Raw genomic sequence first — 71,264 nt, 5'->3', positions numbered from 1 at the left:
CGTAAGGTCCCCAGCACCTCAAAAAACCTCCGAAGCCATACAATGTCTCTTAGTCAAAGACCAGAGGTGGTTCTCTCCAGCCAAAATAATATTCCTACAAAAAATACTCCTACAAAACAGCCCCCCAAAGAAAAGCGGAGAAAGGATGAAGCTCAGAAGGAGGGAGGGGAAAGTAGCCAGGCATTACCCTCCCAGTAAGTCCTTTTCTGATAACAAGGGCCCTGAAGGAAGGAGGCAAATACTGAACCTCTGGGAGACAATAAATCCCAGAGAAAGGAAAACAATGGGCAAATTTAAATACCCATCCCTCTCAATCTTGGCTCCTATCTCTCCAAGTAACAATGAGTTTCAACCTTTTTTAAAGCTGCCCTCCTGTGTTAAAGTTTACCCCTGACTATTGGAACAGAAAGCCCACAGTTCCAAGGAAACTACCCTAACTGTATCCTATAAAACCAAATCTCCTCTGCAACTGAAGGCCATTTTTGTATCCAAAACCTGAGACCCTAAGATGCCTCCCCCACGCAAATGAATAAAGGGAGTGTCCCTGAATCTTTGGGGGGTCTGCACCCATTATTTTGCACTTACATAGAGCCCATGGGAAATCTTGTGCTTGTTCTCCCAGCCATATAATAGATAATCTTTTAGTTGCTGAATATCACTTAAAATTTCCTGATCAATATGCACTTGAGTTTGCCAACATTTCAGCATTCTTTTGAAATAGCTGAAATGTAGATGCAGAAACAATTATCCCAGACAAGATAACAATGTTTTAACTATCAGGTAAAACATTTAGCAGTTTTATAAGGAGCCAGGTGGCTTTTGGCCCTTTGAGAATCAAACAGTTTATGCTGATTTTTTTAAAAAATATTTATTTTTTAGTTGTAGGTTTTCACAATATCTTTATTTTATTTTTATGTGGTGCTGAGGATCGAACCCAGTGCCTCACACATGCTAGGCGAGCACTCTACCACTGAGCTACAACCCCAGCTCCTGTACTGAATTTTGCCATATAGTTGGATTGACGCATTTTTGTAGCATACAGCTCTCCCACTTAACATAATACATATTTTGTGAGGCATTATATTGTACTTGAATAGGTTCAGACAATAAAACACAAGGATTTAACACATATGCTATGAGATAGAATTCCTTATGAAAGAAAACATTAAGGTGGGTAACATTTTTAAACTTCTTATATATATGGCAAGGAGGTCTCTGATCCATGAGATTTGCTGGGTGTGCAAGGGAAGGGAAGGGTGGGGGCATAGAAGTAGACCTTTTTTAAAGTCAACAAAGTATTTGGTACAAATCCCTTTACTGTCCACATGGCATAAACCCGCAAAAGTTGAGCAGGTGGTTGATGTGTGGTACCCCTCAGGGATGTCTGAGCAACACTAGGGAGTTGCCCCAGCCAGAGGCCTTCAGTTGCTTTGAGTTCTTCCCAGTTTCATGAACAGCAGAGAGTGTGGAGGGCCTGTGCCCTACGGGGTAGGGAAATGCAGTCAGTTTAGGGATTCAGCTTGTATGAGCAGTGGCTGGGGGTTCCCCTGACCTCAGAGATCCCTGGGGATGCCGGACACTCAAACGCCACTTCCCAGGTCATCAGTTGTTTAACTTAACTGCAGGGGAAGGAGAAAGGTTTGGGGGCATGGGGCAGGGTCAATTTCACCTACTCCCATTCCTGGTGAGGGAACCAAATGTTAGATATCACAAATGATGCCCATGTGACCAAGGTGGAACTGGGAAGCCAACCTCAGATCAGCAAGCTTTTCTCTATTCAGGATTCAGCAGCAGAGTCAATGGGTCAAACACTCAGCAGGGGCTCATTTTCAGGGCAGAAAATGGGGGCAGACTGAGTCAAGGGGCTGGGCTATATAGGCTTGTTTAGGGTGGGACAGTGCACAAAATAACCCAGCCCCCACGAGGAGGCACTTGTAGTTCAAACAGGAACTACTTTATTGCCCGAACTCCACAGGCACTCCATGCACACTCCCCCGTCGCACACTCCCCCCACGCACACTCCCCCCACGCACACTCCCCCCCCCAACTCTCCCAGCTCTCTCCAGGGCTGGGAGACCTCAGCCAGAAGGCAGCAGGAACCTCCCTATTGCCGGACAGCAGGGGTCTATATACAACTGAATACACAGCCTGTTTCAATCCAGAATCATCCAGTCACAGCAATTATACACAGCTTAACTTAATTATCATCTTAATGGCTCCTTGGCTTTACCTGTCAACCACTCCTTCTGGCAAAATGCCAGGCGCCATCCCTACTTGGCTGTAGCTCTCAACGGGACAGGAGGGTAGTTTGGGGGTAGTTCATTGTATTGAGGTAAGCTGACTCATTAGGGTGGGACAGGAATGTGAATAGGGAATTTTCTGGGGCTTATCGAATTGAGATCAGGAGACCATTAGGGTGGGGGGTGGTCAGGTGTCAGTCAAGTGCCAGTTCCTTTTGTGTTTCTTCACTCTGGCTGAGGCCTGAGATTTTAAGTGACAAAAGCTTAGGGAAAATGTCCTTGAACTCATTCCCAGTATCCCTCATCGACACCATCAAACAGAGTCAAAACTTTTCCTCAAAGAGGGATAGGGCCCTTGGCCACTCACCAGTTACCCTCCACCTGCACTTACAACTCCATCCCTTCCCCATTCAGTTCTTTCCAGGGAACCCTACTGTTGGGCAGGTCCAACCCGGGGAAACCCCTGTGCCAGCCAGGCCAGTGGCTTCTGTCCTGCTGTCTTATCGCTTGACTAATTCCTCTCCCACTCCCGTGTCTGCTGGGAGCACCTGTTTGGCGCGGACTTTGGACATTCCACCTGACTCAACCCTCTGATGTTTATGTACTTTTCATTTCTATGACTTCACATAGTTGACTCATAGCCTGTGTGTGTTTCGCTTTCCTCTCTAATTGGTGGTTCAACCGATTCCGTATAGCTGGATATTATATAGTGTGCCCCTGTAGCTCCAGCTTTGCACTCTCCTCAGATTGGTCTCTGTTGAGAGCCACAGCAGAGTCGGGGATGGCGCCTAGCATTTTGCCAGAAGGAGTGGTTGAGAGGTGACGCCAGTGAGCCATTAAGATGATGATAATTAAGTTAAGCTGTGTATAATTGCTGTGACTGGATGATGCTGGATTGAAACAGGCTGTGTATTCAGTTGTATATAGACCCCTGCTGTGCGGCTCTTCCCGGGGAGTTCCTGTTGAGCACTCGCAGAGCCCGGTGGAGAGAGAGAGAGAGTTCCTGGGAAGAGCACGTGGAGTGCCTGTGGAGTTCTGGCAATAAAGGAGTTCCCGTTTGAACCTACAAGTGCCTCGTGGGGACTCAGTTATTTTGTGCCCAGCCAGACTGCGGCAGGTCTCTTTAAAACTCTCACATGTTGAGACGGGGCAAAGGTCAGGCAGTCACTGTAGGTCAGGAATACTGGGGGTCTAGAGGGTAAGACAGCCGGACACAGTGGTCCGCCCCTGTAATCCCAGCAGCTCAGGAGACTGAGGCAGGAGGATCACAAGTTCAATACCAGCCTCAGCAACTTTGTGAGGTCCTAAGGAAGACTCTGTTTCAAAATAAAACATAGAGCTGGGGGTGTGGCTCAATTGTTAACGCCCCCTGGGGGTCAATCCCCAGTACCAAAAAGAAAGAGGGAGAGAGGGGGAAGGAGGGTGATGGCAGGTTATTAAAGAGATAACAATGGCTTGCTAATGGCTAACCTCCAAGAGATCATGCTCCTTGGCACTCTGGGTTACTAACAATTACCCTCTGCACCCCTGCTCCCAGTCATGTATATGGGGGAGAAAGAGAAGACAATAATTAAAGAGAGTGGTTCTGGGGTCTATAAGAAAGCACATCCCACCCCTTCCACAGGCTTTTGGCTCTGAGGCCCCTCCCTTTTGGGGGAGTCTATCACTTTCTTTTTTTAATATTTATTTTTTAGTTATAGGTGGACACAATATCTTTATTTTATGTTTATGCGATGCTGAGGATCGAACCCTCACGCATGTTAGGCGAGCACTCTACCTCTGAGCCACAACCCCAGCCTCATCTATCACTTTCTTAAGTAAAACTTGTTCTCTCTGCTTGTCTCAGTGTTTCTCTGTCGTTCATTCTGCAACACAGGGAACAAGAACCCATTACTGATCTCCGAGGGACATGTATCAATATGCTCACATCTCCCAGTAAAACAATCATGATCCATAACAATAAAAACCCAAGAGGGATCAACAAAAATGAAAGCAATTAACAATCAAACTATAAGATTCTCCCTTTGGCTATCAATTCCTTCCCTTATCAGTCGTCTAAAATAAAGGATCTGTATTTAATTGCTCTATTTCTTTATTTCCAAACTTACCATCCTAAGAAAACTGCTCTGTCAGGTGAACTGGAACTCAAGACTGTACACGGGAGATTCTATTAAGGACCTGCTATCATACAAGTTCCAGGGGATGTTTCAGAATTGCCACCAGGATGACTCTCGATACCTGGGAAAGTGACGGCACTTAAAGAGTGAGGCTGAAATACCTAAATTTCCACGTCAGACCTTAGAGGATAAAAGTGTCATATTGAAATACATGTTAGGGGGCTGGGGATGTGGCTCAAGCGGTAGCACGCTCGCCTGGCATGCATGCAGCCCAGGTTCGATCCTCAGCACCACATACAAACAAAGATGTTGTATCCGCCGAAAACTGGAAAATAAATATTTAAAAAAAAAAAAAAAGAAATACATGTTAGACCAGAACACATGCCAGAGGATTATGCCCCACAAGGTGGCTCCAAGGAATCGGATTCATCAGGGCCACCAAGAACACACAGGTGTGAGGGCAACCAGCATCACCAAGGAGTTCAGTGATGCCTTCACAGCAGGAAGGTCACAGCTGGGCCAGCAATTGGCTCACTGACAGCAATGGGGATTTTAGGGGCCGAGTGCAACACCAAGTGATGACACTCAACAGCAGAAGCTGGACATTTGTAATGACAAAGTCAAAGTGACAGCCAAGGGGCAAGTTATGCATAGAATTTTGTAAAGAATCATGGATATAGTGAACAAAACAGAGTTTCTCTAGAAGGAAAAGAGGCTGTCAACAAAGTAGTGTAATATGTACCATCTGGAAAGAACAGAAATTAATAAGCAGGGCAATACGGAGAACAGTTATCCAATGAAAAGTCACAATTCTTTACCAGTTTCCATACCTGAACCAGTGTTCAGACTCAGAACCCACTTTGAACCCACAGAAAAGAACCTTTAACACTATCACAGTGTTGTACTGTCGTAGTTCTTCCAATCCTCCTCTCCAAAGAGATCGACAGCATTTTCTAGAATGATGAAAAACTATGGAAAGAGGAATACCTTGGCATTTTATGACTGTTGGGCACAGGGTCAGAGGTCAACTGATGCCCCAGAGACCTGAAGCATCCAGATGACCCCCCACATTAGATATTACAGTAGGGATAAATGGAGTCTTGACTAACCTCTAGCTTGTAGTGGGTTGCTTGAGTCCTTGGACTCACCAGTTGTCATGGCCCTAATCCTCAAATACAGGGTTAAGGTTGACATACTTGGAGGTGGGCTAATCCTCACATTCACTCTGGTCTTATAGGGTGGGAGCTATCATAACGGGGAAGCCAACGTGAAAGTATCTGAAATTGCCCCCTGTCCTCTTGGCCAGGATAGGGAGTATGGCACTCATAAGCATCTGAAGGATGAATAGGTGCGATCCCTATAATTTCTCTGTTCGACTTGAACCCTGCAGCAAATAGATGGCTCCTAGAGAATGACTGACTACTGGCTACTGCAAGGAAGTAGTCGCCCTGGTCACATCTGCTGTGCTGGACATAGGTTCTTTGCCAGAGCAGATCTATGCAACCTACAGTTTGTGGTTTGTGGCCATTGATTTGGTCAATGCATTTGGTTCTACCCCATTTAGCAAATGGTTCCTATTCACATGTGTCTCGGATGAACTACTGCTGAGCAGTCGGTCCCGCAATTATGTACAAAGACTCTGAATCCTAAAATTGACAGTGTGTTTATTGGGGGGAGCTGGGGAGCCTGCAAGGCTCATCTTCTATAGGGCAGTGTAAGGTTAAATCTTAACTATGGCATAACATATTGAAAACTACTAACTTGTTTGCTAGTACTAAGAAAACATTTTTCCAGTGACAAAACAGAATATGTTCTCATAAAATGCCAGGAAACATGCACCTAAAGTACATAGCAGGTGGTACAGTTGGGCCTTATTTTTCTCCTGAATCAGGCTCGTCATGCCCCACAAGAATTAGCTACCGTGAGGAGTTACGGCTGTCCTGCTGCCATCAACCTTCCAGCCTCCTTGGTTTCAGCAAATAAACAGGAATTCCTTTTTCAGATTCTTTGAAGTCACTCTCCATGACTTCAGGAGTTGGGGTGCCAACACACATGGAATGGATAACAAGTTTTTACAAGTGTTTGACCACAGAGCTGTGTTCACTCGTTGGTGCTCTGTCATAATACAGGTGGAGAACAAGTTAGAGACCTCTGTGTGACACATGGGCTCCAGAGACTGGGAGCTAAATCCTATGAAGATTCATTGACCTGCCACTTCATTCAAATATGTAGAAATTCCACTGCTATCAGTGTGCTCAGATGTACCCTCCAAAACAAAAGACAAATTGCTGTATCTCATATCCTTGCTGGGAAGAAGGGAGCATAGAACCTATTAGGAATTTTTGGGTTCTTGAGGAAACACATTTCACACCAATGAATACCACTGCTGCCTGTATACTGGCATCTTAGTCCATTTTCTGTTGCTATAATAAAATAACCTGAGATCAAGTAATTTAAAACACAAAAGCTTATTTGACACATGGTTCTGGAGGCTGGAAAATCCAAGACCATTGTGCTGCTATGGATCTTTCTTCTGCTTTTTTTTTTTTTTTTGTGTGTGTGTGTATGTGTGTGTGGAGCTAGGGATTGAACCCAGGCCTTGTGAATGTGAGGCAAGCACTCTACCAACTGAGCTATATCCCCAGCCCCTCTTCTGCGTTTCATAAAGTCAATAGTGCCATTTTGGGGGCCCCGGATCATGATCTCATCTAACTCTAATTATTTTCCAAAGACCTCACCCCCAAACACCACTAACATATTAATTTGAGGATTAAGTTCACAACATATGATCTTTTGGGGTAAACATTTGTTATGGTTTAGATTCGGTGTCCCCCAAAAGCTCATGTGTGAGACAATGCTAGAAAGTTTAGAGGTGATATTATTGAGTTGTGAGAGTCTTAACTAATTAGCATATTCACCCTCTGATAGCAATTAACTGGTGGTAACTGAAGGCAGTAAGGTGTAGCTGGAGGACAGGTGCATCATTGGTGGTGTGCTTTAAAAATAATATATATATATATTTGATAGACCTTTATTTTTATTTATTTATATGTGGTGCTGAGAATTGAAACCAGTGCCTAACACATGCCAGGAAAGTGGGTTACTGCTGAGCCCCAGCCCTGGTGGCGTGCTTTTGAGGCCTATATGTATTTTTCCCCTCTTGTTGCAGGGACAAATGAGGCAAGGTACCGAAGACAGCAGGAAACAGTTTTATTTGGCTGCAGCCAGGTTCAGAGGGTACAGCCTTATGCTGTAATCAATCCCCTGAACCCCCAGTTCAGGGAGTTTCAGAGTTTTATACCCAGCATGTAAGGGGAGGGGCTCTGAAGTTCACAGTCTGCAGAAGTTCACATAAAAGCAGCTTTTCCTTTCACTGTTCTGGGCAAGTTAACTCTTCAAGGACAGCACCTGAAAAGGGGAGAGCTTCTTCTCCCCTTTATTTCCTCCCCCTCCAGCTGTTACCAGGGAGCCCAATTGTAACTTATCTTAAAAATGTAGACATCTCTGTGAAACCCAGCTCAAGGCCAGAGGCCTTGCTTGCACATTTCTTCAAAGTACTATACTGGATACATTTGTGAAAACTAGTAAGGGGGTGTCCAGCACCTGGAGTGCTGGTATCTTCCCGGCCAATGGCCAAGTAAACAGGGTGACACGAAAATAGGAAGTTTATCTACATTGGACTCTTTTGCTGACAGTCCTAAAATCAGCCATGGTGAAGAGGGCTTTTCTGTGGAGAAAGGGGGTGCCGCTTCACTCTAAGTGGAATATCTCTATCTGTGCTTCCTGGTTCCATGTCTAGAGCAGCACACACACACACATACACACACACCCCGCCCCCGCCAAGATGTTCTCCTCACCTGGAGCCCCAAGGAATGGAGCCGGCCATCTATGGACTAAGACCTCTCAAACCGTGAGCCCCCAAATAAACTTTTCCTCCTCTAAAATTGTTCTTGTCAGGTCTTTTGGTTACAATAGAGAAAAGCTGGCTAAAACCACATTCAAACCATAGCAATTGGGTTCACACAGGAAGGCTGCCAACTTTGAGTTGGGCCCAGAGCAGGAAAGAACTCTGCAGCAGGACCAGCCTGTTACAAACAGTCCTTGTGCTTGGACCACACAACTGGGCAGGTGTGGTTAGTACAGGTGTCAGTAATAAACAACATATATATGTAGGGTGGCATCTGTGGCAGATCCCAATAGAAGAATCACAATACACTTCCCTAAGATTGTAGAGAAAGTTCACGTTTCCCTGCACTGAAGATTTAAGCTCCTTTTGAAAAACAGCTCCTAGCTTCTGCTAGGCCTTGGCAGAAATACCAAGTGACCATAAATTCAGAATTGACCATCATGATAAGTGAGATATTGTTGAACACATCAAGTCATAAATCAGGCAGGGTCAGTATTAAAGCCATCATTGGATGAATCTGGTACGTCTGAGGTTGAACACAAGCAGGACCAGAGGGTCCAAGCAAGCTTTATGAGTAAGTAACCCAGATTTCCATGTGATTGACTACAGTTGCCCCACATCCCCTTCTTAAGCTGAAATGCCCACGGTATTTATGGCATGTTAGTTCCTCTTTTCATCAGAGAGCTTTTTTTTTTTTTAGTTGTAGTTGAACACAATACCTTTTTTTTAATATTTACTTTTTAGTTGAGTTGGACACAATATCTTTATTTTATTTATCTATTTTTATGTGGTGCTGAGGATAGAACCCAGGGCCTCAAATGTGCTAGGCGAGCGCTCTGCTGCTGAGCCCAAACCCCAGCCCCTATCAGAGAGATTTTTGATATGAGCTACCAGCAAAAATCTGCAGAAGGCATTGTGGTTTTTAGCTTCCTCTGTGTTTATAAATGCCAGGTTTGCAGAAAAAAAAAAAAAAAAACTTGTGAAACCCCTGTCTATCTAGAGGATGATGCAATTATCATATAAACCTCCTAGACACCCCACCCTCCACTGGGTATAAAGTCAAAGAATTTCTAGACTCATTGTTCAGAGGAAGAATTCTTAGATGAGAGCCACCTCTGAACTCTGCAGTCAATAAACCTGCTTCCTGAAAATTCCTCAGGTGCCCAGCCTCTTCTGTCATACTTCATGAGGGAATTCCATAAACCTCTAAAGGAGGAAGGGAAAAGACCAAGGTTGGGTGATGGAGAGGTCTGCTTAGTACATCCATCCAGCTAAAAATGGATGGAAGCCATGTTACAGTGTCATCAGGGAAGGCCATGTAAAAAGGGTGATGAGTGATAATCTCCCTGATGGAAGGAGTTTAGAGTGTACTCATCACACCCATGATATGGAAAAATGGCCTTAGGTTAGAATAAAAGTGATTCATGGGCAGTCACCTATGGACTAAGACCTCCTAAACTGTGAGCCCCCAAATAAACTTTTCCTCCTCTAAAATTGTCCTTGTTGGATCTTTTGGTTACAACAGAGAAAAAGTTGGCTAAAACAACATTCAAACCATAGCAATTGGGTTCACACAGGAAGGCTGCCTGTGGGGATAGAGGGGCCTGAAAGAAAGAGATTGGAGAATCAGAGACAAGAAGGTCTGGTGTACAGGCACGCGTGGGTGGATCACAAACGGGGAAGATGTTTGTATCCCACTGTCACGAGCAGCTTCTCAGCCTTGTCTGGTTACCAGGAGTTCCCTTCCGGGTGTCTGCACTGGACCCCGGACCGCGACGTACACGAACACCAAGCACGAACTCGATTGCCTTTTGAAATGCTGGTTTATTCGCACACCACACAAAGCAATACACGAGGTGGCTGGCACACAACTGCAGGATCTTACTCTCAGGCGACGAGAGCTAGTTGTGAGCAAATACATGGAGTTTCCCTCGCGCTTATATACTCTATATGTTTACAACAAACTTGTTTATGTCTAACTTATCTAACATAAGCACACTACCTAGTTACATCATCAACTTATCTAACATGGGCATACTATCTAGTCATCCTATAACCAAAACATGTTTACAACTAAAAAGTCACTTAGTCACTGCAAAGTCCAAAACAAGTCCAAAACAAGTCCTTTTGCTGATTCATGTTGTTTATTCATCCTTGATGTTTACTCCTGTCACCCCTGTTGAGCTTACTAGTAAGTGCCTACCACAGAAGATGCACCTACCAATCAGACAAAATCACTAGGCTGGATAATGCTTTCCCCAGTTTTTGTGATGGTCTTCTCCCCCACTGCTGTTGGTTGGGTACCCAAATAAAGATGACATGGTGAGAGAGATGGAGGGAACGCAAGAGCCTATCAGTATAGACAACTGCCTGCCAAAATGAAAATCGCTGCTGCCACCTTTGGAGGTTCAATCTGCTGGACATGAAGACCAATGCTAAATTTTCTTCCTTAAGAACACCAGTAGGCTATTTGGTAATCCGTAGACTGCATGGAATCCCCTTTGTCTTGGAAAGACCAGGAGTTTGCTTTGTTGTGGATATGGAGTTGCCTTTCCTATCTGCAGGTGTCAAGAGCTTCACTCTCTGAAGGCTTAAAGATTGCCTGATTCAAAGACAAGAATCTCACATGACACAGCAGCTGGCCAGACAGCACTCTTTGGCATAGGAATTGGTGGGGAGTGAGCTTATGAGCGTGGGATCCATTGGTCATCCACCTCACCAAACAGAAGCTCCTAGATAGATGACTAGTCAGCTGAGCATGTGGCAGAAGTGGCAGCGTGAAGGTGACACACTATGCTGATGGCATTCTCCAGGACATGATTGTATATGCCTTGAATCAGATAGGATTCTAGTGTGTGTCCCCAAAAGAAAGGACACATGGATCTGGAAAGAATGTGTAGAAGTACAAACAGCTTCACTGGACATCATTCCAGTGGCTCACTGGGCTTTCCCGTTCCCACAACTCTGGACTCCACAGAGTGAGAGGTCCTGGTTCGCCAGAGGGACACACTTGCCCAGAGACACAGCCAAGATCCTATTAGACTACAAGTGAAGGCTACTGGGCCTCCTAATGGAAAGGAGGGCCCAGTCCTTGACCTAACCAACTCCATTTTGTCCCTCTGACTCCATTTGCTTTGTGAACTTTTTCCCTTCTGAGCCACTCTCAGTTACCTTGCATTCCAGGAACCACAATTCTGATAGATAAGGATCTTTATGACAAAGGATCAAAACTACCCCCAGCAATGGAAGCCTTGGCAGCCTGGAAGAACAGATTGCTCCATGATATAGCCCCCATAAGCAGGAGCAATCCTCTCACTAAGAGAACCCAATCACCCCTTCAAGCCATGGTGGCTGTCCTGGAGCTTCACAGAACCAGTCCTGAGATAAGGATCCACTCTACCTGACCAAGATTACCCTCTCTGCCTGCTATGCAATGTATGCCCCCAAGCCATGCTTTTGTTCTTTTTTTCTGTAAAACCTCAAAGTCCTGGTCAACCCCTTGAAGAGACTTCTTAGGTCACCTCTCCCCCTCCCCCATGCCCCCTCTGATCAGAGCTCCTTTCTACTCTTTGCTACTGTGTGGCTTTGGTTGGTATTTTGGAGTGGGTGGCTGAGCCTGGTTTTACGACCCCTGGAACTGGGGTCCTTTCCCTAAAACTCCAGTGACTGGGGTTAACAGGTAAGAAAAGGAATGGCCATTTTATGAGAGGTGATTGATGCTGGTCAACAAAGGAAGTAGAACTGCTGTTATGCGATGGGCATGGTGGAATACGTGTGATACCCCAGTGGCCTATTTGGGTTATGGGTTATTTTTTTTTTTTCATTTGGTACTAGACACTGAATCCAGGGGCACTTGACCATTGAGCCCCATCCACAGCCATTTTGTATTTTATTTAGAGACAGGGGCTCACTGAGTTGCTAGTGCCTCACTTTTGCTGAGGCTGGCTTTGAACTCGCTGTTCTCCTGTCTCAGGCTCCTGAACCGCTAGGATTACAGGCGTGTACCGCCTCACCCAGCTGGGTTATTTCTTGGTCCTCCTTTTCTTAACTGTGGCTGTTGATGGACAGGACAAGAGTAGCAACCCTGGCTGGAGAATGTGCTCACATTGCATAGGAATGAGGATTGAGACACCTGATCTGGTAAGCTACTGAGATTTGCTGAGTGGTAGCTCAGGGGGAGGGGAATTAGGATAGTGGTGGAAGGAAATGATGAGGACCAGTCGTGGCCTTGAGACCAACTGTGGTGACATGCACCATAGTTCATTCCATTAACTGTCCTCTTCTAAGTTTTCTAGTGAAAAGTAAAGCTCTGAAATAGCTGTTCCCTAGATACAAATGGAGAAGGAAAGCCACGTGGTACAGGATGGACTATTGCTGTTGCAGTGTGTTGCTCAGGTTGCCCTTTAACCCAGGGCTTGCAGCCCAGTTCAGAGGAGCATGTTAAGCTCATAGCCTGCAGCTTCAGCTCCTTGCAGATCTGTCCTGGTCTTTCATCTTCTCTGGTGGCCTCCACCCATGACAGGAAGGCAGTGGTACAAGGGCCCAGCCTTTTCTGCCCGGGGCTGAGCTTTTGCTCCTGAGCCCCCCTTTGGGCTGGCAGACTGTGAGGTCTGAAGGCAAGTCTGAGGGCTCTCACTTCCCCCCTTGGCTTCCTCTGGTGTGACACCCAGGAAATCTTCTGCACATCGAGTCAGTGTCAGTATCTCATTTCCGAGAAGCTGACACGTGACAATATATATTTTAAAAATTCTCTAAATGTTTCCTTTGCCCTTCTTTCCCATAACTCAAATTGTTTTTCATGACTTCAAAGTGAAGGGAATCATATATCTGTGCTCCCAAACACTCTCACCAAACTGGACTCTTCATTCTTTAATCTCCTGTCTGCCCAGTGCATCAGGATTCGGTTCCTGATTCTCTTGCTTTTCTTTTTCTTTCTTTATTTTTTATTGGGGGAGGGGCAGGGATTGAACTCAGGGGCACTCAACCACTGAGCTATATCCCCAGCCCTATTTTGTATTTTATTTAGTGACAGGGTCTCATTGAGTTGCTCAGCGCCTCCATTTTGCTGAGGCTGGCTTTGAACTCGCGATCCTCCTGCCTGTACAGCCTTCCAAGCCACTGGGATTACAGGTCTTTTTCTTTCTTTACTGGGGTTTGAACCCAGGAGTAGTCTACCTCTGAGCTTCAACTCCAATTCTCTTAAAAATTTTATTCTGAGAGAGAGTGTCTTGCTAAATTGCAGAGACCGACCTCAAACTTGCTATCCTCCTGTCTCAGCCTCCCCAGAATGTGGGATTCCAGGTGTGTACCACCACTTTCAACTCAATTCCCTTACTGTTAAAGTTTGTTCAAGTCTTCCCAAATACATGCACCCTGGGTGCAAAGGCTGCTTCTTAGATATCTGCATGATAAGGGTAACTAACTAATGTAAAGGCCCCAAAGAAGATAGACAGTAAACACATTGAACTTAATTGATTTAATAATAAAAGGCTCCTGGGAACCTGTCAGACCACAAACAAAGCCAAGTGGATTAAAACACAACTATAGAAGCAACAACCAGAGGCAATGAGAAATCAGATGATCCTATGTGGGCCCCAATTTGGCTGTTTTTTATACCATAGTACACTGAGACACAGTTCCACTATCATGAAGTATCATACTGAGATTTCCCAATTGTCTTTTTGAAGAATTTCTAATTTGGCAACAAGAGTTTCTTACTGTTGTTATCTTTTTTTTTTTTTAAAAGGGCTTATTTCCTCTCTGATCAATGGTTCAGTTATTTTATTTTGGGATGATGGGAGGAAAACCTTTTTCTTTTTCTAACTTGAGCCCACTGGGGCCCTGCAAATTAGAATAGTTCACAAGAACTCTCAGAAGCTTCCAGTGAGGGGAAATTCAAGGACTATTCTGAGGTAAAGATTTACATATCTCAATACAACAAAAGCAGGAATGGGGGTTAGGGCTTCAACAGGAGATTGTGGAAAAAGGCCCTTGGGCTTTTATTTATTTATTTATTTATTTATTTATTTATTTATAATGTTAATGGAAGGGTGCAGTGTCTCCCTGGCAGCTGAGAACGCAGGAAACTTCTTACTGGGGCGTTAATGGCTGCATTTTCCGGAGGTTCTGCTTCAGTCAGATAAGGGTAGAAGTTAAGACAAGAGTTATTTCTGCACGTTTTATAGCTCAAAGGCTTTCTCTTAAAAAATCCATTCCAAGTTTGGGGAGATGGGTGGTGGGAGGTCACCGATTTTACATTATGTCTGAGCACGCCCACTTGTGACTTCTTGCTATGGGAGATTAAGCAGTGGTGTGGGGCACTTAGGTTGGCGATTATAGGAAGACCAGAATGGGTCAAAAGTGGTTCTTCACAAAGTCCTCGACACAGAAAGCATGAATGAAAGAAAGAAAAAGTAATAATCGCTGTCTTTTAAGAGGGGTCGGTGGTGTCGGAAAAAGTGTGCACATCAGTCCTAGATCAGGCGCATGGCGATCTGGGCCCCCGGGGCCAGATTTTGGGAACCTCGGTGTCATCTGGGCTCCACTTGATGGCAGTGCGTATTTCTCAAGTTACTTTCTCAAGTACAAAGTGAGGAAAATAATTTTTAAATCGTGGAGTGGTAGCGAAGATTCTCTATCACCGGAGGTACAGCCCAGAAGAAGCGCTCACTAAGGTCAGCTCTTTCCGGGGATGGGTGGGGCAGAGAACTAGAGGACGCTTCAAGTGGGCCATCAAGACGCGTCATCGCCTTTGGGGCTGGTTTATAAAAGCCCCCACCAGAGCCCCAGACCATTTTTACTTCCTCTTCGTTCCGAGGAGGCCTCGCGGTACCCTGCTGGGGAACGACCCTCGTCGAACCTAGAACCGAGAGGGGACTGCCCTCGCGCTGCTGCGTCGCCAGTAAATCTGCCAGCGCTTGTTGGCTGTTCACTCGATCGCTCGCCCGCTGACTTTAAATCCGACCCAGATCTAACCGAACCGAGGACGCCGTCGGTGTGCCCTGGCCTCCTGACCCTAGAGCCTAGCTGGAAACCGAAACCGCGGGACTCGGCGTACGGCACCGCCCGCGGCCGCCCCCGGCACACTTGTAAGTTTCGATTCTCCCCGGAGCCGAGTCCCGCGCGGCGGCCAGGCCAGCGCACCGAGCGAGCAGGCGAGCGCGCCATGGCTGACCCGGAGGTGTGTTGCTTCATCACCAAAATCCTGTGCGCCCACGGGGGCCGCATGTCCCTGGAAGCGCTGCTCGACAAGATCGCGCTCTCCGAGGTGCAGCTCTGCGAGGTGCTGGAGGCGGCCGGGCCCGACCGCTTCGTGGTGTTGGAGACCGGCAGCAGGGCCGGCGTCACCCGGTCGGTGGTGGCCACCACTCGAGCCCGGGTCTGCCGTCGCAAGTACTGCCAGAGAGCCTGCGAAAACCTGCATCTCTGTAAACTCAACCTGCTGGGCCGGTGCCACTATTCGCAGTCGGAGAGGTGAGTGCTCGTGGAGGGAGGGCGGCTCCCTGTGGCCCTGATCCGCCGGACCGTGGGGACCGCTGCTCCCGGAGAGGCGCGACCTCGACAGGGCCCTGCAACTTTCGGCCTCTTCCTCCATTCTCTCACTCCTCTGCTTCTGGTGGAGAGCCCCTGCTGCGCCCGCGATCCCACCCTTGCGGTTCCTTTCCTTCCAGTGCCCCCAGACCGTTCCTTGAACATGGCCAAAGCGATATTCCCCAGTAGAAACGAGGCTCACCCGCTGCCCTGTTTTTGCCCTGAATCCTAACAATACAGACTTTGGATAAGGCAGGTTTGGGAACGTAGGAAAATACCTCCACTTTCTGGCGTCTTTAAACTTTTTTTCCTTTCTGCTTCCCTCGTCTCTGGACAGGTTGTGTCTTCCAGCAGCCCAGCCGCGCTGCGCACCTGGATCGGCTCCTTGGCGGAAGCCGCGGAGCTCTACTTGGTCCTAGATTCCTGGCCGCCTCTATGCCCTCAGTACCGCTTTTCTCCTATCTGGAGCGTGGCCACACCACCTGGCCTGAATGGTCCCTTTGGAGGTTACCTCGCCCAGCCTCCTTTCCCGCCGTCTGCGCGGTGGCCCAAAACGTTTACCACCCTTTCTCAGGATCACTCTCTCAAATAGTTTTGAAATGATGCGGTTTACTTCTCAAGTTGCTGCTTTTGTTTGTTCTTTTATGCCTTCTAAATATATATATTTATATGCTTATAAATATATAACCTTGGGCTTAACCCATTTAGTTGTCTTCCAAATCTCTCCCTAAGAGAGCTCACTCCTATGGGGTCAGCTGTCATATCTATAAAGATGGCTTCCAAATATGTATCCACTGCCCAGACCTGTCTTCTGAATCCAGTTTTTCCATCTCTGCCTCTGAGCAACAGCTGCCCTCTGGCCAAACTCCCTCCAGGCAGGCCCTCTGACTTTCCTCATAACTTTTTGTTTTTTTAATTTTAATTTTTATAGCTTTATTTTATTTTTTTATGTAGTGCTGAGGATTGAACCCAGGGCCTCACATGTGCTAGGCAAGTGCTCTACCACTGAACCACAACCCCAGCCCTAATTTTTTTAATATATATTTTATTTTAATTGTAGATGGACACAATTACTTTATTTTATTTACTTTTATGTGGAGCTGAAGATCGAACCCAGAGTTTTCCCTTGTGCTAGGCCAGCACTCTACCACTGAGCCACAACCCAGCCCCCCTTAACTTCTTAATCCTCTTCCTTCACATACTAGATCACCAAACCCTTTTTTGTGAAGTCTCTCATTGCCTCTCAGCTCATCTGTCTTTTCCAAAAGAATGCCTTGTTGAATTAATGAATGGTTTTTAAGGCTGCATTTTTCTCCTGAATTTTTCTGTCCCTAGGTACTTCTACTCAATTATTTTTTCTTTACTTTCTTTTCTCTCTTTCTTTTTTTTCCCCTTTCTTTTCTTTTTTTGCAGGGAGAGCTGGGAATTGAACTCAGGGGCACTCAACCACTGAGCCCCATCCCCAGCACTTTTTTGTATTTTGTTTAGATACAGGGTTAGAGCCTGGCTAAATTGCCGAGGCTGGCTTTGAACTCTCCATCCTCCTGTCTCAGCCTCACAAACTGCTGGGATTATAGGTATGTGCCACGGTGCCCAGCTCAATTATTTTTTCTTGATAGAGTACTTTCACACTTGACGTACTTAAAAACGGTAAGTGGTACCTGTTGTCCAAAATGGTGGTCGTTAAACTTTGGTCATGCGTTTACTAGTAAAACATACTCTAGTCATGCACTTCTGCACAAGCACTGGCCACAGGCATGCTCGGCAATATCTATAGATGTGGACCTTATCAATTGCATCCAGACATTGCCGAGCATGCCTGTAGCTACTGCTCCTTAAAACCCCTCAAACATGTAACAAAACAGGAAAAGGAGGTGTATTTCAAATGGACTAAGTAGATGAGGTAATTTTTTTTTAAATTTTTATTTGTTTATTTCAGCTCACTCTAAATTTTTTAAAAAGTGCTTGAATATGTGCTCCCTTATTTAAATATTTACTTAGTATGTTGTGAGGCAACAGTTTGAAAGTCTGCTTCTGAGATGTGGGGAATTATTTGTCTAGAGACAGTCATCTGAGTCACCAGCAACAAGAAATCACCCAGGATGAGAGGAGGGGAAGTGGGTAGATGACAGAAAAGGAAGGAACATTCTAGAACCATCCTGAATAACAGGATTGGAAGGCTTTGTGATCTTTTTTTTCTGTTCTTATCTGTTCTCTAATGAAAAATTCTTCACTAGTTTGAATTGACTTTTTAAGTTTAATTTTTTCTTTGGAGTTTTTCAACATACTCAGAAGTGGAGAGAAGACTGATGAGCCCCATGTATGTTTGTACCTATCATTTTGGATTCAACAGTTTAAAATATGGCTAGTCTTGTTTCATTTATTCAGTCTTCCACAGTTGTCTCCAATGTGTTGTGTTGAAGAAAATTCCTGCAGTTATTTGCTTCATAATGACTTTCTTACCTTTAATAGATAAGAAATATATTAACATAATCACAGCAAGATGATCACATTTTACTAAAAATTATAATTTTATTATCATCTAAAACAAGTTGGTATTCACGTTTCCTTGATTGTTTTATAAATCCAACTTGTATTTCCAGGAAACAAACCTATACATACAAATCCATAATTGTTTTCAGATATTATGTATCTAATATGTTTAGACACTTTGTTTCAATTTGTTGTACACAATATATTTAGGATTTTTCATTTTATAAGATTTTATTTTATTTTTTTAAAAATTTTTTTGACCTGGTTTGAAATGCAAAAAACATGTTAAATTCCTAAAGTGTGTTGGTAACCTGCACTATTCTGTATTTTATTTTATTTATTTATTTTTTAAAATATTTTATTGTTTAGTTGTAATTGGACACAACACCTTTATTTCACTTATTTATTTTTATGTGGTGCTGAGGATCGAACCCAGGGTCTCGCACATGGGAGGCGAGCGCTCTATCGCTGAGCCACAACCCCAGCCCACTATTCTGTATTTTAAAACATTATCTATAATTTAGGGACTATTTTGTCTGTACAAATTTTTAGATGGTCCCTCCAAAGAGGGAAAAAACACGATCTGTTTTTTCTTTTTTAATGGAGTGATAAAAATCTTATTTCTTACATTTGTTGGTTTAACTATATATAAAATTTCCTTTTATATTGCTATTGAATTTAGGGATTACACAGAACTTTGTTTTCTAAAAAGTGATACTTGCAAGTTTGAGGATTTTCTTTGTGAATCATTGGCTAATGACTTCTGCTAATCAATCAATACCCATATTGAGGTTACCATTCAGTTCAGTAAACTGCTCTATGTTTACATGGAGATAATTTGCCTTTTGCTGGATAAAACTTCCTCTACAGTACTACTGTTTTAAATAGGATTTCTCCTATTCTGTAGTTTCTCTTTCCTTTTGCATTGCTTTGAGCCATGCATTTTAGTTGATAGCAAGGCTTGATTAAGTGTTGTATAATTATTTGTTCTGGTACATCAGTTTGAATATTTCTATTTGTTTTGCTGAAATATTTTCCCACACATGAAGTTCAAATCCCAGTTCTGACACAAACAGTAACTATTATTTATTGAACAAATAATTATGTACCAAGCTCTATGAAAGCCACAGTAGAGACAGTATTCAAATTTTTTATTAACTTAATTTAATTTATTTATTTATATGTGGGGCTGAGGATCGAACCCAGCACCTCTCACTTAATAGGGGAGCACTCTACTGCTGAGCCACAACCCCAGCCCCTAGTATTCAAATTTATCTTTTTAGTAATTCCTAGGGTAGATATTATAAACCCCTGTTTTTTTTTTTAATAATTATTTTTTAGTTTTCGGCAGACACAACATCTTAGTTTGTATGTGGTGCTGAGGATCGAACCCGGGCCACACGCAGGCCAGGCGAGCGCACTACCACTGGAGCCACATCCCCAGCCCATAAACCCCTCTTATGAATCTTGGACATAGAGGTCTTTAGAAATTTACGAGAGAGAGAGAGAGAGAGAGAGAGAGAGAGAGGAAGGAATTTACTAAAGATCACCTAGCTGGAAGAATTAATATTTGAACCTGATCAGTATGACTTTTTTAAAATATTTATTTTCAGTTATAAGTGGACACAATATTTTTATGTGGTGCTGAGGATTGAACCCAGTGTCTCATACATGGTAGGTGAGCGCTCTATCTCTGAGCCACAATCCCAGCCCTCTTTCCATTGTCCAGTTTCTGTATGAAGCATGACCTTTTATTAATTTATTATTTGCAAGCATGGCTTCTGTTTAACTGTTTAAACTAGGCTGTGTGAGTCTTTGACTTGCTTTGTGGTTTCTGCCAATGTGGGTGTTTCCTCTGTGCTCTTTCCTGTTTGTATGCCTTTGCCTTTCCCTTTTGGGTGGGGGTGGGTAGATGGGAGAAGGACCCATCGGCTGTTTCATATTGAAAGAAAAATACTGAAATGCACAAAGAATAGTATGACAAGCATCATAGTATACACACTCTGAATATGTAGTAGAAATTATATAAGAGGATATATAAAGGAGAGGGTGCATGGGGATAGGAAAGATGGTGGAATGAGATGGACAGCATTACCTTAGGTACATGTATGATTGCATGAAAGGTGTGACTCTGTTGTGTACCGGACAAATGAAAAGTTGTGCTCCATTTATGTAAAATGAATCAAAATGCATTCTGCTGTTATCTAAACTAATTAGAAAAAAATTTGAAAAAGGATATATAATCTAATAAGCTTATAACACCTCTTAGCATGAATGTTTACACTTTTAATTTCTCCTATTTTTTTTTTCTTTTTGGTACTGGGGATTAAACATGGGGACACTTTGCCACTGAGCTACATATCTAGCCCTTTTAATTCATTTTTAACTACTGAATAGCATTTCATCATATGACTTACACTACAGTTCAGTTAACTATTCCCCTGGCAATGGATATTTACAGTTTCTTGCTCCAGCAAACCATACTGCCAGGAATACACATGGGTCTCTAGGTGCTCATGGCAACAGCATCCCTAGAGCAGATCATTAGGAAGTAGAATTGCTGGGTTGAATGGTTATACAGCTTCAAGTCTTCTGACAAATCAGAATTAAATGTGGTTATACCAATCTATATTTGTGTGTTTGAGAGTCACAGTTTCTTCATTTTCTGGCTAAATGACACTTGGTATCATCAGACTTTTTTTTTAATATTTATTTTTTAGTTTTAGGTGGACACAATATCTTTATTATTTTTATGTGGTGTTGAGAATCGATCCCAGCTCCCCGTGCATGCCAGGCGAGCATGCTACCTCTTGAGCCACATCCCCGGCCCATCAGACTTTTTTTGATATATGCCAATTGGAAGGGTATGAAATGCTATTGTTTTAATTGAAGAAGATTTTTCTTTTCTTTTTAAGAAGAATTTTCTTGATCTGGGGATGTAGTTCAGTGGTAGAGTATGTGCTTAAGGTATATGAGGTCCTGGGTTTGATTCCCAATACTCCCTCTACCTTCCCTCTCCAAAAAAAAAAAATTTTTTATGTGATATTTAAGTCTTAGAAAATATGTAAAGAAGTCAAGAAATTTGTAATGTTTTGAACAACCCACAATAAAAAATTAAAAAAAAAAGAAAATATGTAAAGAATATAGTGAAGATCTGGTATCCACCAATCAGTTGAAGGAATAGGATATTACACATTTTCATCTTCCTGAATTTTCTTCTTTGACCATTACTCCCTTCCTAGAGGTAAATGCTGTTTTGTATTTGTTGATTACTTTTCTCATGCATGTATTATTTTCCCACATATTTTGTATTTATAAGCAATACTTGGGATTGTTTTGGCTGTTTTCAAATCTGCAAACCTGTACATGGTATTCATATTGAGAGTACAAATGTATCAGTCCTCTACATCCATGGGTTCCCCATCTGTGGATTCCACAAAGTGCAGATGTGACATTATTTGAGGGTTTAGGGTAGAATTGTATCTAAACTGATTATGTACCTGCTTTTTTTTTTTTAATATATTTTTTTAGATGTAAACGGACACTATTTATTTATTTATTTATTTGCGGTGCTGAGGATCAAACCCAGTGCCTTACACATGTTAGGCAAGTGTTCTACCACTGAGCTGTAGCCCAGCCCACATGTAGCCATTTTTCTGCTCGTCATTATTTTCTAAACAATTCAGTATACATAAAGTTTACATTGGTTGTATAAGATATTGTAAGTAACCTGGAGATGATGTAAAATATATTGGAGGATATTCATAGGTTATATGCAAATACTACACTATTTTCTATAAAGAACTTGGGTATCCATGGATTGGGGAGGTTCTGAAACAAGATTCCCTGTGGGTACCCAATGACACTGTGCTTGCTGTGTTTGCTGTCATTTGCTCAATATGATGCTTCTGAGACTCACCCCTGTAATATTGTGCTCTATTTCTCTACCTTTTTCTGCTCTGGGCCCTGGGATTGATAGGCCTCAGATCCATCTTTGTCCAGTTGTATCTCTACCTACTTTTTGAGGAGTCATAGAATTATGCCCATCTTGAACCTGTGGTTCCACTTTGAGCCTACACCATACACTGGATTCTCTTGTCCCTGGAATTCTCAAACCCACTTCCAGGGCTTGTGTATACTTCTTTCCTGGGTCTCTACACGTGGGTTGAAGGAATTTGCATGCACAGGCTGGCATGTCCCTTGCCTCTGGATGACAGCATTAGAGGTGTAGGACAGAGCCCAGGTGGGAAAAGAAAGAAGTGGTGGACTGGAGTTGGGAGCAGGGCTGGCTTCCTCCACTCTGCTATGTTCTGTCATAAAACTCTGAGCCATCCAAGAATTCTAGTTGGCCATCCTGATCACACGAAGCATATTTGTTAAGATAGGAAGCAAGAACGTGTTCGATTTAGCACTTTCTTAGCTTGATTTATTACTATTGGATATTTAAACATTTATACGCAGGCCTCTGTTTGTAGCCTTGCTATGGGCCCTACAGATTTTAGATCGGGACTACTCTGATTCATTGAAGTGTGAAGTTTTCTTTGGTTTGAATGTGCACAATTTACATATCCATTTTCTCAAGATGGAGATTGTTTTTACTTTTTGCTACTGGACCATGGTGATATGAACATTCTGGTATATGTTTCTTTATGTACATGTATTGGAGTTTTTCCTATCTAGTAGTAAAATTCCCATACTTACCATTAGTTTTATGAGATAATTCCAAATTGTTTTCCAAAGTGTGTTTGCCAAGTAGAATTTTTACCAGATCTGAATATTCCCTTGCTTTATATTCTTTCCCCCCCACATTTTTAAATTGGTGTGTTATAGTTATACATACTGATGGAATTTGTTGTTACATATTTCCACATGTATACAATACACAATTTAACAATATACTTTGACCAATATCACACATCCTTGCTTTATAGTCTTGCCAAGTGGTATCATGGGCCTTTTAAAATTTTGCCAATTCAGGGAATATGAAATTGTATCTCAATGTGTGTACTTTGTTGTTGTTTGTTTGTTTGTTTTGGGACCAGAGATTGAAACCAGGGGCACTTAACCACGGAGCCATATCCCCAGCCCATATTATTTTTTATTTTGAGACAGGGTTTCCCTAAGTTGCCGAGGCTGGCTTTGAACTTGGTGATACTCTTGCCTCAGCCTCCTGAGCCACTGGTATTGCAGGTGGGCACAATGTAGTTTTAATTGTTAATATGTTAGTGGCTCTGGGCCCTTTATTTAAAAAAAATATATTTTATTAGTTGTTGTTGGACCTTTATTTTTATGTGGTGCTGAGAATCGAACCCAGTGCCTCATGCACTCTAGGCAAGTACTCTGCCACTCAGCCCCAGCCCCAGCCCAAGTAAGATAATTTTACAAGGCAGGTAATATGCCTTAAAAAGGCCCACAGCGGCCTGGGCTTGTGGCTCAGTGGTAGAGTGCTTGCCTAGCAGAAGTTGAGGCACTGGGTTCAATCCTTAGCACCAGATAAAAATTAAACATAAAATAGAGGCATGTTGTCCATCTACAACTATAATTTTTTTAAATTGTCTTACTTGATAATGCTGCTTTGCATTTTATTTTTTGGTCATCTTAGTGCTCTCTTTCTCTTTATTTTTGTTTGTAATAACCTTATTTATTTGCCATTTTAAAAAATAGCTAAAACTATTTTAAAGTGATTAATTCAGAGTCAGTAACCACACTCATGATGCGGAACCATCATCACTATCAAATTCCAGAACATTTCCATCACCCCCAGCAGAATCCCCACACCCATCAGCCATCACTTCTCCTTTCCCATCTCCTGGCAACCAACCTCTCAATCTGTTTTCTGTCTCTATGGATTCTGAACTTTTCCTATAAATGGAATTACTTAATATATGTCCTCTTGAGCCTGTTTTATTTCTAAGTATGACATTTTCAAGGTGTGCATTTATTTATTTTTAATATTTTAGTTTTTAGTTATAGTTGGACACAATACTTTTATTATTTATTTTTATGTGGTGCTGAGGATCGAGCCCAGGGCCTCACACGTGCTAGGCAAGCACTCTACCACTGAGCCACAACCCCAGCATTTTACTTGCCCGTGAGCCCTGTTGTTTGTGTGAAGGTATTTACCCAGGAATCTTCCTGGAAGTTCTTTCTGTTACTAATTTGCACTGTGTAATCTTGCTCCCAGGGTGGGAGCCTTGGAGACGTGCTGTTTTCTGCAATATCATGACACAAAGGGGTACACCTTGTAAGAGTCATTTGGGAATTTCTGTTCTCTTTTCAGGTTTGCTTCAATTTTTTTTTTTTTTTTTTCATTTTAATGTGATCCTATTTGACTTTCAATGTCTGTGGTGTTCTGCAGAAATTAAACTAAGAAACTCAATGGGATTGTAAGGGGTACTGTGAACCATGATGAAATCTTATGTAGTGACAAATAAGCATCCAATAACAAAATACTACTTTTTTGCAATAATGTAACAATGGCAAAAAAATAAACATTTAAAATAAGTGATGTTTGTTGCCCATCTGGTAAAATGGGTCTGATTTTCTTTCTCTTTTGACCTTATTGACTTTCAAACAGGAATCTGTGATCTTTGCCTGCAGGCTACTTTGAAATAGCCAAGGCGCCAAATGAGTGTGGAAAAGGAATCAAAGATTTTAGGAAGACCTAGGAGTTGAGGCCGAGTGAGAAATCAGAAACCAAGTTGGAGCAGGGAGGCTGACTCAGTGTTGGAGAAGAAAGTAGAGACCCAGCTTTTGATCTTTTAACTATTTTCCATACAAAAAGAACTTAAATGTTTCAGACCAACTTGATGCATTAAGTTAAAAGAGGTCTTTTAGGCCCTGTGTAGTGGTGCAGGCCTGTAATCCCAGTGGCTCTGGAGGCTGAGACAGGAGGATCGCAAGTTCAAAGCCAGCCTCAGCAATGGTGAGGAGGTGAGGAGTTACACAACTCAGTGAGACCCTGCCTCTAAATAAAATACAAAAAAGCTGGGAATGTGGCTCAGTGGTTGAGTGCCCCTGAGTTAGTTCATTCCCTGCCCCGCCCCCCAAAAAAGTCATCCACAGCAAATTAGTGAGGCTGTAAGTAATTTAGTGAGACCCTGTCTCTAAATAAAGTATAAAAAGGGCTGGGGGTGTGGCTTATTTGTAAGTACCCCTGGGTTCAATCCCCGGTACAAAAAAAAAAAGAAAAAAAATTAAATCAACTGTATCAAGGTAAGATTTATATTGAATAATATATACCATTTTTTAACTATTTACTTTTTATTTGTAGTTGGATACAATACCTTTATTTTATTTATTTTTATGTGGTTCTGAGGATCGAACCTAGGGCCTCGCACTTGCTAGGCGAGCGCTCTACCACTGAGCCACAACCCCAGCCCTAAAATATACCATTTTAAAGTGAAGAGTGTAAAGAGTCCTGACAAGTGGACACACACCATGTTGCAAGACTGCAAGAAAAGGTATGGAGTGTTTTCATCAGCCCTAAAGGTCTTGTTGTGCTTCTTTTCAGTTAACTGGTTAATCCCACCCCCACCAGTTCTTTCAGTCCAGGCCATGATTTCCTGTTTTCTTAGATTAAAAAAAAATAAATATAATGAGCTGCAGCATTTCCCCCTCTCCCTGACAGATTGTTTTGAATAATGTCCAAGTGTACAGGTACTCAGTTTTCAAACTGTGCTTCTCGAACTTCCATGTGCCTGTGAACCAGGTGGGGAGCTTACTGAACCGTGGGCTCCTGAGTAACACAGGGGAAATTCTGGTTCAGAAGAGGTGGGTGCAGCCCAGAAGGATTCTTTTGCAGGGGTCCAAACCACATTCAGAAACAAATGGTACCCCTAGAGGTGCTTTCTGGCTGATTGCTAATGCAGTGTTACGTGCTTTCCCAGCTTGAGGAAGTAAAAGAGAAATGATTTGTTTGGAGCAGAGTGAACAAAAGATTCAAAAGTAGTGCTTTCTCAAATGTTAAGGTGACCTACCTGTTACTCTGTGTGACATAACTAAGACACACAGGAAACCTCTAGCATTCTGGCCAGCTGGCAAGTGTTCATTCCCCTTCCTGTCTCGCTAAAATGGAACCCTCAAATACCCTTAACTGGTTATTAATCTTTCTCTCTAGTTTGTTTTATTATTAATCTTAGCTTTCAAAGGAATTTATATCTGGGTGGGGAGAAGAGACATGTGACAGGAGAGGAGGCTTGTGTGACCTACTTTCGCTAATCATCCAGACTTCTGGCAACATTGCTACCACCTCCTGCCCTTTACTCTCTTCCCTTCCTAGGCTTTCTCTCAGTCCTTCTGTAGACTCCTGGTGATGTTGGAGTCACTTGCAAACACCTTTCAAAAACACTGATGTCTGGCTCCTGCACCTAGACATTGTGATTTAGTTAGCACATGAGTTGGGCGGGGCGGGGGGTGGGGCGGGTCTTGATTTTATTATTTGTTGATCATTTCTTTGTGGTGTTGGGGTTGCACCCAGGACCTCAGGCAGGGTAGGCAAGAGCTCTATCACCGAGCTACATTTTACAAACGTTGTACTAGGCAGCAATGTTTGCAAATCACTAGAGAAATGTCCAGATCGGGGAGTTGTCCCCAACAGAGAGATGATGTTTGGTGGCACCAATGCTATTTGTCCCACTCTTGGTGCAACTGTAGAACCTGCACAGATTTTGAGCCTTTTGTCCCCACCCCGCACCCCTACCCCCATCCTTAGTGGGCCTGGATCCCCTCCTGTTGCCCTCTGCCGTCTCTGGCCTCCTTGGTGTAGTCCTCTTCCCAGGCAGAGACCTGCAGCTTGGGCTGGGCCACGCTGCAGTGATGGCACGGCTCCCTTCTCTGTGCCTAGCAGCTGCCGCTATTGCAGTGTGGTTACGGCCAGTGCTCCCAGCTCCACCTTTGTCTCCCCTCCACGGCGTCGGGGTTCTGTCTTGGCCACTCTGTTTCTCCCTGCCTTCCCAGGGGTTCCAGCTGCAGCGAACCATCCTGACACTTTCATAAGACAACAATCTAATCTTTTTAAAAAAGACTTTTAATTTTTTTTATTTGTTCCAATTAGTTATACAGGACAGCAGAATGCATTTTGATTCATTGTACACAGAGCATAATTAAATTTTTCATTTCTCTGACTGTACCCATATATAGAGTGGCACTACAAGTTGCACCACACATACAGTCATACATGTACCTACGGTAATGATGTTCATCTCCTTACACCATCTTTCCTGTGCCCAGGCTCCCTCCCCTCCTCTCTCTCCCCTTTGCCCAATCAAAGTTCTTCCATTCTCCCCATGCTCCCCCCCCATCAGCAATCTAATCTTGAACATGAGAAGTACCAACATAAAGAGAATAGTGGCCTTAAAATGGTACTTTATTAGGGTTGTTGTTATTTTATTTACTTATTTTGGTATTGAGGATTGAACCCAGGGGCACTTAACCACTGAGACACATCCCAGCCCCTATATTTTCTTTTGAGACAGGGTCTCACTAAGTTGCTTATAGGGCCTTGCTAAATTGTTGAGGCTGGCTTTGAACTCACAATCCTCCTGCCTCAGCCTCCTGAATTGTTGGGATTACAGGTGTGTGCCACCACACCCAGGTAGGGTTGTTTTTTGATTGCTGACATTCTATTCCTATTTATTTATTTATCTATTGTAGATGAACACGATACCTGCGTTTCATTGATTGATTGATGATTGATTGATTGTGGTGCTAAGGATCAAACCCAGTGCCTCACACAAGCTAGGCAAGTGCTCTGCCACTGAGCTCCACCCCTAGTCCCCTGACATTTTATTCATTAGAATAATGTTCTGTAGATTTTATCTTCCACATATCCTGGTTCTTTCTCTACCTGGCTTATATTATGGTGAACTATTTCCTGTTTTCTACAGAAGTCAGCTGTTTTCATCCACCCTTTGGGTATGGGGGAAGAGAAGGTTGAGGAGGAGAAAGGAAAGGGGTATTTCAATACCAGTTACTCTCCAGATTCTCTTGGTTTCGGCTTGGTCTGCTGTTGAGCTGGCCCTGTGTTTACTTGATTTGCAAAGCCCAAGGGCTCAGAGGCGAACATCCAGTTCAGGAGCCAAACCCAGAATCGAATGTGACAAGCCCAACCAGTGATTCTGAGCCCTGACTGCACATTATAATCACCTGGGGTCCAGCTCTGCTCAAATTAAACCCATGTCTGAGGGTGTGGCCCAGGCAGGGTCAGGTATTTTTAAACGCTCTCTAGTTAATGACCCATGTTGTTGGGATAAGAAGCACTGTGGAGCCTGGCTTTTTGGTTGGCACCCTGGGGGGGGGACGACAACACTTTTTGCCTGATTTAAAATAACTTTTTTTTTCCTGTGCTTGGAATGGAAAAGTGAAAAGGTCATTTGTTTTTAGGTCTTGGGCCTGGGATTCCTGAAAGAGGGACTATTCTGCCTCTTTCAAGGCCATCTCTAATCCTTTGTTTAAAAGTTACCATTTCCTATCCCAACTCCTGCAGTTTGCTTGAAGTTTATCAGCTCCAAGTACACCCAGAACTCTGCAAGTGTTTGCTTGGTCCTGGGCAACTCTGGGAATCCAGGAGTTCTGCGGCTCTAATCAACCTTCTGTAGGGCCCATTGTTCCCTTGTGGGAGGCCCCTTGAGCCCCTGATACTCTAGTGTGCCCTAGAACTCACACGGTGGGTCATCTGGGAGCTTGCCACACACTCAGTTCTGAGTGCCCCCAGACCAGTGATTCAGAAACTCTGGGGCTGTTTTTTTTTTTTTTTTTTTTTTAAATTTAGAGACAGGGTCTCACTGAGTTGCTTAGTGCCTTGCTAAATTGCTGAGGCTGACTTTAAACTTGTAATCCTCCTGCCTTTGCCTCCCAAGCTGCTGAGATTACAGGCGTGTGCCACTGCGCCTGGTTGTTTTGTTCTAACAAATCCTCTACATGATCCCAATGAATGCTAAAAGTTTTTAATATCACTGGTAGGTCTGGGAGGAGACCCCCACAATTTCCTCCTGTACTATCTCAGGTTGATGCAGAGGAGGCTGTACCCAGGACCACACTATGAGAAGTATTAGTCCTCAAGAGGCCAGTGTAGAGCCAGGCACATTGGTGCACACCTGTAATCCCAGCAGCTCTCAAGAGGCCAAGGCAGGAGGATTGCAAGTTCAAAGCCAGTCTCAGCCACTTATCAACAACCTTAAGGAACTAAGCAAGACCGACCCTAACAAAATAAAATAAAAAGGGATGAGGATGTGGCTCATGGTTAAGCGCCTCTAGGTTCAATCCCTGGTATGTCGTCCCCCCCCCCCACACACCGCCGCAAATAAAAAAGGCAGTAAAGAGAAATAGTGGCTTCAATAATCCAGAATGGTAATTTTTTTCTTTTTGATTTAGAAAAGTCTCAGATCTGTTTTGTTTTGTTTTGTTTAGATCAGAGTTCAACAATCAGATCTCCCCTTATCTGAGTCACCCTTAACTTCTCATCTTTCTTCGGTTTTCCAAAGTAGGATTATTTTGATGGCTAAATTAAGTAACAGATGTAAAGTTCCTGTCACTCTGTGCTTGCCCCCAAGTAGAATGTGAGTACAAATTTCCCCTCCTTCGTGGCTGATCAATGTGCTGCAATTAGGGCAAAGATAAAACCCCTAAGAAGCAGTTGGGGGACGACTGGGGAATGTGGAGAAACAGTGGGCCTACCAGGTGTAGGGCCACCAGGGGTAGGGCCACCAAGGCTAGACATACATGTTGCTGTTTGAAACTGGTTTTAAGTAGATGGAATCTGAAGGAATAAGTAGTTTGCTGGAGGCCTGAGACAAGAAACGAGAAGTGTAACTGGGCCATCACTGGGGCAATGTCAGGGACACCAGCCAGTGCAGTGCATGCTAGATGTGACTCTTCCTCCAGACACAAATGACCTGGGTGGGCTTGGAAAGTCCTAGACACTCAGGGTTCTAGGCAGATCCCCATTAAGCTGCCTGGCTGCTTTTGGGTTTTTAGAGAAAGCGGTGAGTTCAGGGACCTTGGGAGTGACATGTCATTGGTGAGGACAGGCACAACCAATCCTGCATCTCCATGTGACCTGCAGAGATGCCATCATCTGGGCTCCATGTTCCGGATGTCTGGACTGGAGCCCAAGGGAAAGTAGGGATTCCTTATTCCAGTGGCCAACAGTTAATCAATGTCTCAGAGCCAGAGGGCAGAGCCTTAGTCTGTCCATGGGAGTGTTTTAGTGATACCACTTTTCAGATCAATATTAACAGGAACATTGATGGCAATGTCCTGGGAACCAGGGAGTGAGATGCCTCACAAGGTCTGGTCAAGATATGATGGAGCCATTTCTGCTTTGACTCGAGGCAGCGGGAGACTACCTGTGGGCTGGGGCAGTGAATGATAAGGCAGAGTCTTAGCCCAGCTGCAGGGGGTTTGGGGAGGTGGAGGTTGGTGGGGAGCAGTTATCTGAAACCACAGAGTAGAATCCAGAAGTCAGCAGATAGTTGAGGTCCTCCTTATCAAGGAGCGATGGAAACATGCTGAAAGCCAAGGTCATTGGAGAAAGCAAGGAGAAGCCTTGCCTGGGAAAATGGCTGGGGTAGAGGCTGTTGCCAGAGACAGACCAGCTGCCCTTGAGCTGTTCATGAATCGTGGTACATGGGATGGCTGGCCACGGCGCCAGAGCTCAGCAGGTGGCTGACAGGGTTGTTGATTCTGTGGCTTTTTTTTCTTAGAAGTTCTATTGCTAGATCTGAAGGCAATTCCAGAGGGTTTCAGAAATGTTTCACACACAGGCAATATTTGGATAAAGTGACCTTTAACAATTAATGCTTAGAAAATAACTTTTGTCTAGATGTTTACATTTTTGAAAAATCACCAATTTCAATAAGGTCATTTTGCATTTCTGTTTATCAGCGACAAACAACTAAAAATAATAGTGGCATCAGATAATATTTAATATTTGGGAAAAAGGAGACGATTATTAAAGGAAAATTTTTAATTAAAAGTTGAGAAAACAGAACAAGGCTTGAAGCAGTAGAGAGGTATCTTGGGTTCCTGAATCAGAAAATTTAAGGTAGTTAATACAATATGTTTAATATGCAGTGGGATTTATGGGGTTAACAGAAATAAGATCTCTGTTATGCTGTTTTGTGGAAGTTGACAAAACTTTGATAAAATTTTAAGGAGAAACAGTTAAGCACACTGAAGCAAAAAGGAGTAAGCTAACAATATCCTAAATTACAATATTTAAAATATAGCATAAAAGACCTTTGAATTATATGGTATTATGGTATTGGTTTCAAAGTAAAATGGCAGAATGATAAAACAAACACGTGCACACGCACACAGTAGGGGTTCCAGTAGTTTTAAACTTTATAAAAGGTTAACGTACAATAGTCCAGGATAACAAGAAAGGAATCATTTAATAGAAGTTATTGAGAAAAATTGATACAAAACACATATGTCCCACTTTGACAATCTTTGTCATTAATAAGCTTCAGATATTTTAAAGAATTAGTATTGAGCTGGTCATGGTGGTGCAAACCTATGATCCCAGTGCTCTGAAGGCTGAGGCAGGAGGATCACAAGTTCAAAGCCAGCCTCAATAACTTAGTGAGGCCCTACACAACTCAGTGAGACCCTGTCTCTAAACTTTAAAGTATAAAGGGCTGGGATATGGTTCAGCGGTTAAGCACCACTGGGTTCCATTCATAGAGAGAGAGAGAGAGAGAGAGAGAGAGAGAGAGAGAGAGAGAGAGAAAAGTGGTGTACATATGAATTATTTTCACAACTGTTAAACAGTAGGCTAAATTATGAGTGGTGAATGGGGAAGACCTGATTGTATCAATATTTAGCAATGACAACCGTAATCAATTCTCAATGAAAAAAGAAATGAAAAACTATTTGAAATAAACAAGATAGGTAAAATGAATATTAAAGAAACATAAAGAACCTTTGCAAATCTGCAGATCTGTATCTTTATTAGGTAAACAGTTAAAGAATAGAAACAAATAGTAATGAGAGGAAACACAAGCTTCATACCTACATTTAAGAATATTTCAGTCGGGGCTGGGGATGTGGCTCAAGCGGTAGCGCGCTCGCCTGGCATGCATGCGGCCCAGGTTCGATCCTCAGCACCACATACAAACAAAGATGTTGTGTCCGCCGAGAACTGAAAAATAAATATTAAAATTCTCTCTCTCTCTCTTTAAAAAAAAAAGTCTTGCTCATAATAAAAGTGGGTATTAGTAAAAGTATGAGTTTACTTTATACTTACTGAAGTAGTAAAACTGATAAAGTCTATGTTAATGTGCTTGTGGGGAAATAGACACTGCCAAATGGCTGGCATGTCTTACAGAGACCAATGGATCAAAGTGAAACATAAGCTGTCAAGAAAATTACTGTATCACTTGAGGCAATATTCCCAAGGGAATAGCTCTCAAGGAAATAATGTAAAAAAAGAAGGCTATTTGTACACAGATAATTGTATTTCCACTACTTAAATAGTGAAAGTCTGGGCCATTACTTGTCTGTCAATTTGATTATGGCTGTCCAAACTAGAAAATTTTAATAGGCCATCCTATCAATAACTATTAAAACCATAAACCTGAGGATTTCCATGATATATGTAGGATATGTAAACTAAGAAGTAGAGTGAGTGGACATTGATAACTGTCAAATTATGCTTGTTTGAGGCGAGCACCAGTGTTCTTTGGGTTTATCCATGTTCTAAGTCAGCAATTCTTAGACTTCAGTGTGATTATATCAAGTGCTCAGTTGCCATACATGTATGTATTCAAAATCTTGATTGTAGGTCAACTGTATCATCTTGGAATGTTACATTGGACACTACTGACAATTCATTAGTGACCTAAAGAAAAGAAGATTTTCCATCTTTTTCAGTGGTGTAGTTTGACTATAAAGAGCTTCCTCTATTCCTGTTTAGTCACAAGTAATAGAGGTATACACTGATATATAAATCAGAACAGATTAAGCAATGAACAATTTCACATAATTAAAATGTTGTAAATGCAGCCAGGTGTGGTGGCACACAGCTTGGGAGGGTGGGGCAGGAGGATTGCAGGTTCAAAGCCAGCCTCAGCAACTTAGTGAGACCCTGTCTCTAAATAAATTATTAAAAAGGACTGGGGATGTGGCTCTGTGGTTAAGCTCCCCTGCATTCAATCCCCAGTACCACATACACACAAAAAAATTAAGTAAATGAACCTCTCTTATTTTCTTGACTTTATCATCTTCTCCATTTCTCAATGGGTAATAATTTCTAATAGATTGATTTTTGTTTATTTACCATTTTTTTCCTCTTCACTTTTCTGAACTATATACAAATGATTACCAGGAGATCAGAGAAGTATTACAATAACTAAGGTCAGCATGTGAATACACATATATAATTTATGAATAATACATACTCTCCTTGCTAATCTATGTGCTTCATACATTTATCTTTCAAAATTGTCTTCTGGGGGGCTGGGGATGTAGTTCAGTTGGTAGAGTGCTTGCCTTGCATGCATAAGGCCTTGGGTTCAATCCCCAGCACCACACACACACACATACACACACACACACACACCAAAAAAAAATTGTCTTCTGCAAGCTGGATGATTTCTTTTTCTTACCGTCTGTGAAGTGGAAACACTGACAATTGTCATGTTTTCTTCTAGGAATTTATGCAAATATTCTCATGAGGTTCTCTCAGAAAAGAATTTCCAAGTCCTGAAAAACCACGAGCTCTCTGGACTTAACCAAGAGCAATTAGCTGTACTCCTCCTCCAGAGCGACCCGTTTTTTATGCCTGAGGTAAGTTATAGTTCTTCTTGAACAGCAGGGAGAGTATTATTGGCAGTGTTGTATCATGGACATGCTGGGTAGGGGCAGAAAGACACTCAACCATGAGTGTTGACACCAGGGCTCTTTGGGTGGCAGCCAGGGCTGCTGCTGTGTGACCTCAGAGATTCCAGCAATTTCCTTCCTATTCAAAGTCTTTGTAGGCATTTGGCTCTGGGATGCCTCCACTGCTAGGCTGCTGGGGAACCCTGTGTGAGTGAGATGAGCTGGAGGTAGTCAGAGATAGTCAGAGGACCAGTCGGTGCTTTCCACCTGGGTGGCCTCTGCAGAGAGGCTGGGGAAATGATGGGGAAGAAGAGGTTAAGCTGTTATAACAGAGACCCTCCCCTCCCATTGCAGTGACTTGAATAAACTGTACTTTTATTTGTCTGTCACTGTGGCTGCTTTCATTCTGAGAAGGCAATCTGAGTAGCTGCAACAGAAACTGGATGGCCTCAAAGCCTAAAATATTAAAATCTGGTCCTTTACAGATAAGTTTGCCAACTCTTGCCTGGATATGGGCAGGCAGGTAACCTGGGTGGTCAGGCAGTTGGATTCCACAGTGTCATCCAGAGACTCAGGCCAGTAGGTCAGCTTTGTTGCTTTCAAAATGTGGTCTTCCTCCTCTAGTTACACAGCTGTTTCCGTTGGTCACCATGTTCTAGCCAGGGGGAAGGTAGAGAGGTGGTACATGGAAGGCAGGCAGTTTCTTTTATAAAAGATGTGACATGGGCAATGTAAATAGCACATCTGCTCACACCTCTTGGTCAGAGTTTATCACATGATCATTCTTAGCTAGAACAGAGGTAGGAAATGTATTTTCTGGCTCAGTGATCATTTGTCTATCTTAAACTTGGTGGCCTCCAATTCTAGAAGAAAGATAGGGGCAATGATGGATCATCAAGTCTCATTCATTTAGCTGTGTACACTTGAGCATTACAGAAACTGTTCAAGGCAAGGTATCTGACCTGAGAAAAATCCTTGAGTAGAGAAGTTAGCCTCATATTGAAAGAGAGGCACAGAAACTTATAGAGGATCCAGATGGGGTGGGTGGAAGGGAAGGAGGTTGGAATTCAGCGAAATGAACCTTCGCAGAGGACAGGAGACTTGCTGGAGACTTCTTGGTGATTAAACACTTTTTGACTGTGAACTCAGTGTATTTCTGTGAGTATTTTAGAAACTAAGACATGAGAGGTGATTTTTTAAAAATTTTTTCTTTTTTTTTTTTGTACCAGAGATTGAACCCAGAGGTGCTTAATCATTGAGCCATATCCCTAGCTCTTTTTATTTTTTATTTTGAGAATGGGTCTTGTTGAGTTACACAGGGCCTTGTGAAGTTGCTGAGGCTGGCTTCGAACTCATGATCCTCTTGCCTCGGCCTCCCGAGTCACTGGGAATACAGGCTTGCATCACCATGCCCAGCTGTAATTTGGATGATACATGATACGTAAAAGAGGGGCTAAGTTAAGCACAAGAGGGAGTGTAGAGGATCAGCTGTGGCTGGGAGAGGTGGACAGGGACCTGAGAGGGCCACGGTGGAATGTTTTCAGCCCTCTGACATCTCTTGAGACTTATTCTGCCTTTAACTACCCGTGGGACCTTGGAGAAGGCATTGAACCCTCTGGGTATTACTGTTTTAATTTTTTTTTTTTTTGCATTTATTCAGTTAAAATTTAGAAGTACAACTGTCAGACATTGTGCCTTCCCTGAAGGCAGAAGTGAACAAGACAGAATCTCTGTCCTAAAATACTTAATATAGCCTTCTTTTCCATTAAGCCTTGACCCATGAGAACATGAAAACATCAGGCAAATCTGACTTCTTGGTATGTAAATTCAGGATTTTTACTAATCATATAAAACACATCATTGTAAAACTGTGTTTATTAAAGAAAGGAATGACTTCATTTGTTCTGGCATATTTAAGGCCAGAGCCTTCTTGCTTTAGGATCAGCATGGTAACAGGAATGTTAAACCAAAGCATCATTTCTCAAGTTGCTAGTTGTTCTTTTTCATTAGAACCTCCAGGACATTGGTTCTCAAACTTGGCATGTGTCAGAACTAAGGAGGATTTGTTAAAACACAGATACGGGGGCTCCATCTCTGGTGGTTCTAACTGTAAATATGGGGAAAAGCCTAACAGGTGTCCACATGGTGCTGATGGTGCTTGATCCAAGGACCACACTTTGAGAACTAGGGATCGAGAGCCTAGAATCTGGAGAGTAGACTCTATAGCGATCATATCTATTTGAATCTTTGAATCTGATTTTAGAAGCTATGTGGCTAAATGACTGTTCCTGGGGTCTGGTATCCGTCTAGACAAATTATGGGGAACCATGTTCATCTATTTTGTGCAGAGCTCACGGAAGCATCTTATAAATGTGTTTATTTTTAAAATGTCTGAAATTCAGGATTTTTACTAATCCTATCAGTTTTCTCATTCTTGGTTCTTATGTTTGCATCACTCTTTATTCTGCACAACACAGTCATATTGCTTTGACTACTTAACAGTGCAGTTTAGGTAGATGAGGCAAATATTTCAGTCCCTTACAGCAAAGGAAACAGGAACTGGTAGGTGGGTCCCCTGAGGTCCTCCAGCTGCTTCTAGGGGCTCACACTTTACACTGGTATCTTTTAGTCCTGCATCATATGACTGGGCCTCAGTGACAGTATTCTGCATCTCACTAGGAACTCCATCCCTGTTGACCAAGATATGTAGATAATATCTGTTTAGATAAAAATGCAGGACTTTTCTTCTTTAGTTTATCACTTTAGATACTTCACATTCTTCCAATCAGAGACCAAATTCTGAATTACAGTTGTTGGTAAAACACATGTCCTTTTAATTGAAAAGTAAGTTGATATGCAAAAGTTAGACTGCTGTCTTTGGTCTCTTTCATAATGCAGAGCTCAACTACTCTGTTGCAATTGGCCATCCAACAAGGATTATCAAATTTTTTAAAAAAATATTTATTTTTTAGTTTTTTTTACGTAGACACAATATCTTTATTTTATTTTTATGTGGTATTGAGGATCGAACCCAGCGCCCTGCACATGCCAGGCGAGTGCGCTACCGCTGAAGCCACATCCCCAGCCCAGGATTATCAAATTTATCACTATCTTATAATTAATTTGCAGACCTTTTTCTGTCCCAAATAAGCCATCAATTGAATGCACCTCATCATAGATTGTGGGATATGCATGGATTTTCCTCCTCTTGGCATATCTGTTTTCTTTGGAAATATTTGTGCACTTGAACTTTCCTTAATGAATGCATGGCAGATATACAAAGATGTTTTATCTCTGGCTGTTGTATTTCCCTTCTGCAGATTTGCAAAAGTTATAAAGGAGAAGGTCGAAAGCAGATTTGTAGCCAGCAGCCACCATGCGAGAGACTCCACATCTGTGAGCACTTTACCCGAGGGAACTGTAGTTACCTCAACTGCCTGAGGTCCCATAACCTGATGGACAGAAAGGTGCTGGCCATCATGAAGGAGCACGGGCTGAGCCCAGATGTGGTCCAAAACATCCAGGACATCTGCAACAACAAACATGCCCGTAGGAACCCTTCTGGGCCGAGAGGTAAATACCTTTTCTTTTTAAACTGTGTACACTTTCTTTTTTCTTTTTTTTTTTTTTTTGTACCTGGGATTGAACTCTGGGGCACTTGACCACTGAGCCACATCCCCAGCCCTATTATTTATTTAGAGACAGGGTCTCACTGACAGTTACTTTGTGCCTCCTTTTGCTGAGGTAATATTAATTACTTTCACACCATCATTTCCAGAACTTTCTCGTCTTTGAAAACTAACGCCCACACCCCTTCCCAAACATTCTGTTTTCTGTCTCTATAAATTGGACAACTCTAGGTATCTCATATAGGTGGAAGCATGTCATATTTGCCCTTATTTTGGGGACCCTAGGATTGAACTCAGGGGCACTCAACCACTGAGCCACATCCCCAGCTCTATTTTGTATTTTATTTAGGAGACAAGGTCTCACAGAGTTGCTTAACACCTCGCTTTTGCTGAAGCTGGCTTTGAACTCATAATCCTCCTGCCTCAGCCTCTCGAGCTACTAGGATATTTGCCCTTTTATGACTGGCTATTTTACTTACCATAAGGTCTTCCAGAGTCAACCATGTCATAGCATGGGTCAGAATTCTTGTTTTTTTTTTTTTTAAGGCTAAATAATATCCTGTCATCTGGATATACCCCATTTTGTTTATCTAATTGTTTGTTCATGGACATCTGAGTCATTTCTAGTTTTGCCTATTGTGAAAAATGCTGCTGTGAATGTGGATGTATGAGTATCTCTTGAAGACCCTGTTTTCATTTCTTTTAAGACTATAACCAGAAGGAATCTTGTTAGATCTTATGGTAATCTTGCATTTAATTTTTTGAGGAGCTGCCACGTGGTTTTCCATTAGCAGCTACACCAGTTTTCCTTTCTGCCAGCCGTGCACAAGGGTTCAGATTTCTGCACATCCTCTCTATCACTTGTCATTGTCTGTTTTTTTTTTTTTTTTACTACAACGGCCATCTTCATGGGTGTGGAGAGACCATTTTTTAAGCATTTTCTATTTTATGTAATGGGATTAATCTCAACTTTTTATTTGGTCTTTATGAATTAGCTGTAGGAGAAGTAAATTTTATGAAGTACATAGGATACATGAGTCTAAGACCCTGTAAAAAATAATGAGCAATTATACTTCTTTATATCTGGGAATGATTTATCATTTACAAAAGGGACTTTCACCCAAAGCACCTCATTGTTTCTCACAGAAAAACCATGAAGAAAGGTAGATGTATTATTTATTAGACTCACATAAGGGGTAAGGAAATTGAGGCTTAGAATTTTTAGGCAACTGTGATATTTATTCATAAGGTAATAAGTCAGATATGATAATTTTTTAAGCAACCTTCATTGCAGGCAGCCTTACATCATTTTTAAAAGGATGAAAAGTAAGATGATATATATTTAAAAGGCATGTTTCAGCCCTCACACCACCAGAGAGTAGCAGAGCTCACATGCTCTGATTCCATACCTAATGCTCTTCTCTCACACCACAGTGCTGCCTGAACAGAGGATAGCTTTTTGTCATATGTACACAAATACACATGCAGGAACACACACAGACACACACTCATCACAGGCACACATGTATGTCACACACAATCCATGCACACTCACAAACACATGATTGCTCCATCCAGGATATGACTCATCACAGTTCTAGAAAAAAGCCACTGCTTTGTCAATTTTAATTTTGTTTGTTTATTTGTACTGGGATTGAATCCAGAGATGCTTTACCACTGAGCTACATCCCCAGTCCTTTTAAAACATGGTCTCACTAGCTGGCCTTGAACTAGTGACCCCCGTACCTCAGCCTCCTGAGTCCCTGGGGTTACAGGGGTGCAGTACCACGCCTGGCTCAACTTTTACGTTTGCTATTAAGCTTAGGCATTGGGAGGGGGGCTAATGAAGGAATCTGTAAAACTTTCTAGCTTAAATGAATCCTACCTTGAGAATGTGGTTTTCTGTTTTAGTATTATGAATCCTTAGATGATCAGGTACATTCGTATTACAATGTGGGTGAAATCTAGATGATTTGGAGACTTCTCTCTGACTCAGAGCAGCGCACAGCGCCACCTAGAGGGTGGGGAGTAAGGTCTACCTCTGAGTCCCAGGAGAGAAGCTGGGGCCCTCCCTCACATCATCCTGAACCACTCTTCCTCAAGATTTTCATGCAGCAGATTAGGACAGGCAGTTTGATAGACCTTGAATATCAAGGTGGGAAAGCAGAGAGGAGGCATAGTGGTAGGAACCCAACCATTCAGCAATGAACATGAATTTTCATTATTTTGTTTCATTTTGCTTTTCTCTTTGCAGCTCCTACCCCGCACCGTAGAGCTGGGATGACTAGAGGTAGAAGCAAGAGTAGGGACAGATTCCTGCCGGAGAGCCAAGAATTTCCTCCATCTGCCTCAGCGGCTGCTCAGAATTCCCGCACATCCAGTCCAGATGTTGTTGGCCAAAGGCTTTTCCTGAAGGACGTGGGGGTCGGTGACCTCACCCACAGGTTCACGTATCTGGGGAGTCAGGATCGCACTCCACCTTCCTCCCTCTTGTCTAAGGCACCTGGTCTTGGAGGACCAGGTCAGGTGGGGTCAAGCCAGAAGTTTTCAGAGAATGGAAGTCCAGATCGCCTCTTTTATAGGAATCATTCAGATTCAGCGCCCTCCTCCAGCCAGAAGGGGTCCCCAACCTGGCAGAACGACCAAGGCTCCAGGAGAGACAATGTGTTTTTTCCAGGTCAAGCTGCTGTGGGCTCTCCTCTTGGTTTGGGGAAAATACCTGAAACCGTAACTACCAGAAAGAGCACTGCCATCCTCTCCCCAGACCTTGTGAATGTCAAGGGCAAGAATGGGACTCAGGACACTCAGCAGCATGTCCCTCTTTTTAATAATAATTATGATGGAGCGGCCATGGATATAACTTCCGCAAGATTTCTAAATCATGGAACCACAACCAGCAGCCAGAGAGAGATGGCTGTAACTAGGAATCAACAGGACAATGGAACTGCTCCCCAAGACGTGCACACCACTGCCCGAATGAGAAATGACCCAGGAGTGGCATTTTGTAATGGTAAATGTAGAGGGGACCCATTTGGGGATAGTAAATCTGTGTCTCTCACACCAAAGGACTCTAGTCAAATAATGGATGAAAGTACTAATGTAGACAAAACTGGTGCTGCTGGTTTTGGCTTAAAAATAGCAGCCATTGGGTGAATATTCTAGAAGTCAGAATCTGAGAAGCCAGTTCCCAGCCCCATCTGGGGAAACCACTGCCCCCTTATGAGTTGGCAGTCTGCCTCAGTCACCTCCACCTTTCAGAGCTGCATCCTGGGGGACCCATGGTCATGACTCTGCTAGGCCTCTCTTAGCCTGCTCAGCCTAAGTCACTCATCAGAGTCATTCAGACCCATATCTTAAGTCTGCAGCAGAGTGGCCGTGGCTATAGTTTTTCCTTTAATGGGGCTAGAATTAGAGGTTTTGGTGAAGAAGCCTACTGTATGAAGATAGGCAAGGACTAAACGGTAGAACCACATGGAATAAGCTGCTACGTTTATTGAGAATTAGAGTCGTTTGACTACAATTTCAGAAATAATCATCGTTCTCGTGTGGTCCTGGTGTCCATACTTTATTTTATGGAGTGGCTGTCTGGGCTCTCAGGAGTCAACACATGAATCCCAGGAATTTTCTTGACAGGGCTCCATTAGGTGCTATTTCCCATTGTGAGGCCTGGTATCTTTGGTTTTCATTCAAGCATGGAGATCAGCGTGCATGTGTCCTCTCTTGTTTTACAGATTCCATATTGGATGTCCTAAGCACCACATCTTCTAGGATGGATGATCATGGCTCCAAGGAAATTTGTCTAGATTATCTGCATAAGAACTGCCAGCTTAATAGTGAGTGACATAAGGACTTTTTTCAAGCTTTGACCTTTTGGTCATTGTGATAATGCTTCTATGAACATAGGTATGCCCGTATTTGCTCAAGACCCTGTTTTTACGTCTTTGGGGTAAATGCCCAGATTTGGAATTTCTGGATTGTGTGGTAATTCTGCATTTAATTTTTGGAGAAACCATTTTCTCTTTTTCTTTTCATTCCCACTAGCAATGTACGAGGGTTCAAATTTTTCCACATCCTCAAGCCGTCCATTCTGGGTTTGCCTTTTATGTTAGCTTTTCACCGCTGTGACAAATACCTGAGAAAGTCAACTTAGAACAAGATTTATTTTGGTTCTTGGGTTCAGAGGTTTCTGTCCGTGGTTGGCTGGCTCCATTGCTTCTGGGTCTGGGATGAGGCAGAACAGGATAGCACAAGGTCATGGCCCAGCAAAGTGGCTCACCTCATGGCAGCCAGAGGCAGACAAGAGAGTGAGGAAGGTCCTGGGACAAGATATACCCTTCCAGGGCATGTCCCCAGTGCCCTACTTCCTCCAACTCCCACTACCTACAGTTTCTACCACCTCCCAATAATGCCACTAAATTCTGAATTCCTTAATGGATGAACCCACCGATGCTGTCCAAGCCCCCATGATCCAGCTGTTTCCCAAACACCGGACTCGCGAACCTTGCTGCATTGGGACCACGCCTTCAGCACATGAGACTTTGGGAGAACTTCCAGATCCAAACCATAACACCTGTGGTGCCATTGTGTTTTAAATAGTCACACATCTTTTGAACACTTCAAAAATGATTTAAGGGCTGGGGATGTGGCTCAAGCGGTAGCATGTTCGCCTGGCATGCGCGGGGTGCTGGGTTCGATCCTCAGCACCACATAAAATAAAATGAAGATGTTGTGTCCACCGAAAACTGAAAAATAAATATTTTTAAAAAATGATTTAAATAGGGGCTGGGTTATATAGCTCAGTGGTGTAGCGCTTGCCTAGCACATGTGAGGCACTGGGTTCCATCCTCAGCACCACATAAAAATAAACAAATAAAATAAATGTATGCTGTCCATTTATAACTACAAAAATAAAAAAAACCTAAAAGTAAATAAAACTATTGTATTCATCTATAACTAATAAAACATTTAAAAAATGATTTAAATAGAACATAGTGAAAATTTTTAAATTAATTTATTTTTGCATTACTGGGGAATCAAACCCAGGGCCTTGTGTTATATCCATTGAGTTATATCCCCCAACCCCTTTTATTTTTTTGTTTTTTAATTTTGAGACAGGGTTTCACCATGTTGCCCAGTCTGGCCTCCAACTTACAGTCCACTGCCTCAGCCTCCTGAGTCACTGGGATTATAGGTGTGAGCCACCGTCCCCAGCACATAATGAAAAATTTGAAAAGCATAACTGTTTTCTGTATTCCTGTATTACGGCTTATAACATTGACATATTATTCAGCAAGCACTCATTTAATGACCTTTTGTTTTGCATGCCCAGCCCCGTGCCAGTTATGCAAAGGGGAGGTAAGATAAGGAACAATGCAACATTCGTAATTAAGGTGGGGGCATCAAAACACCCACAGATGAGACGGCTGCATAAATAAGTAAATGCATAATATCAGGCCGTGGGGACTTGCTAAGGGAATACAAGTCTGACGGGAATGGAGAGATAGTTTGTGGGGGATTCTTTCTGAAAAAAAAAAGTTTTAGGCCAGGACATGAAGGAAATCTCAAATGGTTGCCTACGCTGGAGAGCAATTTGTCTTCATGTATGCATGTGGGGAGTGGGAGGGTTCAAGGGTAACTATAAATCTGCGAGCTTAGGGGGAGTGTGGGATTTTTGTTTTCTGTTAAGTTTTCATGGGGAATAAAGGAACCTGAATAGGGGACATGGGGCAGTGCAAGCAGGGACCAACATGAGCAAAGGTACAGATGGCAAAGACCTGGCAGGGAGCAAAGGCAGCCCTGATGGGGAGAGTCAGCAGTAGAATTCGTTGAATTGTTTAGACTCCCCCTGTGTGGACCTACAGACCTCCTGACTTTTTAAAAATTCTGATTCGATGTATGTGAGAGGAGAATGCATTCTGACACATCATACATAAATGGAGTATAACTTTCATTCTTCTGGCTGTACATGATGTAGGATCACACCGGTCATGTAGTCATATATGCACATAGGGTGATAATGTCCAATTCATTCTACTATCCTTCTTACCCCCAAACCCCCTCCCCTCCCTTCACTCTCCTCTCCCTAATCCAAAGTACCTCTTTCTTCTCTAGTCCCGCCCCCCCCCCCAGTTGTGAATTAGCATCCACATATTAGAGAAAACATTCGGTCTTTGTTTTTTTTTATTTTTGATATTGGCTTATTTCACTTAGCATGATATTCTCCAGCTCCATCCATTTACTGATAAATGCCATCATTTCAATCTTCTTTAAGACTAAGTAATATTCCATTGTGTATATATACCACATTTGCTTTATCCATTCATTTATTGAAGGGCACCTAGGTTGGCTCCATAGTTTAGTATTGTGAGTTGAGCTGCTATAAATATTTATGTGGCTTCATCACTAAGTCCTTTGAGTATAAACCAAGAAGTGGGATAGCTGGGTCAAATGGTGGTTCCATTCCAAGTTTTCTGAAGAATCTCCATACTGCTTTCCATAGTGGTTGTACCGATTTTCAGTCCCACCAGCAACATACGAGTGTACCATTTTCCTCATATTCTCATGAACATTTATTGTTGCTTATATTCTTGATAATTGCCATTCTTATTGGAGTGAGATGGAATCTTAGAGTAGTTTTGCATTTCTCTAATTGTTAGAGATGTTGAATATTTTTCATATATTTGTTGATTGCATTTCTTCTTCTGTCAAGTTTCTGTTCAGTTCCTTAGCCCATTTATTGATTAGGTATGTTTTCTCTTCTGTGTCTTTGTAGGCCTCTGTAACAAAATCCACTTCCTCCTGCCCTACCGATGGCAGATATTCAATTCAGACACTTGGATGGACATTCCGTACATGGAGAAGCTGGAGGAGGCCTATTGTGATCCCAAAACCCACATGTAAGTTGATGACTATACCCTGGCTCATGAGTTCCTCATCAAAGGAAAGCCTAAGGCTAGGTTCCTGCCTAGTGCTAGGGAGTCTGTAAATGTCTGCTAACTCAAGTGAAGTTAACAGTGATGGGATTATTTGTTCAGTGGTTATTTGTCAAGGTGTTCTGCAGAACGATAGTGTGGAGGTTGGCTCTTAGTCTTACCAACTTGATGCAGAATTGTTAAAAGTATCAAAACGATTTAGAACAAATGAGTCTTTGGGTTCATTTCATAATTTAAAAATATGATTTGAGTAGCCTCATGTAGTTAGCAGAAGTTTGTTGTGTGCTTAACATTTTCTAACCTCTGTGTTTGTGTTTTTTCTCTATCTTGGAGGTAACTTTACATTTCTGCTAGGTCAGGGCTGAAATGGGTAATACCTGCATGACCACACTCACCTGTGATGTTCAGAGATAGAAGATGCAGTCTAGTTTTACCAGGAATTTCTTTGGGCAGGATTGGGGGTTGGGATATGCATTCTTTTTTCATCCTCTGCAGAATTGACTAAATATTTGGTGGAGATTCTGTGTTGCTGAATATTGTCACTAGGAGGCGGCATAAGCTATTTTTGTTTCTAGAAACTATATATTTGACTCTCTAGGACAGTTTGTTAACCTTGAAACTATTGACATTTTGGGCCAGGTAATTATTTGTTGTGGGGGTTCTTTGGTACCAGGGATTGAACCCAGGGGTACTTAATCACCTATCCCCAGCCCCAGCCCCAGCCCTTTTTATATTCTGAGACAGATCTAAGTTTTTTAGGTCCTTGCTATGTTGCTGAGGTTGGCTTTGAACTTGTGATACTCTACCTGGCTTGCTCTCTATTCTTGATCTCATCCTCCCTTCTCCCTACCCTACCCCAATTGTGATTACCAAGATTATTTTCAAAAGTCATATATTGTCAAGTGTCCCTGGGTTTAAAATTGGTCCTGTGTGAGATGCCCTGACTGATCTAAGACATCTTTCTTATAGCAGCCATTCTCAAATGTTTTCATCTCAACACTCTTAAAATGTATTGATGATTCCAAAGAATTTCTGCTTCTGTGAATTTACAGCTATCGTTGTTTGTCATATTAAAATTTATTTATAAATCTACTTACACAAATGCAATAATAAACTCAGGTTAACATAACTAACATTTATATATAATTATATTCATATAATTATATACCGTTATGTAGGTTACTACATATAGATAACTATAACCATGACTGTTTTCCAAAACCAAAAATTTATCAAGAAGAGTTACATCATTTTATATATTTGCAAATATCTATAATGTCAGTCATTATAGAAGATGATTAGTTTCTCTAATATGCTTCTTTATTTAATCTATTGTGAGATTATAAATCATGTAGCCTCCAGAAAACTACATTGTGCCCTTATGTAAGCCTGCAAGCAGAAAAGCAAACAATCAAATGTCTTAATGTAATTATGAAAGTAATTTTGGCCTTATCAGCTCTTTCAAAGGGTCTCAGATGAAACTTTGGTAACTATTAAATAATAATAAATAATTTTCAAAACTGGCTTACTATGAGCCATTCACTTTCCACCTTTTTTTTTTTGTACAAGGGATTGAACTGAGGGGCGTTTCCCCACTGAGTCACATCCCCAGCCCTTTGTATAACTTTGAGACAGGATCTCACTTGGTTGCTTAGGGTTTTGCTAAATTGCTGAGGCTGGCTTTGAACTCGTGATCCTCCTGCCTCAGCCTCCCGAGCCACGGGGACTCCAGGCATGTGCCATCATGCCCAACTGAGTCACTTTCTATCATTAAACATATTAGTTGTTTTGTGAGCAGTTTTACTTTAGAATATCTTTTGAGGGAAGAATGAATACATTTTGTGGCTGTGATTGTGGCTCAGTGGTAGAGCACTTGCCTAGCATGTGTGAGGCACTGGGTTCGATCCTCAACACCACATAAAAATAGACAAATAAAAAGATAAAGGTGTTGTGTCCGTCTACAACTTAAAAACTTTAATTTGGGCATGGTGGTACATACATGTAATCCCATAGGCCTGGGAGGCTGAGGCAGGAGGATCAGGAGTTCAAAGCCAGCCTCAGCAAAAGCGAGGTGCTAAGTAACTCAGTGAGACCCTGTCTCTAAATAAAACACAAAATAGGGCTGGGGATGTGGCTCGGTGGTTGAGTGTCCCTGAGTTCAGTCCCTGGTATAAAAAAAAAATCCTCAAAAAAAAGTGAATACACTTTGTAATGCTGTTAAATATGTGGCATAGGAAAGTTACTTTATCTCTCTGTATTTCAGTTTTTCTTCTGTGTATAAGATCCTTTTCAGCACTAATTTTTTTTTTTCTTGGTACTGGGAATTGAACTTAGGGGCACTCAACCACTGAGCCATATCCTCAGCCCTATTTTGTGTTTTATTTAGAGACCGGGTGTCACTGAGTTGCTTAGCCCCTTGCTTTGCCGAGGCTAGCTTTGAACTCATGACCCTCCTGCCTCAGCCTCCTAAGCCACTGGGATACAGGCGTGAACCACCACACCTGGCTTCTAAAATTTTAATTCTGTGCTCTCATTACGGAAGAGACCAGAGTGCAGAAAACAGGTCAATGAAGTGTTTCCTTTACAGTTTTTCTCTCTCAGCTTTTTTGTAGGAAATGATAAAATCAATTTCGAGAATATGACTTGTAACTCAAGTCCCATCCAACGCCTCTCCACTCCTTCATCCGTCATAACGTTGGCCAACTCTGTCTTTGCTACCAAATGGGTTTGGTATTGGAAGAATGAATCTGACCAATGGATTGAATATGGGGAGGAGGTGAGTACCATTCCCCTTGTGGAGGCTGTTACTTAAACTTGCCAATTGAGGGGGGAAATCTATTAATAAAATATTTGAAGTCTACATGCCTGGCCATGCAGAGTGGACCTTGTGGAGGAAATGGTGCTTTTATTTTTACATAGCCATATTTACATTTTTTTCAGCAAGCATATATTCCTATTGCAATCAGAAACAAAAATATAAATTACTATTTTTTTAAAGAAATATAAAGCAGTACTGGGGATTGAGTCCAGGGTCTGGTGCAAGCAATTTCTATCACTGAGCCCTTTTTATTTAATTCTGATTTTTAGACAAGGTCTTGTTAAATTTCCCAGGAAGATCTTGAAATTGTGATCCTCTTGCTTCAGCCTCCTGAGCTGCTGGGATTACTAGGCTGTACCAGCAGTTTGTATTTATAAAAAATACATTATGTGTTATATTATTATATATTATGTAATTATTATATAATAACATATTCTCATATAATTATATATAATATAATTATATAATATTCTTATATGATATAATTACATATAATATATAATATACATATATATTAATACAAATCCCTTGTATTTGTGATCCTCCTGCCTCAGATTCCTGAGCTGCTGGGATTCCCAGGCTGTGCCAGCAATTTGTATTTACATAATATATTGGTAGTGGTGATTGAATCTATGGGTGCTTCTCCACTGAGCCACATCCTCAGCCCATTTAGAGGGAGGGTCTCCCTGGGTTGCTTAGGGCCTTGCTAAGTTGCTGAGGCTGGCTTTGAACTCCCAATCCTCCTGCCTCAGCCTCCCAAGCCACTGTGATTACAATCAGCTCCACCTCACCTGGCTGTATTAGTCATTTTTAAGGAACCCCTGAAGACACCAGTCAGCCCCTCTTTCCTCACTAGGGATGGGTGGGTCTCACAATGGCTTTCTATGTATATTAATGCTAAATGTACAGAGGCTACTTCTTTGAGCCAGCAAAGAGCAGCAGTGAGAAGTTGGAAGAATGATGGAGAGGCTGGGATGGTTAGTGATACCAGGTGATGTATTATTTTGCCCAAGCAATGAAGCCACGTATAGATGGTCACTAGTATCCAGAATTTATATTCAGATGGACTTGAAGGACTGGAACTAGAAGGTTCTAGGCTGACCCACCGAGGGGACATAGAACAGCACGTGGAGGTTTAGATAAGCTGAACTTCTGTCCCGTGTCTCTCTCTTTTGATGCACAGGATAAAAAAAGAGGAGTGCAGAGAAGAAAGGGGAGGGAGGTCTTAATAGGTGATGAAATCAGAGTGATGATCAAACAAAACAGAAACAAGAGATTATAATGAAGTAAAAAAATTAAAGTAAGGAAAGGGAAACGGGGCCTCGGGTTCTACATAGGTACAAATCAATGACCTATGAATTGGCCTCTGAGCTGCCACAGCAAACAGAAGCACCATCTGTTACAAAATCCCCTGCTCTCTCCCCAACCTGCGGGGCCTTGGAGGGGACAGCCCTGTGTGCCTTGGGAGGTGGAGAGTTCTACAGTAAACAGTCCTGCTGTCCATCACTTGTGCAGTGCTTTCCAAACTGCTTTTTTTATTTTTTAATTTAGCAGAGACGTTTTATCAAGTGATCTTTTACAAGAATCTAAATGAGGGGCTGGGCTTGTGGCTCAGTGATAGTGCATCACCTAGCATGGGTGAGGCCCTGGGATGGATCCTCAGCACAGCATAAAGATAAACAAAGGTATTGTGTCCACCTACAGCTGAGTCCTTGCTGCACTCTGCCATGGTGGCCCAGGTGACATCTCTTGGAACAGAGTTCTGCTGAGTGGTGTGGAGAAACTCCTAAGATGTTGAACTCTGCACAGATTCTGTAGAAGTGCCTGAGGGAATAGAAATTAGAAACCTGAATTAATTGGCCTTGGTCAAAATAAAAGTAAATTATAAATCTTAAGAGTTCTGTGTCGGGCTGGGGATGTGGCTCAAGCAGTAGCGCGCTCTCCTGGCATGTGTGCGACCCGGGTTCGATCCTCAGCACCACATACAAACAAAGATGTTGTGCCCGCCAAAAAACTAAAAAATAAATGTTAAAAAAATTCTCTCTCTCTCTGTCTCTCACTCTTTCTTAAAAAAAAAAAAAAAAGAGTTCTGTGTCAAGTCCTTGCCATTTTTAGTAAGATAAAGAAGAAAGTTTAGAAAACATTTTTTTTTTTTTCTGGTGACATCATGGTCCTAGAGATCAAAAAGAACTATCAGTGGGGAATAGATGGTATCTAAATTTAAATTTACATAAGTTTGGTAGATTTTGTTCCCTATTAAAACATCAAGAAACTTCTTTGAGCTCATTAATACAAAATTCTCTAGGAGTTCAGTCTGCATTAAATGCAAAGTTTTTAGACTATAACTTTTTATCTGTGTTGAATTCATTTAATCTGAAACACATTTTATATTCATTGAAGATGTGAATAAATTCCTATCGTTTCTTATTCATTAGACTCATCATTATGTGACATTGAGTTGACTCTTCTGTTATTTAAAAAAAAAGAAAGAAGGGAAAAAATCAGCCCCTGGGTTTAGTGTTTTCCCTGTTGGAGATCTAATTAAAATAGAAATGGCGGCTCTAGGAGATTTGAACTCCAAACAATGAGCAGCTCAGTGTCTCTCATGGCTCTCCTGTAGTTCAGATTTTGATCCAGTGTATAGTTGGAATGTTTAGAGGAGAAAATACACTGTGTTGTCTTTAGATGTGCCCTGCAGGTTTTATTTTTTTATAACTATTTTTTTCTTTCTTATACTGGAGATTGAACCCAGGACCTTGCATATGCTGGGCAAGTGCTCTACCACTGAGCTACATTCCCAGTCCTTCTCATTTTTTTTTTTTTTTTTTTGTTTTGAGACAGGGTCTCACTAATTTTCCCAGGCTGATCTAAGCCTTGTGATCCTTCTGCCTCTTTCTCCTGAGTAGCAGGGATTCTAGGTGTGCAGCACCATACCTGGCTATAACTAAATATTTAATAAGAGTTGGGCAACCGAGAGTACCTCTCTAGGAAATTGGGGTGCAGAAATTTTCACTAACAAAGGGTTGGTGCATTTGCTTGGCATGGTTTTTCTGGAATTGATATCCTTTTAGGGAAATTGAGGAGCTTAATCAGGACTTGTATATAGATGGTGGACTGGGAGATGCTGTGGTGTTAGAGGTGATGATGGAACAGTTGGGCTGTTGGGTAGCAATAGAACAGGACATAGTTATAACAGGAGAGCGGAGCCTGGTGATCACTGGGTTTGCAGCAGGTGGGGTGTGCAGATGCAGTTGCTCACAGATGCTTACCAGCACCTAGCTAAGTGTGGGCATTATGGAAGCAGACATGGAAGAGTGGCAGGGGCTCTAGGCCTGAGAGGGCTGCTCAGAGTCAGGGCAAGCTATAGCTCTAGAAAGCCTAGGTTTCAGGAAAAATTGAGGCACAGGACAGAAGCCAAGACCTGGTCACTGCAACTGAGATATAAATTCAAGTTTTCTGGAAGAATAAATAATTGAAGGCCCAACCTTATTCAATCATCTCCTCATGGATGCGGAACTGCAGTATCCTAGAACACTCTAGGACACATGATGGCCATTAAATTAATGACAGCTAGAAGGACTAGTGGAAGTTGTCACTGCCTGCCACTTAGGAGCATGAGACAACACTGGTGATTTCCAAAGGGCTAGGGCAAACTTAGACCACATACTTGAAAAGCTTAAGGAACCCTTACGAAAGCAACACCTGGCAGGTGACCTGGACAGCACACAGGTGTGAGAGAGGAGAAAGATGCTCCGGCCTTGAGAGCTGTCTCTGGACAGAGCCCCTCCTGGTCAGCTGACTGTATGACCTCCTGATTCCCTTGCGGACGTGCATCAACCAGTGCCTGAGAATCACCTTGGATGTGGGTGTGGACTGACTTGAAGGGAAACGTCACCCTTGGAGACTTTACCATGACCCACAAACACAAGTACAGTGTGTGGACAAGGCCCAAGAAGGTCAGCATGGTGCCAAGCCACCTCACTGACTTGATAGTGCTGTCCAGTAGGACAGCCTCTAGCCTCATGTGGCTATTAAATTTACATAAATTAAACTTAAAAATAAAATCAGGACCTCAGCTCCACAGTGGATGGCACTAGTCGCATCTTGAATGCTCGGTGCCACGTTGAGCTAGGCTACTGAAGGAGTTAAAAATAAGCCACTCTGGCATATGGACTATTTTGAGTTTAAGGCACTTGAAAAACAGCAGGTGCAGAAAGATCAGTCTGACCTCCCTTCTCTTTCTTTTAAAATATTTTTTAGCTGTTGATGGGCCTTTATTATTTTTTAAAATTTATTTGTATGTGTGCCGAGAATCGAACCCAGTGCCTCAAGCTTGCTGGGCAAGCGCTCCACCGCTGAGCCACAACCCCAGCCCTCCCTTCTGTTTCTTAAAGCTGGAGATGAAATTCTATTGGGAGGATGATGGTCAGCATCTCATTAAGGGGTTCTTCTTCCTGCCCAGGACAGTCCAAGCCACCCTAAAGCTTACAAACTCAAATAATTAGTAATTGACAAAGCACTATATTTACAGAAAGTGAAGCCCCTCATAGATGTAGTCCATATGGGTTCTGGAACTAGACAAAGGCAAAATGGCTCTGGTGGTTTATTTAAGGGGATACATCAAAGGCAGGGGTAAGGTTTCAAGGGCGGAGTCTTGCTTCCTGATGTCTTGCAGTCAGCAGATTGATTGACATCTTGGCAGGTCACACCCATCTCAGGTGCTGTGTGGGATCTCAGGAGAGCTTGAGGGGGAAGTTCACCTGCTTCAGGCAATCAGTCCCTGTGGGGGGTGCCATGGGGAGTTCTCAGTGCCCCACTTATCCCCTCACGAGGCTACTATGCGCAATAGTCCACACATAGCCCATAGCTTGTGACAAAATTCCATGGGAAAGATGCTCCCCTACCAGAAGGAGGGTCATGTTCTTATCAAGGGCAGGGCTTGGGGGCAGAGGGAAATCTACAAACGTGCCCTGTTAGGCAAACCTCATCCTCCTGGTGACTTCCCCACCCACTTAACTACCCCAGGCCAAGCCCCTTTGTATTGTCATATGTTTATAATTTACTATTTGAATTCAGCATATAAGTTTTTATCCCTGAGGCCACTTTGGGGTATTATTTCCTTATGAAGGCTTCCCACACCATGTAAAAGTTGCATTAAATAAGTTTGTATGCTTTTTCTTATGTCGGTTTAATTCTAAGGCCTAGCTTTTACCATAAAAGGGTAAAAGCAAGATTTTGCCTTCCCTATAGCACCATATAGGACAGCACAGAGAACATTTCCATCATTGCGGAATATTCTAGTAAATAGCACTGGTCTAGACCCTACAGCCTGTCAAATCCAAGTGAAGTCCACAGACCAGCAGCATCAACATCATCTAGGAGCTGTTGAAATGTGGAACCCCAAATCCTTCATCATGATCTGTGCTTTTATTAGATTCCTAAGTGACTCACATGTACATCAAAGTTGGAAAGGCTTTGGCTTTTCCAGCTAGGAACAGGGTGGGTTCTACAAAGCTGAACAGGGATTTGCTAGATACAAGACTTCAGCTAGTGGGTTGGGAAGCCCTCGGGCCCACAGATATTTTTGCCTGACCAACTTAAGTTGGTTTTGGGGTCCAAAACATGTACATGGTGGGGCTATGTCTGTGGCTTAATGGTAGCACACTTGCCTGGCATGTGTGAGGCCCTGGGTTTGATTCTCAGCACCGCATATAAATAAATAAAATAAAGGTCTATCAACAACTAAAAAATATTTAAAAATATATGGTTTATCAGGCTTATCATGGCAGCGATCTCTTTTCCAATCATTCCCATCTCAGTGCCACTGCAATAAACACCTTCGTGGCCTGACTTCATTGTTGTATGCTTCAGGTTAGAAAGTTCTAACATCTTCTATCCTTTGTTCTTGCTCCACCTCCTGAAACACATTCAGATTTAATATCACTTTCATTATGTGCAAGTGCGTGAATGCTCAGACATGCTCTTCCAAAGCTACACGGATGAACTCTGGCCCTTCTCCATGCTGGACATTCCTTTGGATGCTTTCATTCTGGTGCTCTCCCTTCACATCCAGTAGGCATTTCCATTAGGGATGAGCAAGGGAGTGGGTACAGCTGACAGCTCAGGAGTCTGCAGTGTCATTACAGGGACTGTACGTTCCTGCGGGAGCTCTGCACCATGGGATGCTGGCAGGATTTTGCTGTCATTAGCCCCTCTATGTTAGTTCACAAGAAACAAGTGTTTCACCTCCATTAAATATTGGGAAGCCCTGCTGTTAGGGGCTCACATCCAGTCTGCCCTTGCCTGCTGCACTTGCCCTGGGGTGGGGACCCTGGAAGGGTGGCCTTGCTGGCTCCCTTGCAGCATCAGCACACTCCCCTTTACCCAGTTATGCTGTTCAGATGCTTCACTTATCCCTGAAGCCAGAGATCAGATCTTCATGTTACTTGAGCATTCCTCACGCCTTTGTTAATATCCCCTGTCAGGGACAAATCCAAGGGAATTTTCAACGTAGGGGGTGGGCCACAAAAGGGTGTGACTGGGCTCCACCTTGCCACCTGGCTTGGGAACAAGATGCCCTCTTGTTCAAACTGCATGTCTAAAAATAAAACCATTTAAGGTCTAACAGTCGATTTCCTGAAGTCTTTACCTGTTTTGTTTTTAAACTAGAGCAACAACCAGCCCGGTTCCAACATCGACTCCACATATCTAGAGTCGATGTTCCAGTCCTACCCCAGAGGAGTGGTGCCCTTCCAGGCGGGGTCACGGAACTACGAGCTGAATTTCCAAGGTGAGTTTTTGTCTGGCAGGGTCCTGTGTGGCTGGAACCCAGCACACCTATACATGTGGGGGCAGGAACAGCCCAGGTCAGGCTTCTTTGTAGCCAGGTGAGCAGTCCAGCGGAGTGGCAGCCGGCAGCAGTGGGACCTATGTTCTAGAGCCCTGGCTCTGGCAAACACCAGCTGTGCAGCCCTGAAAGTGCCCCTAGGCCCGGATCCTCATCTGGAAAGTCAGAAGTTTGGACTAAGTTTGGGGATTCTTTAGCTCTGTTGGTCTGAGTTTCTGATTCTGAATGGGCAGTTGAATTTTCAGGTGTTGATGGCTACAATTGAGGTCTTGCGCCTTTGGACACCTTCAGAGTTTTAGAAACTCTGTTCCTTTGAGATTTCATCACTAGATCAATGGTTTCATCCATCAATTTGACTGAAGCCCTGTGCTTTCTGCCGTATTTATTTAAACCACCCCAGAAGGCTCTTCTGGTTAGCATTCACCAGTCTCTCTACTCTTCTTATGTTTAGTAAGAAAACAGGGCAGGAGCTGTCCTTGCTCTGAAAGTACTGCCCTAGTGGCACACTCCCGGGGTCAGAAACTTGCCCTTCAGGACCAGCCCTGCAGGTATTTTGGAGGAAGTGTCTCTCACAGGTCCTTGACTTCTCAGGTAGTGCCTGACATTTGAGTCCTGTACCGCTTAGTGTCCATTAAGTAATGTGGGGTTTTTTTTGTGTGTATGTGTTGGGGGGGATACCAGGAATTGAACTCAGGGGCACTTGACCACTGAGCCGCATCCCCAGCCCTATTTGTATTTTATTTAGAGACAGGTTTTCACTGAGCTGTTAGTGCCTCACCATTGCTGAGCCTATTTTCGAATTCTCCCGATCCTCCTGCCTCAGCCTCCCTAGCTGCTGAGATACAGGTGTGCGCCATCGTGCCTGGCTAGTAATGTGTTTTTTAAGGACCACTATACTGGCTGTGGTGTTGGGGATTGAACCTAGGACCCTGAGCATGCTAGGCAAACACTGTACAATGAATTGCGTCCCCAGCCCTTATACTCACTATTTTGGAAAGCAACCCGACAGCACATTTCAAGACGTGTTAAAATAGTGCTAGTATTTTCATCTCCCCCCGCCTCAAATCTTCCTTAGGAAATAATTGAACAGAAAGTGGGGAATAGAATCTTTAGGCAGTGAAGATCTTTATTGAAGCCTTCTCTGTAGTGTTGAAAAAATAGGAATAGTCTGAATACCCGAGGAATGATGACCAAATAAATAAGGGTATTACATTTCAGTGGGTATTAGATAGTTGTTTAAAACTATGCTTATAAAAACTGGGTTAGTAAAAGAAAACCTGGATATTATGTACTTTTCTGTGTGTATATTTAAAATGGAAAAAGGTTTCAAAATTTGTAACGTGCATAATCACTGTAGCAATGTGCCTGTGGACCACAACTGGAAAGCAAGAAGGAAAATCTGTTCTATGGGATCATGGAATTAAAAAATGACTTACCTGCTGGGTGTTGGTGGCACATGCCTGTAATCCCAGTGGTTCAGGAGGCTGAGGCAGGAAGATCAAAAGTTCAAAGCCGGCCTCAGCATTTTATCGAGATGCTGTCTCAAAATAAAAAAAATACAAAGGGCTGGGGATGTGGCTCAGTAGTGAAATGCCCCTGGGTTCAATTCCTGATGCCAAAATAATAGTAATAACAACAACCCTAAAGACTGTTTGTCTTTGGTGGTAAGATATGACTCTCACAATTTAAAAGGATGATGGAGAGATGAGAACCAAAGTGCCTGGTTCCTGAGTTTACAGCTATTGAGCCAGTTCCTTTTGTTCACCTGGTTCAAAGAGGTCAGAGCAGTTTGGGGTGTTCTGGATTGTCTTTTCTATTTCTCTCATTCATCAAATTGGAATTTGAGTGCCATCTGTGTGCCAGACTCTATCCTAGGCCCTGGGGACACAGTGGTGAAGTTGCTCTCTTGGAGCCCATGTTCTAAAGGGGAGTGAGAGTCCATGAGCAAGTAAGCAGATCAGGTAATTTCAGAAAGTGGCAACAGCTTTGGAGAAAATGAAAAGGGGACAACAACCAGAGATTGAAGGAGGCAGGGGAAGAGCACCCAGGATGGGCCAAGGAGGAACCTTTGGAATGGAGTGAGCAGTCCTCGCCCACAGGAGGAGGTGCCCCAGGGGAGGGCGGAGCTAAGGCTGAGGCTGGCAGGTGCAGCCAAGCTTGAAGTTTCAAAGAACAGAAGTAGTTCTGCAAAAGATGAAAGCAAAGAGAAACCTGGATTTTTTTTTTAATATTTATTTTTTGTAGTTGTAGTTGGACACAGTAACTTTATTTATTTATTTTTATGTGGAGCTGAGGAACAAACCTAGGGCCTTGCACGTGCGAAGCGAGCGCTCTTCGGCTGAGCCACAACCCGAGCCCCCCCTGTCCCCAAACCTAGATTTTTTTTTTAAACATGGTAGCCTTGGGAAAATGTTGAGCAGCACTGCAGCTAGACCAGAGTTGCTCCGTTTGCTGTTGTTTGTTTTGTTATACAGCACTTTTATTGAGGATTAATTCTTACAATAAAATGCATGCGTTTCCAGTGTGCAGTTGGCTCAGTACTGACAAGTGCCTGTAACCATCATCCTCATCAAGATAGAGAACATTTCCATCAAACCCCCAAAGTTTGCTCCTGCATCCTTGCAGTTGGTTTCTGCTTCCCCCCACTCACACCCTTTACTCCCATTGACAAGCTGTGGCTGGTGTCCCTATAGATTAGTTTGGCCTATTCTGGAACTATGTACTCTATACATAGCTGGCTTTTTTCACTCAGATGAGGGCAGAACTCATCTATATTGTTGCGTGTGTAGTTGTCCTTCACTTTTCGTTGCTGAATAATATTCCATCATGAGGATTTACTGTCATTTGTATATCCATTCATCAGCTAATGGACATTTGGATATTTCAATTTTTGGTTATTAGAATAATGTAGCTGTGGATATTCATATGCAAGTCTTGGTGTAGATGATAGGTTTTTATTTATCCATATATGTTGAGAAGTGGGATTGCTACGTCATGTAGCAGCCCATGTTTGAATTCATCAGAAACTACCAAACTTTTCTAACATGGTTGTGTCATTTACAGCAATGTGTGGTGATTTAATGTTTTGTTTTGTTGGTACTGGGGATTGAACTCAGGGGCACTCAACCACTGAGCCACATCCCCAGCCCTATTTTGTATTTTATTTAGGGACAGGGTCTTACTGAGTTGCTTAGTGCCTCACCATTGCTGAGGCTGGCTTTGAACTTGAGATCCCCCTGCCTTTGCCTCTCGAGCTGCTGGGATTACAGGTGTACACCACCAGGCCCGGCTGATTTACTTTTTAAAAGGATCACTGTTGTAATCTGAACTAGGACTACAATATGCATGAATTGAAAACGACATTTCACACTTGATGTAAAAAAAAAAAAAATCGATGAGCTCTAACTATCACATTTCAGCCTACAATCGCTAATGTTTTGTTTAGGGTAGCTTAAATGAATGATGTCATCTTGGTGCCCTAGCTCTCTTTCATTCTAATTTTGATTTACAGATTAGCTTAATCCTGGCTGGGCACAGTGACACTCACCTGTAATCTCAGCAATTTGGGAGGCTGAAGCAGGAGGATTGTAAGTTTGAGTCCTGCCTCAGCACTTAGCGAGACCATGTCTCAAAATAAATAAAAAGGATGTGGTTCAGTGGTAAAGTGCCCCAGGGCTCAATCCCCAGTACTGAAAAAAAAAAAAAAGAAAGAAAAAGAAAAAAGAATATTAGATTACTCCTGAATGTTGATTCACTATTTTGCATTTTGAATCTTTGAAAAAGGACAGTGAGGGATACAAGGTTTTTTTTTTTTTTAATCATGGACAATTTTCATCCAAATCCATACATACACACTTCCATCGTGAACATCTGCTGTGTAAGTAGCCTCTGAAAAGTGAGTCATTTTCTGGGGCTAGTTCTTGATTCTTGTTTGTTTTATTTTTTTCTGTTTAAAGGGATGATTCAGACAAACATAATTTCCAAGACTCAAAAGGATGTCGTCAGAAGGCCGACATTTTTTTCTTCCCAGGATGTGAAGCAGATGAGAAGGGAGCCAGAGTAAGTGTGGTCAAGCATTGCTGGCAGGCAGATGTGTGAGATGTTCCTGCCCTGATCTCATCAATCCCTCATGCATCAGGATCCTGTGTTCTTGGAAAGCTTCCGCTTGCTTTCCCCTGCAATTCCCTTTTGCATTATCTATGAACAGTCCCTTTACTCATGGATGAGTGGGAGAATAGTAGACCAGAGGACTGAGGGCAGACCTCCATGGTTGAGCACTTGCATAGCATGTGTGAGGACCCGAGTTTCCATCTTCAGCACAGAAAAGATAATAATAATAATAATTATTATTATTACAACCAGGAGGCCAGCGTTTCCCTCCAACTCAGGGATTTTAGGCAAGTCTCTTAAGTATCCTGGGCCTCAGTTTTTTCCTGCTATGGCCTACAATCTCAATAATGGCTGGATTAATGGGGATATGCCTAGGAAGTAATCAAAAGCACTGTTTTTTGTTTTGTTTTGTCTTTTTGCTGTGACTTCTTCTCTGTATCTCTGTTTGTGCTCTGTGGTTTATAGAGGATGTGACATGGAGAAAGAGATGGAGAGGAAAAAGGGACAGGGTAGTTCTTGAGCAAGGATTTAGGAGAAAGATGACGTTGGTTAAAGAAGTTTTTTGTTTTGTTTTAATTTATTTTTAATAAACATAATAATTACACTGACTTATATTAAAGGGGATATTCAAAGGAAATTTTGCTATAGGAGATTCACTCTAATTGCTCATGAAATCCTCAGTAAAATTGACTTTATTCACTTTGAACTAGGATTTTTTTTCCTCCCCATTGGTAATGTGTGGATTTGTCAAACAGGTTTCAAGGTAGGTATAGAATCAAGGTAGTCTGATTAGGTTTCTTTGGTTGTAGGAATTGAAGGTATTTCATTAGAAAGGGAAGGATAAATATGAGAGAATATAGAAAATAACATCCCGAGAGAATCCAGGATGGGTTTGGGGCCCAGGGATGGGAGTTAGTTCTCATTTGCCAAAGAGTCAGAGTCGTCTGGGACCACAGGTCCTTGCCTGTGACCAGGTCAAAGGCTGGCTCTAAATCACCTAAGTTCAAATTCTGCCCACTGCTTATTAGCTGTGGGGATCTGGACAAGGTATTCACTATGAACTAATTTCTCTGCTTATTATTTTTATTCCCTATGGCATTAACAGACTCATTGACTATGTGTGTGTGCATGTGAACATGTGTATATATACACTCCTGTCAACCAGTCTGAAAACAGAGTACAATACAATAAGATACTGATTTATTAGCTAGTCACAGTGGCACATGCCTGTAATCCCAGTGGCTTGGGAGGCTGAGGTAAGGATTGCAAGTTCAAAGCCAGCCTCAGCAATTTAGCAAGGCTCTAAGCAACTTATTGAGATCCTCTCTCAAAAACAAAACAAAAAAACTAAAAAGGGCTGGGCATGTGGCTCAGTGGTAGAACATTCTGGGTTCAATCCTCAGTACCTTCCCCCACCAAAAAGATACTGACTTATTATTGACTTATTAATGTTGAGAGAACAATATGCACATAACTTTTACCACAGTACATATAATTCTTCTGTTTTACAATATTGTTAGTCTTTCACTGGGCCTAATTTATAAATTAAACTTTATCATATGTAGGATAAATTAGGAAAAAACAGTACATATAGGGTCCAGAACTACCTGCAGTTTTCAGGTACTTGTGGGATGTTGGTCTGATATATATTTCCCTCAGATAAGAGGAGACTACTACATGCATGATTGACTGAATTCTAACCTCAGAGTTCCAAACTTTTGCAACTAATAGCCTAATATTCTCTGAATTTCTCCTCCTGCCTTGCTTAAAAAAAAAAATAACAAAACACTGTTGGGGATGTAATCCAGGAGTGCTTTACCACTGGGCTTGGGCTACATCCCCATCCACTTTTTGTTTTTTATGTGGGGCCTTACTGAGTTGCCCTGGCTGACTATGAATTTGCAATCCTTCTTCCTCAGCCCCCCCCCCCCACGAAGTAGCTGGGATTTTAGGCGTACAACACCATGCTTAGCCTGCTCTGAATTTCTTTTTTTTGTGTGTGTGTGTGTGATATGCTGGGGATTGAACCCAGGGCCTTGTGCATGTGAGGCAAACACTCTACCAACTGAGCTATATCCCCAGCCTCTGCTCTGGATTTCTTCATTCAGTTTCTCAAGAATTAGAATCAGGGGCTGGGGTTATGGCTCAGTGGTAGAGCGCTTGCCTACCATGTGTGAGGCACTGGGTTTGATTCTCAGCACCACATATAAACAAAATAGGTAAGAAAATAAAGGTCCATCAACAACTAAAAAAATTTTTTTTTTAAATTAGAATCATCAATCTAGCTAATCTAAGACCCCCCTTTCAGTATGTGTAATGTTCAAGTTAATAAAGTTAAAAATATTACAGCATAGTTCGTGCCCTAGTGGAGCTTACATTCTGTGGATGAGACAATACTTACGTAGCTGCAGTCAGGTGCCACACAAGGACATGGAAGTTCTGGTCAACAACAAGCCAAACACCAACCACCAACCCACATAGCCTAGCCTAGTGAACTGTACCCCTCGGACTTATGCAAACCCCTCCAATGAGGTCCTTGCAGCAGAATGGCCTAACAATGCATTTCTTAGCACACAGTGCATGACTGTAGTCCTTCTTTGGGTAAATGTCATCCCTAGCAAAGCCCTTTCTCACTGCCCTTTCTCTCCCCTCCTGTACCCAATTATCATCTCCTCAAAGCTCTTGAAATGTTTTGGATTATTCATAGACGTACATGAAAAGAGAAGGGAGTAAATGAATGAAATGGATTGAGAAAAAGGGTGTTACTGGGGGTCATGCAGAGAAGGAGCTTTAATACTGCTGTCCCCAGTCCAGTAGGGACACAGCTTCTGTAGGACTAGGACAAGGGCTGTGAGGGCCTGTGCAGTGCTTGGGGATGTGAACTACAGCACACTCCGTAATCCACGGGCATCTATTATTTTATTTATTTATTTATTTAGTTGTAGGTGGACACAATATCTTCATTTATTTATTTTCATGTGGTGCTGAGGATCCAACCCAGCGCCTCACATGTGCTTGGCAAGTGCTCTACCACTGAGTCACACCCCAGCTCTCTATGGGCATCTTAACCTGCGTGTTCTCAGTCTGCACTACAGATATAAGCACAGAGTGGAAATCTGAGTTTAAAATATAGATAAGTTGGGGCCGATTTTTCTCATTCCCTAAAAGTCTTCATTTTATACAAAAGGATCTTTAAAAGATTTTTCCGTAATGCATTTAATTTTTAAATGTGATAGTCTGAATCATGTTAAATTTCAAACACCAGCAAAAGTAGAGAGAATTGAAGGATAACCTACTGGGTACCGAACACCTGACATCAACAGCTGTCACTGTTTTGCCACCGTGTTTCATCTGTTCTTACTATCACCTGTGATTGTTTTTTTTTGGGGGGGGGGGCTGGAATATTTGAATGTAAATCGCACCTTTGTTGTCATATATATTTTATGCATGTTTCTAACAGATAAGGAGTTTTTTTTTTAAGGTGGACACAATATCTTTATTTTTATGTGGTGCTGAGAATTGAACCCAGCGCCTCATGCATACTAGGCTAGCGTGCTACCACTTGAGCCACATCCCCAGCCCCAGATAAGGAACACTATACAATAGTATTTACCTACCTAACACAATTGGCAGTAATTCCTTACATCGTCAAATACTCAGCAGTGTCCTGTTTTCCCGTTGTCACATAAGTGACATTTTACAGTTGAGTTATCTCAATCCGAATCCAAACAGGGTCTGGACATTGTGTTTAGTTGATTTGTTTCTTAAGTTTCTTTTACTCTATTATAGTCTTCTCCTCCACTTTTTTTCATGCAATTTATTCAGTTTTTTAAAAGAAACTTTGTGATTTGACCTATAGAATTCCCCCCATGCAAAATGTAGCAAATTGTATCCTCATGGATGGATGGGTCATTTCTGTAAATGAATGATGAGATCTGAGGACTGATTAGATTCAGTATCAGTTTTTGGTAGAGAATACTCTACAAGGAATGCTTTCTACTTCTTGTCACATCTTATTAAGGAGTCAGGCACCATTAGATTGTCCTGTTTTTAGTGATTTAGAGTAAGGAGAGTTTTGGTCACTTCAATCTGATCCTTCCATCATAGCATTCTCCATCTGATCTGTCAGTTAATGGTCTTAGTAGTTATTGATGGTCACTGGTTAAGTCCAGTAGATACCATTAGGTATTGCAAATGGTGGTTTTCTCATTCTATTGATTCTCTTGTAATTATTGTCTGTGATTCATCTAAAAAAACCTTTTTCTTCATCTGTGGTTATCCTGAAATATAGTTAATGCAGCTGAGATAGCATTCTTTCCCCCAACCCATTGCTGTACTTAAGTGTCTATCATTTGACCCAGAGGTATAACTGACACTTGCTTTATTCTAACACATTAGGATCTTTGAAGCTTAAGCCAAAATATAAAAAAAAATCCATATGTTTACACTTTAAGTCAGTGGAGAAATGGCATTTTACTTACTAAACTGTGAATAGTTACTGAATTTTTTTTTAAAAGGATGATTATGGTACATCTATGTCAGGAATAGGCAAGGATGTACTTCAAAGAAAAATAAAGAAATAAGCACTGCATCTCTCTAGGAAGTTATGGATAGAAAGTCACTTGGAGACCACCAAGCCACGTCCACAGCCCTATTCTGTATTTTTATTTAGAGACAGGGTCTCTCTGAATTTCTTAGTGCCTCACTTTTGCTGAGGCTGGCTTTGAACTCTCCATCATCCTGTCTCAGCCTCCTGAGCTGCTGGGATTATAGATGAGCAGCACTGCACATGGCTTTTCTTTTTTTTAAACTACAAAAGATTTTATTGTATGAATATATAGCAGTATATTGCTTGCTGACACATTTTTATTTGCAGTCATTTGCAATTATAAGCATTGCCTCTATTTAATATTTTGTATATAGATCATACTGTGCATGAATGAGTTACCCTAAGATAAAATTGGATTCCTAAGTCAGAAGATTTGTACAGTTTTAATTTATGACAGGTACTGGCTGAATTGCTTTCTCTAAGGATTGTGCCAATTGATAGTCCCACCAAAAGTGTACAAGAGTCCCTATTTTCGGGCTGGGGATGTGGCTCAAGCGGTAGCGCACTCGCCTGGCATGCGTGCGGCCCGGGTTCGATACTCAGCACCACATACAAACAAAGATGTTGTGTCCGCCGAGAACTAAAAATAAATAAATTTAAAAAAAAAAAAAGAGTCCCTATTTTCTCAAATCTTTGTAAGTCTAATTATCAAACATTTTGATCTGGGCTGGAGATGTAGCTCGGTGGTAGACCTCTCTTGCCCAATATTCAGGAAGCCCTGGGTTCCATCCTCAGTTCTGCAAAGGAAAGAAAGTAAATGTGTTATTAGTTGAAAATGGTCTTTTAATCTCAGAAGAGTTTTCATTTAAGAATAAGGTTGAGGGCTGGGGATGTGGCTCAAGTGGTAGCGTGCTGGCCTGCCATGCACGAGGCACTGGGTTCGATCCTTTGCACCACATATAAATAAATAAAGATATTGTGTCCACCTAAAACAAACAAAAAAGAATAAGGTTGAGGGAGGGGGTTGTGGCTCAGTGGTAGAGCGCTTGCCCTAGCATGTGTGAGGCACTGGGTTCAATCCCCTGCACCACATTAAAATAAACAAATGTGTCCATCTGCAACTAAAAAAATATTTAAAAAAGAATAAGCTGTTTTTGGTTTTGTTTTTGGTTTTTAAAGAGAGAGAGAGAGAGAGAGAGAGAATTTCTTAATATTTTTTAGTTTTCGGTGGACACAACATCTTTATTTCATTTTCTTATGTGGTGCTGAGGATCGAACCCAGCCCCCCCCCGCCCCCTCCATGCCAGGCGATTGTGCTACCGCTTGAGCCACATCCCCATCCCAATAAACTGTTTTTTGAAATGTTATTTTTCAAATAAATAACCACAAAAAAGGAAGAAAGAAAGAAAGCCAGTCACTTGGACATGAGAAACGTAAAGCCAAGTGAATTTTCATTCTCTATTTGTAGCCATCAGGTGGCACAGGCTGCAGCAGAGGCTTTGACCATGTCCTCGAAATCGCTTCCTCAGCGGGACCTTGGCTCCCACCCTCCAAGTAAATATAAGGTACTTGCTTTTTACTTGATTGGTGGGTGAATCCTTTAATGGTGGGAGAAAATATTTTGCTACAACCATGTATGTTTGTTGATTTGAATGAATGAATTGCTTCCATAAAACTCTGGGGTCAAGATTCAAAGACAGACATCTAAATGTGATTGTGTCACTTTCCCAGAGGACAAATAACCTCCATAGGGAGCCTCATCATTTTGGGGGCTTGGCCACCCATGATGGTATCTGAGCAGATCCTGACAACAATCTGTGAGGTAGACATTAATACCTCTATTTTACAGAGGAGAAGACCAGCTCAGAGAATACAAATGACTTGGCTCAGTGGGCTTCACTCTGCCACTAGCCTGACAGGGGAGAGACTGTTCCTAGACTTGAGCCTCCATGTTTGGCTTCAGCCCTTGTGCAGAAGAATTTGCTTGGATTCCTCTGTCACTGCATTGGTTTGAAGCTTTAAGCAAGGGACTTGTAAAGCCACTAGGCTAAATCAGTGCCAGGGACATCCCGTTGTCCTTAGGTATAGTGCTTAGTTAGCCCGAAGTCACCTGAACAGTTAGGCCCACTGTCTATTTGGGTGTCCACACCTGGAATGAACCCCCTGATCCAGGCTATCCCCCAGCTGTTGGGAACTGGCAATGACCCTTATTGCATAGGGGCCACACAGATAGATGTACCATGCTTCCAATGTTTCCTGCTTCACATTAATATATTAAAAAAAAATTTTTTTTAGTTGGAGGAGCTCGAAAGCCTAAGCGCAGAATATGCCAACATAAGTGACTATTTTAAAGCTTCCATGAAAAATTTCAAGATTGAAAAGATAAAGAAGATCCATAACCAAGAGCTCGAGGAGGATTTTGAAAGGTTGGTGGCCATGTGATCATACTGCTTTCCATAGAATTTGGAAGGATTGGTTCTGATCTGACAAAATTTATATTTGCTGGTTTAATTTAGTAGTCACATAACTACTCTAATATTTGGTCTCTTTTTTTTTTCATTGCCTAAAAATCTCAGCTTTCCAATTTTACAGTTTAATGATTCTGTAACTCTATTCTTTAAATGTCTTCATAAATTTATCATTTTATAGCCACTGCCTAAGTTTTTCATTTTGAAATAGAATGGAATGAAATTTAAATGATTAGACTTCAGTTGGGATTAATGCTGTGAAATAGACTGGGAGAGGAATGTTCTTGGTGTTAAGTCTTGTCATTTCCAATATTAGGAAGAAATCGAAGATGATGCAGACAGAAGAAAAATTGCTGTTTTATGCAACAAGCCGTACCAATGTGGATTCTATCTGTTCTTATAATTTCAACTGGTCTGTGCATGGACTTCATGAAATCAAATATGGAAGAGGTGTGTGCTGGAACAGAGATGCTAACTAGTAGAGTCATAATCAGACTTTCTAAGTGCTTCTAGTAAGAGGTGTATGTAATTGTTTTTATAGCACGTCTAGGCTTTAGTAATCATAGAAAATAAGCTCACAGTAGCCTTAAATGCACAGATTAGAATGGTTCAGTTGACTTGGAGATTGAGTGAGGGGCCTTCGCCTTGCTCCTGACATCTTCTGTTCTTTCTGGGAGTCACCCAGCTAAAATGGCAGAAAAAGAAATGAAATAGGAAATTTTCTAAAACTTTTCATAAAATGAAAATAGGAAATTTTCTCTTGTCAGGAAATTGTTGATTTGCTGGGTATGGAAATCTCCGTGGTCATCTGGGGTGTTCTAAAGTTAGGATGATGCATCAGCTTTCTTTGGAAATCTTTGTCAGGGCTAATTTCTTGCCCTTCTCTGGACACTTTCCAAGACCTATCTATCAGTAGAAATTGACCTTTGTTCCTAAAAATGTATGGCAGGTGGAATGGATCTCTGGCTCATGGGTTCCAAATTAATTCGTCCAACTCGCCCTGTGTGAGTTGCTTGGATGGGATTCCTGTGCTGTCACCATATGGTTATTGCACCTACTGGCTCTCCCTATCACTGTGAGCCTCATCCATAGCAGATGTTTCCCCGTTATTTCAGGGGGGTTCTGTGCTATCTAAGGATACTCATGTCATAAATATTTGTTTAAGTGGCTTTCTTTCTACCCTTCTTTACAAAGGTGGGTTTATAGATCAGTAAGATACTGTTGACATATGCTTAGTCCACCCAATCATCTGATTCTGTGTAAAGAATCCTTTCTTTATATACTATGTACCCTCTTCATAATAATTCTCAAAACTTTTTCTGATTATTTCTAGGAAATCACTTTGCAAAAGAAGCCATCTCTTCCCATAAAAATTGCCAGCATGATGTTAAAAGCCCGGTTATGTTTGTAGCCCGAGTCCTGGTTGGAAATGTTGCCGAGGGAAGAATGATGTATACGACGCCTCCTCCACACAGTGACAGCTGTGTGGATAACACTCTGAATCCCTCCGTTTTTGTCATCTTTCATAAGGATCAGATGTACCCAGCATATGTGATTGAATACACTGAGATGGATAAAGCCTGCGTGATTTGTTAGGAAGGATGCACACCAATTCTGTTCACATGTGGGACCAACTTGTCCCAGGTAATAGTTAGACTTTAATATTTTCTTATCAAGTTACCTAATGTCTTAATTCAGTGGTACCCAAATTTTGCTGCACAAAAATTCCAATGCGCCTCATTCTGATAAAATCACTCTTTCCAGGGGTGACAGCCAAGTAGTGGCATTTTTTTATAGCTCTCGCAATGATTCCAGCGTGTTAGAAAGTTTGCATTGTCTTAGCTGTAACTGGTCAAGGCTCATTTCTAAATTTTCTACAGTTATATTAATCTCTCTCATTGCTTTGAGTTTTACGTATAGCACAGTTACGTTTTGGTTAAATTAAAAGAAAATTAATTTGGGAAATTTGAGAGAAATCTAATAATACCTATGCAAATAAGGACATACGACAATAAAGCCTTGGATGGAAGATTATGAACAGCTGCTGGAAAAGTGCCTAGGGACACACTGAGGGGGAAAAAATTAAATATAAATGCTATTATAGACATAACCGCAGTACTATACCGTATCATGTGATGAAACTAATTTGGGGACACGTTTCTCTGTCTCTGCCTTTACTCAGAAGACAGACTCCATAAGACTCTGGGATGCAATAAATAAGAGCCATCAAGTATGTCTCAGAGAGAAGCAAGCAACTAGAGCTCAAAGCCCATTTGGGCTCTTTATATAGTGAGGACCAAGTAGACATTTGTGTTCTAACTAATGTGATTACAGAGAAGGTATTTTGCATGCCAGGCTTTCAAGAAGATGTCTGTATTTTAGAAGGACTGCAGTAATCATATTCACACAACTAGGAATGATAAATCTGAGTGCTATTGTAGTCGTTTGCTGGAGTTGAGAGTCACCAAGGAATTAGGAGCAGGACCTCCCTAAGGATGGACCTCTTATGAGGTGAGATGTGTTTATTGGTGAGCACAGAATCTGAACAAAGAGAATAAAGTCCCAAGCAGGGACCTTGTGCCTGCTGGGGCTTCTTTTTATAAAAATAGTGAATTGTACTGTAGTATAGTCCATTTTTAGAGCATTTGAGGTGCCCGGACCAATATCTTCCTTCCTTATTTTGAGTGAGTTTTTTATTTTCCTTTGTCAACATTCCATATCAGTTGCCAAAATTTCATATTAAGTTTTAGATTAGTATAAAAAGCTTCATAATTGCTTGGTTTAAGTGTTTCCACTCTTATGTAGTTTTTTTTTTTTTTTTTTAACAATAGGGTTATTTTCTGTAAGGCTTCACACGAGCGGTTGTTTTCATTCACTCTGATCGTGATTTTGAGTGGGCACTCTAAATGAAGCCACTTAGAGTTCCTATCTTGACCTTGACCTTTGTGCTGTCGAGGTGTCCTTTATCCAGTTCTTTCCACATGCCCGTTAGGCAGCTCTAGCTATTTTACAGGCATCTCCAGCTGCACATGCCCATCTGCCTCCCTCACGGGAATACAGTCCTCCCCAAGTCAACAGTGTCACCGGATCCCATCTACCCATGAGGAATTCCAGGGGCTATCCTCGACTCTTGCTGTCCCTCCCACTACATATCCAAGTCTTCCCCAAGTCCCATTTTACCTCTTTAATATCCCTTTGTCCCCTTCTAAGTTGTTCTCTACTTAGCAGCAAGATTGGCCATATTTTAAAATATTTACTTAGTGATTCTCTTTCCAAACACAAATCTGATCTTACCTTTAGGATGAAATTCAAAAGCATGATCATGGCCCCACACGATCCTCCCTCCCCTACCCTCCTATCATTTGTTTCTTCTATATGAGACACCCTGGCTCCTACACATTTCTTTGGTACCCTCTTCATCTAGTTCAGTGGTTCCTAGTGAGTACTTCTGCCTTAAAAAAAAAAAAGATGAATACTTTGCAACATCTATTTTGTTGTCTTCAAAATACATTTCAGAGGTAATATATTCTACCTACACACAATCTGGAAATACAATAAAATTTAAGTAATATTACTATTAATATAAAAGGCAAACAAAATGCCCATAATTTGGGCACAACCTTACAGTACTAGGAGGCATAATGAAGTAATCACATGCTTATTTCTACTTATAACAAATAAATTTGAGCTTGAAAGTAGATCAGAAGCTATGGCATACAAAGAAGCATGGAAAAATGAAAAAACAGACATGAGTGGACGTTAGAATAAAAACTAGTGATACAACAACTTACTTGCATGTGATAACACTCGTGTGTATGTGATAGGAGAAAGAATGAAATAACCTTCATTGAAAGAGAAACGCTATGCAAGAAAATTTTCAGATTGTCAAAACAGAAAATGAGAAAATATGATATTCTTACAGACGAGCTGTAGATTATATGTGAATGTCTAGGAGACATTAGACATTCAAAATCCGTATGGGGTTTCTGATAATTTCTCACTGTGAGAAATTGTCCATCGTATTGCAAGATGTTCAGCATACTTGGTTCTCATGTGCTGGTTGCCAGTAGCGCCCCACCAGCCTGTATCATAGCAACCACTTACCCTATCATACTTGTTCACCCTTTTCAGAACAAATGTTTTGCAACATCCCCTTGGCTGTCCTGAGATGATTTATAGATAATGCAACATACTTACACACAAGAATTTCTTCACATATTAACTTGATGGCTCAATTCTACTATTGGATATAGAAAATTAGAAATTTATAATGAAAATAAGGTGAATTTCAATATGTAAATGCTCAGGCATGACTACGCCATAAGCCATGAAATAGATAGAAGTTTACTCTAATAATGAATGGGTTCAGGCTTAAGAGTTAGCTAGGGGCTACTTCCTGTAAAGAAGACAGGAAAGTGAAAGACTAGCATTATGGGTGACAATAGAATGTGGACCAGTATTAGGGTGAGTCATTACAGACCATCTACCTTATCTGTCTATGATAAAGGAAAGGGCGAAATTACCTTCATTGAAGTAAGGATAATAGGACAAGACAAGTTGCAGATTGTCTCAGAGGAAACATGGATTCTTTTCTCTCAGACAAGCTGTAGGTCCTACATAAATGTCCAGCAGGACATTAGACAAGTCGTACAGGGTGCAGAATAGTTATTCAATGTGTGGGACAAACCCATACACTGAAGGACGTCTGTTACCCCTGACTGCATCTACTCAGTGCCGCTTATAGTCCCCGATTATCATGAAGCCAACTACTACTCATCACATTCCAATATGCTGCCGTGAGAACCACTGACCTAGATTCACTCAACTGTTAACCTCCATCAGGAAAGAGCCCTATAGGTCACATCCTTGCTCCTCTTCCCCGAGGTTTTAGAATACTTTGTGTATTGACTTATTCATTCTTGGCATCTATGGAATTTGAGACTGTCTGCTTCCTGCGATAGATTGTAAGCTCCCCAAGGGCTGAGTCGACCCGTCTTAATTTGTTTTGCTACCACTGATGCCCAGCCTAGCCGGGCGTTTGATATATTGATACGCTAGATAGATTTTAATGAATAAATAAGCTCAACTATTTATGTTATAGTAGTTGAGTAATACTGCTCTTTGTTCTTGTATGCTTAATTTGAGACTATGTAATAAAAAGAAAAGAATAATTTTGTTGCATTTTTTTTTTGTGTGTGTGTGTGTGTGGGTATTTCCAAAAAGGCAATTTTAGACACTAGTCTATTCAAAGGGGTGGGGTGGGGGCAAGAGGTGATATATCCCTTCCAGGGTTATCACTCTGGGGCTCTGACCTAGGAACATGCTGCCAGGGCATGGCAGGAGGTGGTGATGGAGAAACCCACTGTTGGTTGGGAGGGAAGGGCTGGAAGCTGGGAACATACTTTTATACCTTTCCTCCTCTGGCACCTCGGGGGCAGCAGGGCTAGGCTGAGGCACAGAAGTTAAACAGTAACTGGTCATTAGCAGAATTCAAAAACCCTTCTCTGCTCTTTTATTTTTGCAGCATTGGGGATTGAGTCCAGGGCCTCATGCATGCTAAGGAAGCACTCTTCCTCTGAGCTACCTCACCAGCCCTCCACTTGTTTTTTAATCACAAAGCTTTGGATGGAGAGAGAAGGTGAGGGAGAGCAATACATATGGCAGCATAGACTTGAAAAGGGAAGGTACATTGCCATTTGATTTGGAACCTCAGTACAAGTAAAACCATGAATAGCAAACCCATTGCTGTAAAGGCACCCACATTCAAATACACAAAAATACTGCGGAACCAAGCAAAAGCAG

At 42.2% G+C, this 71,264-nt stretch overlaps 1 protein-coding gene and 1 non-coding gene across 2 annotated transcripts; one reads left to right on the top strand and one right to left on the bottom strand.

Annotated features, from left to right (window-relative positions):
* The first annotated feature begins 14,944 nt into the window (after nucleotides 1–14,944).
* Zc3hav1 (zinc finger CCCH-type containing, antiviral 1) lies at nucleotides 14,945–70,633 on the top strand. Its single transcript, XM_046434057.2, has 13 exons — nucleotides 14,945–15,737; nucleotides 33,941–34,076; nucleotides 37,430–37,682; nucleotides 39,993–40,748; nucleotides 41,470–41,571; nucleotides 44,511–44,634; nucleotides 47,272–47,446; nucleotides 54,158–54,278; nucleotides 58,292–58,394; nucleotides 64,463–64,559; nucleotides 65,290–65,420; nucleotides 65,779–65,912; nucleotides 66,796–70,633. Exons 1-13 carry the CDS (start codon nucleotides 15,430–15,432, stop codon nucleotides 67,056–67,058), a joined length of 2,703 nt encoding a protein of 900 aa, XP_046290013.1. The 5' UTR covers nucleotides 14,945–15,429; the 3' UTR covers nucleotides 67,059–70,633.
* On the bottom strand, nucleotides 60,450–60,525 carry Trnav-cac (transfer RNA valine (anticodon CAC)). The gene has a single exon. It is a non-coding gene; the product is annotated as a tRNA-Val (tRNA).
* Nucleotides 70,634–71,264: the final 631 nt, after the last annotated feature.

The sequence above is a fragment of the Marmota monax genome, unplaced genomic scaffold (genome assembly GCF_021218885.2).
Source record: "Marmota monax isolate L192 unplaced genomic scaffold, Marmota_monax_Labrador192_F-V1.1 WCK01_AAM20220418_F8-fsc00122, whole genome shotgun sequence".
NCBI classification, from domain to species: domain Eukaryota; kingdom Metazoa; phylum Chordata; class Mammalia; order Rodentia; family Sciuridae; genus Marmota; species Marmota monax.
This window is presented reverse-complemented; position numbering and strand designations above follow the sequence as displayed.

Excerpts from the sequence above, each read along its gene's own strand:
- Zc3hav1 (XM_046434057.2), top strand. The coding sequence starts at position 15,430 with ATGGCTGACCCGGAGGTGTGTTGCTTCATCACCAAAATCCTGTGCGCC. Across the intron at positions 37,683-39,992 it reads GAACCCTTCTGGGCCGAGAG|CTCCTACCCCGCACCGTAGA; the intron begins GTAAATACCTTT and ends TTCTCTTTGCAG. Across the intron at positions 65,913-66,795 it reads TGAAATCAAATATGGAAGAG|GAAATCACTTTGCAAAAGAA; the intron begins GTGTGTGCTGGA and ends GATTATTTCTAG.